General features: G+C 40.7%; 1 protein-coding gene and 1 pseudogene across 1 annotated transcript; both read left to right on the top strand.

The window, feature by feature from the left end:
• The first annotated feature begins 24,018 nt into the window (after window positions 1-24,018).
• On the top strand, window positions 24,019-39,722 carry LOC121995030 (annotated as a pseudogene).
• Window positions 39,723-54,458: 14,736 nt separating this feature from the next.
• LOC121995029 lies at window positions 54,459-55,292 on the top strand. Its single transcript, XM_042548881.1, has 3 exons — window positions 54,459-54,669; window positions 54,772-54,833; window positions 54,963-55,292. The coding sequence occupies exons 1-3, from the start codon at window positions 54,459-54,461 to the stop codon at window positions 55,290-55,292; spliced, it is 603 nt and encodes a 200-aa protein (XP_042404815.1).
• Window positions 55,293-60,719: the final 5,427 nt, after the last annotated feature.

The raw sequence follows: 60,719 nt of genomic DNA, 5'->3' as shown, positions 1-60,719 counted from the left end.
AAGAATTAATTAATGCTTTAAAAAGGTTATTCAAAACATTGTTTTATTTAGAAATTTACTTACTTAAAATTTTTTCATATTGACTAAGTCATTTTTTTACTTAGAAAAAAAAATTTTCTTAATATTCTCAAATGATTAAGTTAGAAAAATTTCTTTCAAAAATAATCTTTACTTAGAAATTTTTTTTTAATGTTTTTCTTAAGTTAAAAGATTTTCTAAAATTAGAAATTTATTACTTAGAAATTTTTTAAAAAATTGCCTAAGTCAAAGTTTTAAAACTTCACTTATATAGAAACTTTACATAGAATTGTTTTTAACTTATAATTTCTTTTAAATATTTTTTAAAATTTACTAAATTTTTAACCCTTGGATTTTTTTTCTTGAACTCCCATTTTTTTGTGATCAAAGAGGGAGAAGGTAAAGTATCAGTCTAGGTGGAGGTAGATAGATTTAATTTTTTCTATCTTTTTGTACTTAAATTGCAAATTAAGTTAATTTACTTAATTTTATTTAATATCTATTTTAACCCTAGCTTAACTTGGGTTGATCACACCAAAAAGGGGGAGATTGTTGGAACCCCAAGGTTATTTTGGTGTGATCAACAATTTAAGTTAGGTCCTGTGTGTTTCTAACCTTGTGTCTAAGTGTGCAGGAGCTTAGGAGTACAGGTAGTCAAGCGGAAGACGCAGCAGGACGACAGTTCGAGGGACAAGGTGCTGCGGAAGAGTACACCGGCGGACGAGAAGGAAACGTGCGGTGGTTCCGAGGGACGAAAGCCGGATCGGAAGATTGCTCGGGGAGCAAGAGAAGCAGCTAGCAAGAAGGACGGCATGCGGTGCGTCCGAGGGACGAAGACTGCGGATGAGTGCGCCGGTAGATGAGAAGGAAACACGTGGCGATTCTGAGGGACAAGAAGCTGGAGGGAAGCCCGCTCGAGAAGACCGGAAGTTGGGTTCGGGTAAGCCCTTTTCCGGATGGCAGAGATCACCCAAGCGAACGGATCCGGAGTAGAAGACCCGGACCGAGCCGAACCAAACCGGAGCAGCGGTCCCGGAAGAAAAAGTCAACCACTGTTGACTTTTGGCTCCGGGGTGCCAGGATCAGTCTTGGGCGCCCGGAGCAACCCGGGGTGCTCAGAACCCTTCTGGGCGCTCGGACTTATTTTTTTCACCAGATCACGTCAAACGTGATCTGAATGTTGGGGATAAAGTTTTATCCCCTAGGGTGCCCGAAACCCCTTCCAGGCACCCCGACCTAGGATATAAATATAGCCTTGGTCCAGAAGCTTTTCATCAGTTCAGAAATTGTTACAACACTTGTGTGCTTCCACTGCTTAGATTAGCTTCTCTCTTTCTTTGCCTACACTACTGTAAACGAGGCTTCTCCGCCTGAAGGAGTTCTTAGTGCGACCATCTTCCTTGGATTAACAACCTCCCGGGTTGTAACCAAGTCAAATCCGGTGCCTCGTCTTTATGCTTTATTTTCTGCTTAATCTATTTTTCAAGTGTTAGCTTAATCGTTCGAGAAAAGGTTGTGTTTTATTCAGGGCTATTCAACCCCCCCTTCTAGCCGACCCAACGGTCCTACAAGTAGTATCAGTGCCGAGACACCTCAGAAGGACTAACTGCCGTCTGAAGCAACAAAGAGATGGTCGGACCAAGCATCCACCCATTGAAATTTGAAGGGGATTTCGCCACTTGGAAAAAGCATATGCAGGTATTCTTTACCATCAATATTGAATTAACTTTAACAATGAAACTTAGCTTTGAGCTCCAGAGAACAAGGAAATATATCAATGGACAAAAAAGGAGCAGGCCGACTTCGTGGTGAATAGTAAGAAAGAATACCATTGGCTAAGCGTTCTTCTACCTCAAGAAGTCAACCGGATCGGGAACTATAACTCCGCAAAGGAACTTTGGGAGAAATTCCTCGAGCTGCACGAAGGAACGTCCAAAGCCAAGCTCGCTAGACGAGATCTGCTTCGTAATCAGCTCACCAGCCTGCGACTTGGGGAAGACGAGACAGACGCACATCTGCACTCCAGAATAAAAGAAATCATCACCGGACTCACGAATCTCGGAGAAAAGGTAAGTAACCGAGATTCGCTCCGGTACGCGTTAAATTCATTTTCGAGAAATTCAAAATGGGCATCACTAGTATATGCTTTTTAGATTTCGAAGGACTTAGAAAAAATTTCATTAGAAGAATTTTTTTCAACATTTGAAGTGCATGAGTCAAGATGTGCAGGAATGAAGGAGCCCAAGAACAATGTCGCCCTCAAAGCTTCGAGAGACGAACCTAAGTCGGAATCTTCTCTTGACGACGAGAAAATGGTAATGATGGTAAGAAGATTCAAGAAACTTTGTAAATCTAGATCTACTAACCATCTACAGGGGAAAAAGAAAAGGACAATCCGTTGCTACTACTGCGACGAAGAAGGGCATGTCAAGGACAACTGCCCCAAGCTGAAGAACAAAGACAAGGAGAAGGGTAAGAAGTCTATCCAAAAATGAAAGGCCCTTAAGGCGACGTGGGACGATATGCCGTCTGAATCGAAAGTTGAAGCATTCTCCAGACTCGCACTGATGGCGAGTCATCAAGACGACGACTGCGATTCAAGCTCTTCCGAAATTAGCATCGAGAGCATCGATGAAGGGGGAGACACGTCGAAACAAAGCAGCAGCTCAAGGGGAGAAACGGACAACGGGATCGACAAGGTAAGTCAGGTACAATCTCTTCCTTCCGATAAAATGTTTAAGTTCGTTAAACTCTTAACAAAAGATTGTTGCAAATTAGAAAGTGAAAATAGAATTTTAAAAGTAATTCTAGCTAAGTCTTGTCCCTTAGAAGAAATAGATAAATTAAAACTAGCAAATGAAAAATTGAAACTTGAAAATGATGATTTGAAAATTCAAGTAGATAACTTGAAAAACTATGAATGTTCATCTAAAACCAATTTTAGAAGATTTAATAATTTAGATTGTTACTTTAAATATCACCCGGGACAAATTAAGAACTTTTCAAGAAAATATGTCCATAAAAATGTTTTGGTTAATCCAGTAGACTGGAACCTATATTGGGTTCCGCAGTCATGCTTAAATTAATTTTAAAATTAAAATTAGAGCTTTAAGTGAGAAAATTAAATAAATAATTTCTTTATGAGGCTTTGTCAAGGAAGTGGTTGTTGCTCCAATAACTAAGAAGGCCTAGTGTCTCGTCACATCCTGGAAGCCAAAATATTGAAATAAATGTTTAATTAACTTACTAATAAAGCATTAATATAAGAATTAATTAATGCTTTAAAAAGGTTATTCAAAACATTTTTTATTTAGAAATTTACTTACTTAAAAAAATTTTAAATTGACTAAGTCATTTTTTTACATTGAAAAAAAAATTTCTTAAAAATTCTCAAATGATTAAGTTAGAAAAATTTCTTTCAAAAATAATCTTTACTTAAAATTTTTTTTTATTGTTTTTCCTAAGTTAAAAGATTTTCTGAAATTAGAAATTTATTGTAAAATACCGAAAATAGGCGATTATGAATAAGGAAATTTTCCGGAATTTTTGGACATTTTTCGGAAATTTTTCGGAGCTCGTATGGACGAGTTAACGGGGACCAGAACGGGGCCCGGAAAAAAAAGCCTGTTTAGGCTACCCTATTTAAGAGAGGAGAAGATTATATTTATAAATCTTTTTCCTTTTTATTTCTTATTCCTTTTTATTTACATTGTCGCCGAAAATCCCTCATTAATCGCCGTTTCTGTTCTTCTCCCTCGCGCACCCGAGCCCACTCCTCGCGCCGAGTTTCCTTTTTGCCCTAACCGCCGGCACCGGCGGTTTCCCCCTCTCCTCTGCCGACGCCGTCCACAGAAGCCACCGCCGCCGAGTCTGTCTCGCCTACATCGAAGCCCTAGCCTCTGCCCGATTTTCTTCTTCTTCCTCTGCGCCTGCATCGCCACCGGTGAGCAGGGAGTAACGCAAGGATTCCTCTGCCCTAGTCGAGCAACACTGCCACCGATCGAAGCCTCTTTTCATCTTCCTCCTCATCCTTAGCGACGGCCTTCTCTACGCAGTGCCCTGGGATCTCCACAGCCGAACGATTCCTTTGTTCCTCCTTCCCGAGCAGTTCACAGAGCCATAAGTGGCTTCGATTGAGGGGGGTTGGGGATCTTTTGAGGTGAGTGATGATCTATGTGAATAGAGGTTTCTGGTGGAATGTTTGGTTGAAATCGTGACTTCTTGATCTCTCTTTTTGATCCGGACAGTGAATTGAAATCCAGTTGGTGGTTGTTTAGTGAATCCTCTTGATTCCAGCAGTGTTTCTATTTCTGGCAGCATCAACTGCTTGCACACTTGTTCTGCCGGATTCAACCAGACAGCAGTGAGGTGAGCAGTATCTCCTGATCAATTTGATTTGCTGCTATCTTTCGTTGTGTGAGATTTAATTTAGGAAGTGTGCATTTTCTGTAGAGGTCAGTAGAGATTATGCATGGTTTGATTTGTGATCATCTTGTCGGATCTCATCTTGTTCTGTTTGTGAAGAATTCCAGCCAAGAAAGGCTGTGCTGTGGACTTTGTGTTACGACATTTAAATTCATTCAGCAGCAACAGTGCTAGGAATCAAGGTAAGGTATTTGGTTTTTGGTCTTAGTTGTAGATCATAGTGTAATTCGATTATTTTAGCTAGATGATCATGTGTAGATGAATTTGTGTGAGAAGAATGAGGGTAATGTGATTAGGGTTTGCCCTAAGTTAGGATTTGAGATTTTATTTAGCTATTTGGAAGAGTTGTAGCTAAATAAAATCATATTTCTATTTGTGATACAGGAGTTTGATACGAGACGAGTATCTCGGAGTCCGGATTTGGACCATTTTATCGGAGGCGGGTACTTTGACTTGTGTCTTTTGATATGCATGATAATATGTTTAACATATAACAGTAATTGTGTTACTTGTTTATTTCGGTTGGTCACTACATGATTAGTACATGTTGTTTGTTTATTTATTCTGCGTTGCATATTGTCTACCTGATCACATATGCCTTAGGTAGTGACCTAACCACATGCTCTGTTATATTCTGGATCTAGGGTTTATTTGATACCCTCTTCGATTTGTGTACCTTCTATTTGATACGTCTTCTTGTGGTACACACTTTGTATCTATTTATATGGATCATGCCATGTTATTCATGAGATTGCCATGTTCAGTATCATGCATCATGATTGCATGCTGTGCGATTGTCGGCTCTACTTTGGTTGAGCTCATCGCCAGTTACATGTACTGCACACATCACCCATGGATTTGTATATCAGGCTGGTGTGTGGCGGTTCTGTTGTTTGGCTCCGTTGGTCTAGCCGGCAGTCAGTTCCGCTCTGTTTGGCTCCGTTGGCATTTAGGGTAGCAGCGTGGTAGCCGGCAGATGGTGGACTTTGTTTGGCTCCGTTGGTCGGAGACTCGCGTGGTAGCCGGCAGAGATATCCTCCCCGTCATCGTGTAGATGAGAGCATTGAGCTCCCCATTTATGATTTGGGGTCACAGGACAGGAGTACTCCGACAACATCCCGTTTACTCTGTCATTGCACAGGAGCATTGATTTCAGAGTATGGGGTTGACATATGCATTTATTGCATTTTTATTCGCTTGTGATTGCTGCACTTATATGCTGCATTTGTTTGGATGCATTGATTGACATGCATACAGGATTATGACTCACTCGGTCTGACGACCTGTTACCTTTATACTTTGATCCGGTCAGTACAGTTATCTTCTGATTTCATTTCAGTTGCATTTATCCTCCTCATATTCAGGAGACTGTACGCATGATTAATGTTGTCTGTTATTTGTTTTATTATGCATATCAGTTGTACCTGCTGAGTGTTGGACTCACCCCGCCTCCATTGTTGATATATTTTCAGGTTGAGGCTGTCCGGAGCAGTTCCAGTCGCTGGCCCCCCATCTGCACGTAGAGCTAGCTCTCTACTAGGTTGTTATTTGCTTTATTTTGGTTTTTCTTCCATCAGACTATGTTTTAGTTTTGTTTTGGATTTTATTTATGGATATTGTACGGATTGTTACCGTTTGATGGTCTTTTGGATGGTTTGGTTTTTATTCTACTATATGCCTGCCTAGACGGCAGAAGAGGTGAGTTCGTTGGATTTGAGCTTTACGAATGTAGTGGAGTAGGGTGGATTTCGAGTCAGAGTCCTATTGTTATTGATTATCTTTATTAACTGCGTGGTTGTGACAGCCAGAGGCTGAATATCTCTATACACTGCGTGGTGTTTGTTTTTATTTTTGTTATCATTCCAGCCGCTTGTGGCTGAAGTATATGTGATATGTAGAAAGTTTCATATTGTCCGCCGTACAGGGGAGATGCTGCCGAAATTTCTTCGGACAGAGACTCCTCTGGGGTGTGACATTTATTACTTAGAAATTTTTTAAAAAATTGCCTAAGTCAGAGTTTTAAAACTTCACTTAGAAACTTCACTTAGAATTGTTTTTAACTTAGAATTTCTTTTAAATATTTTTTAAAATTTACTAAATTTTTAACCCTTAGATTGTTTTTCTTGAAACCCCATTTTTTTGTGATCGAAGGGGGAAAAGCTAAAGTATAAGTCTATGGGGAGATAGATAGATTTAATTTTTTTCTATCTTTTTATACTTAAATTACAAATTAAGTTAATTTACTTAATTTTATTTAATATCTATTTTAACCCTAGCTTAACTTGGGTTGATCACACCAAAAAGGGGGAGATTATTGGAATCCCAAGGTTGTTTTGGTGTGATCAACAAGTTAAGTTAGGTCCTGTGTATTTCTAATCTTGTGTCTAAATGTGTAGGAGCTTAGGAGGACAGGTAGTCAAGCGGAAGACGCAGCTAGCGAGAAGGACGGCAGTCCGAGGGACGAGGTGATGCGGAAGAGTACGCCGGTGGACGAGAAGGAAGCGTGCGGTGGTTCCGAGGGACGAAAGCCGGAGCGGAAGATTGATCGGGGAGCAAGAGAAACAGCTAGCGAGAAGGACGGCATGCGGTGCGTACGAGGGATGAAGACTGCAGATGAGTACGCCGGCAGACGAGAAGGAAACACGCGGCGATTCCGAGGGACGAGAAGTCGGAGGGAAGCCCGCTTGAGAAGATCGGAAGTTGGGTTCGGGTGAGCCTTTTTCCGGATGACAGAGATCACCCAAGCGAATGGATCCGGAGTAGAAGACTTGAACCGAGCCGAACCAAACCGGAGCAGAGGTCCCGGATGAAAAAGTCAACTACTATTGACTTTTGGCTCTGGGGCGCCCGGAGCAGCCCGGGGCGACCGGAACCCTTCCGGGCGCCCGGACCTGTCTTGTTGACTAGATCACGTTAAACACGATCTGAACATTAGGGATAAAGTTTTATCCCCCCAGGGCACCCGTAACCCCTTCCAGGCGCCCCAACCAAGGCTATAAATATAGCCTTGGTCCAGAAGCTTTTCATTAGTTCAGAAATTGTTACAACACTTGTGTGCTTCCACTGCTTAGATTAGCTTCTCTTTTTCTGTGCCTACACTACTGTAAACGAGGATTCTCCGCCTGATGGAGTTCTTAGTGCGACCATCTTCCTTGGATTAACAACCTCCCCGGTTGTAACCAAGTCAAATCCGGTGCCTCATCTTTATGCTTTATTTTCTGCTTAATCTATTTTTTAAGTGTTAGCTTAATCGTTCGAGAAAGGGTTGTATTTTATTTAGGGCTATTCAACCCCCCCTTATAGCCAGCCCAACGGTCCTACATTATCTACCAGCACTTAGTCTGTAGATACGGGAGCCACTGATCATGTCTGCAACTCTTTGTAGGGGTTCCAGGAAACCCGATGACCATTTGAAGGAGAGATAATTGTCTACATGGGCAATGATACTAAGGTGGCGGTTATTGCAGTGGGAGACGTCTACTTATCTTTTGATAGGAATAGAAGTTTGGTTTTAAGAAATTGTCTTTATGTACCTAGTTCTAGAAAGAATTTAATTTCAGTTTCTAAACTGTATTTGGATGGATATTCTGTTTCTTTTAATGACAATGTGGTTATAAAGAGAAATAGGGTTATTATCTGTTCTGGTGCATTGGTTGACAATTTATATACTTTAAATCCAATTTCTTCCACAAAGCAATAAATGAAAATTAATAACACATCTTCTAATTCCAATAAGAGAAAGGAACCTTCGGAGATGAACCAAACATATCTTTGGCATCTAAGGCTTGGTCATATTAACTTATGTAGGATTCAAATGCTTATAGCCGATGGACTCTTGGATTCATTAGAGTTGAAAAATTTTCCAACCTGTGAATTTTGCTTGGAAGGTAAGATTACCAAGAGACCTTTAAAGCCAAGGGGTATAGAGCTAAAGATGTGTTAGAACTGGTTCATTCTGATTTATGTGGTTCTATGTCTATCCAGGCAAGAGGTGATTTCGAATACTTTATCTCTTTTATAGACGATTATTCGAGATACGGATACATTTACTTAATGTGCCGCAAGTCTGAGTGCTTTGATAAGTTCAAAGAGTACAAGGCTGATGTGGAGAAATGTCTTGGTAAAAGTATCAAAATACTACGGTCTGATCGTGGTGGTGAATACCTCTTAGGAGAGTTTAGGAATTACTTATCAGATGTTGGGATTCAATCTCAGTTGTCCACACCTGATACACCCCAACAGAATGGTGTGGCAGAACGAAGGAATAAGACTCTTATGGAGATGGTTAGATAGATGATGAGTTATTCAGAATTACCAAATTCATTTTGGAGATACGCTCTGGAAACAACAACGCACATTCTGAACTTAGTACCTTCTAAATCAATACCCTCTACTCCCACAGAATTGTGGAATGGACGAAAGCCCAGTCTAAGACATATTTAGATTTGGGGTAGTCCAGCACATGTGCTGAAAGCAGATGCTGATAAGTTAGAATCTCGTATAGAAGTTCGCGTGTTTGTGGGTTATCCTAGAGGAACGAAAGGTGGTTTATTTTATAGTCCTAAAGACCAGAAGGTCATTGTTAGCACCAATGTCCAGTTTTTAGAAGAAGACTATATAATGGACAACAAGCCCAAAAGTAAAATTGTTCTAAAAGAAATAAGAGAGGGCACGTCTAATTCAGTACCAACAATACAAGATGAAGTACCACAAGAGACTGCAACACGTGTCACACATGATACACAACCGTAGACAGTGTCTCGTCGTAGTGGGAGGGTTGTGAGGCAACCTGAGAGATTCATGTTTTTGGGAGAGTCTTCGGACTTGATTCCGGGTAAACAAGAACCTGATCCCCGGACATATGACGAAGCACTCCAAGATATAGATGCAGTATCTTGGCAAAAGGCAATGAATTCTAAAATAGAGTCTATGTATTCTAATAAGGTCTGGGAACTTGTAGAACCACCAAATAGTGTAAAAGTCGTTGGATGCAAGTGGATCTACAAAAGGAAAAGAGGGACAGACGGGAAGGTAGAAACCTTCAAAGCAAGGCTTGTTGCGAAAGGGTATACTCAGAAAGAGGGAATCGATTATGAGGAGACCTTTTCACTGGTAGCTATGCTTAAGTCTATCCGCATACTCTTATCCACTGTCGCTCATATGGATTATAAGATTTGGCAAATGGATGTCAAGACAGCTTTCCTTAATAGAAGTCTTGAAGAAAACATTCATATGAAGCAACCAGAGGGATTCATTGAAAAAGACAAAGAGCATCTAGTGTGCAAGCTGAATCGGTCCATTTATGGACTGAAGCAAGCTTTAAGATCTTGGAACATCTAGTTTAACGAAGTAATTCTGTCATATGGATTTATTCAGTGTCCGGATGAGTCTTGTATATACAAGAAGTGTAACAGAAACGTGGTAGTATTTCTTGTACTATACGTAGATGATATTTTGTTAATTGGCAACAATGTCAAAGTGTTATCGGACGTAAGTGTATGGTTATCCAAACAATTTGATATGAAGGACTTAGGAGAATGTGCGCACATTCTTGGGATCAAAGTCACATGGGATCGCAAGAAAAAGGATGTTGTGCCTATCTCAAGCTTCATATATAGATACAATCCTTGCTCGTTTCAGCATGCAAAACTCTAAGAAAGGTTTCTTACCTTTCAGATATGGAGTATCTTTATCTAAAGAGATGTCTCTGAAGACATCAAAGGAGATAGAGGACATGAAGGCAGTTCCTTATGCTTCGGCTGTGGGAAGCTTAATGTATGCAATGCTGTGTACGAGACCGGATATCTATTTTACCGTGGGCATGGTTAGTAAATATCAGAGTAACCCTGGACAAGGACATTGGACTGCTGTAAAGCATATATTAAAGTACCTGAGAAGGACTAGAGATTATATGCTACTTTACCAAGCAGACGATTTGCTCCCTGTGGGTTACACGGATTCAAATTTCCAATCAGATAGGGACAATAGTAAGTCTACATCAGGCTATGTGTTTACTTTAGGAGGTGGAGTCATTGCATGGAGGAGTGCAGTCAAGCAGAAATGCGTTTCAGACTCAACCATTGAAGCTGAGTATGTGGCAGCCTCTGAGGCAACCAAAGAAGTTGTATGGCTCAGGAACTTCCTAATGGACTTAGATGTGATTCCTGGTTTGTCCAAAATCATCACAATTTATCGTGATAATAGCGGTGCTGTTGCAAACTCAAAGGAACCACGAGCCCATAAGGTGAGTAAACATATAGAGCGCAAATACCACCTGATACAAGACATCGTCAAGCGAGGAGAAGTTGTCGTCGCCAAGATTGCATCAGCAGATAACCTGGCAGATCCTCTCACTAAGGCCCTTCCTACGAAAGCTTTTGATCGGCATGTGGAGGAGATGGGAATCAGATGTATGGCAGCAGATATGGCAGCTTAGTCTTTTAGTATAAGTGGGAGATTGTTAGAGTGTATACTAAAAGCCTAGCTTTTGTAAATATTTATTTTTAAAATAAAAGATCAAATTGGTTAAATGTCTACATTTATTTGTTAAGTGTAGTTGTTCAATTAATTTATATTATAGATAACATGGTGTGTGGTGTCATACACAGAAGATTATGTTATCAGTTCTTTATAAATTATAAACAGTTATTCACGACTAAGATGGAAAGGAACAAACCATTGGAATAGTCGTCGTGTAATTAGGTATTAGTTTATCTTGACTAATTAATTGCACTAGTATACTCTGAGTGTATTGAGTAGGATCATTTTAGGTAAGTTCTTTTTATACTGACTTAATAAAAGAACTAGACCTTAGTTATTATGGAAGTGTGTGCTCTTAATCCTAATATAATAATAAGCACATATATTCAATATTTATTTCTTTAACTTATCAAAGGGTGAGATTTAGCTCGATAAATCAAAAGGCCCGATAAGTTGGGAAATGATATTACTTATAGTGTGTGTTGTTTATTATAGAAGAAAATTGTGTCCTAGTTATCTAGGTTGAGAATGTCCCCAAGAGAAGCTCATAAGGATTATCATGTTAAACCCTGTAGGTGGACTTAGTCCGACATGACGATAAGGTTGAGTGGTACTACTCTTGGACTAAGACATTAATTAAAGTGAGTTTTCAGTAACTCAATTAAATTAATGAACATTTGATATCTTAAACACAGGGATACTAACACACTCATGATAAGAAGGAGCTCATAATGTAATTTGAGATTGGTGCAGTAGTGCAATAATAACTCTCTAGTGGAATGAGTTATTATTGATGAACTTGAGTTGTGTGTTCGGGGCGAACACGGGATACTCAAGCTCGTCGGAAGGCCAAAACCAATTTCTCTTCTAGGTCCCTATCGTAGCCTCAATGAAGTCTTAAATCCACTCATGAAAATTCCATCTTGGTGTTTAAGAGGGGGTCGGCCCATGGCTTGGTGACCAAGCCATAGGGGTCGGCCACTTACTTCTCAAAGGGGGCGGCCCTTTGCTTGGTGCCCAAGCAAGAAGGGGTCGGCCAATAAAATTCAAACTAGAAGGGGTGTTTTGAATTTTTTAAAATCTTCTCTTTGTAGATATCTAAAAGTTTTAAAAGAGAGATTTTAAAATATAAAACTTTCCTTATTTGAATTAGGCCACATGGTTTAAAAGAATGTTTAAAAGTTTTAAAACTTTCCTTTTTTAACCATCTTCATGGGTTTTAGAAAAAAGCAAGAGAAGTTTTAAATTTGAAACTTTCTATTTTTGTAACCATGTTAAAAAAGGAAATTTTAGAAGAGAAATTTTAAATTTTAAAACTTGATTTTAATTTTTAAAACTTTCCTTTTTTAACATCCACTTTAGGGAATTAAAAGAGAGGTTGTAAAATTTTATAAGAGATTTTCTTTATTGCTTATAAATTTTTTACAAGAATTATTTTCTTCCTTTTAAGGAGCCGACCCCCTTGCTTGGTGCCTAAGCAAGGGGCAGACCAATCAATGATTGAATCAATCTAGAGGAAGGAAAATGAAAAATAAAAGGGAAAAAGGAAAAACAAGAGGAAGATTTTAATTTTTGTAAAAATCTTTTCCTTATTTGCCTTAGGCAAGTAATATAAAAGAAGGGGAGGGCAGGCCTCATGAGAAATCAATTCTTATTCTCTTGCTGGAGCTCTCTCTTGTGGCTGACCCTCTCTCCCTCTCCTTTCCCCTTGCTCTCTTTTGCTCCGTAGTGGTGGTGGTGGCCGAATACTAGAGAAGGAGGAAGAAGCCTTTTCGGTGGTGTTCATCTTGGAGGATCGTCGCCCACACGACGTCCAAGAGGAGGCGAAAAAAATGGCAGAAGATCTCGAGGTTATTAGCATACAAAGAAGAGGTATAACTAGTATTTAATTTCCGCATCATGCTAGTTCTTCTTTGTATGAAATCCAAACACAAGAGGCATATGATTCTAAAGTTTCAGATTTGTTTTGAAGTTGTGTTTTTTGTTTGTTTTTCGAATTTGTGATTCGATTGTTCCTTTTGGTTAAACCTAATGTTATTTTAGGAAATTAAATATTTAATTTCGTTAAGAGGTTTTGTCGAGGTAGTGGTGGATGCTCCCATACCCAAGAAGGCCATGTGTCTCGCCATGTTTGTCCTGGGAACCGATTTTTGAAATTGATATTTAATTGAATTTGTAACATAGGTTGATTTGGATCAATAGTGTTAAGTTCTGCTTGCAATCCAAATCTAAACCATTAAGAACAGATAAGTTAAATTTGGAGTCAACAATGTTAAGTTCCGTTTACGATTCCTAATTTAATTTGTAAAGAACACAATAGGTTGTTTATGAAAGGTTCGACACTTGTATAAAATTTTTGTACAGTGGAACCGGTACGATCTTCTTAGGACCGACCAACAATAGTCTCATAAGATTTATGCAAAGAGTATCATACCTAAACAATTTTATTTTATTGTATTGCAGGTCTGGATGTGTGAACATGTCAGAATAATGGATCCTTACAGACAGCATGCCCTTCCAAGAATATGTAGATGGAAGTGGTCAGGCTCCCGGGTGGAGATAATAAAGTCTATGATCGCAAAAATACCGCCTGCCAATATAATTGTTGATTTAAGTCCATTGGACCTAGAGACACACCTGCTCTCAAATGATTCCATAGAAGATCTTGTAGAGTATATTGATCAACAATTGCCGAGGGTTTTTTACAATTAGATGGTGAGGGGAATTCTGAACCACTTCCTGAGCAATTTCCTGAAGAGGCAGCCTATGCTCAGGAAATTCCCTATCCAGTTCCTGCACATGCAGCAGAAGCTCTGGATAAGCCTGATCAAGTTACTGAGCAAATAACTCCGGAAGATATTCAGGAGGAAGAGGCTTGCAATAATTGTCAAGCAAAGGACGCCGACATTTCTTGATTGGAGTCTGTGGTTGAGGGCAAGGACCAGATCATTGCCCAGATGGAGGCCACAATTAGTGAGTTAACTGAGGAGAATAAAAAAGGTGCCAAGGATGCAAAAAGTTTAATAGTTTCCAAGGAGAAAATAATTGATGAGAAGGACAGAATTATACAAGTAAAAGAGCAAATTATAGTAGAGCAAGAGAGGAAAATTAAAGATCTTCAAAGTCAGTTAATTGGCAAAGATATAGTGGCATTACCTGCTAAACGGCCAATAACAAGGGGGAAAAGGAGTACTAGAAAGATAATCACACCCCTAACTACAGTAGAGCTTAAGTTAGTGCCCTTGGCCAAAGAATTAAAAAAGTCACTTTCCGAGATGAACATGAGCTAGAGGTTGCTAAGGGCAGCAGAGAGGAAAATGTTGGGCTTCCTGGGAATATTCAAGAGGGTTGTGACTCATCTACTTATGTAGCAGCCACAACATCATCATCTAAACGCTTGCCTGCGCTTGTCAAACACAAATATAAAATCATAAAGGTTTGATTTTGGTTGGTTTAATCTTTTGTCTTTTACTCCTATATCACATATAATTAGTCTCTTGCTGAAATATGTTCTCCATGTATTTGTTCAGCAAGCGAAGACATATTTAAAAAAAAAAAAAGATGTTGTGGAGGAAGATGCATTGTTGAAACTGAGTCAGCTCAAGTGAGTTGAAAGTTTGTTGAGTTACACATTGATGGATTATGTGTATACTTATATTGGTAAAACGAGGATAAATTACTTTGGAAGTGTATTGTAATTTAAATGTAAAACAAATATTTGATTTTGATGAATAAAATCAACCATGGTAGATATATAAGTTGGTATGACACATATAAATTGTGTAACTACTCCAATTGTAGTAGCAATAGACACTCTTGTTGTACAACATAATTTATGGACATGTTTTATTTTTTTATGTAAGGCAACGACAAAGGCAATATGGTCCAACGGAACGATTTCATTGGATATGTCATCTTTCCTATGTGTTTTTGATTGGACTATAGGCACAGATGGCGATTGCATCAGCATATATTTTGCAATCATTGCAGAGGAAGCCAAAACATGTGGCATACCATATTGGCCATCTATATTTTGTGCTGTTGGATTTGTTGTTAGTATAATGCCAACTCCTCCTATCCCTTTTTTTATTCTCCATATATTCCTTTAACAATTCTTGTTTGTTGGCACAGGAAATGTTTAAAATGTTGTCTTATGAGGCATTTGGGTTATCAGCAAGCACTGACACTGACAAGTCACTCAGGTATATATTTTGTCCATTAAATAATGCAAATGAGCACTAGCACCTAGTTATAATAGACCTCCAAGAAGCTAAATACATGCACTATAACTCCCTTGGATTCTCAGAACTATACACCTCAATGTTTAAAAAATCCGTGAGTACCCGCCATGTTGAGTAACTCATAATCTACTGGATGAATATTTGTATTGGTTAACAACTTCATACTCTTGCAGGTTGATTTTTTTAAAAAATATGGACCCAACCTACTATGAAATGTGGTATCCAGGGATACCTTCCCTAATGTCAAGGGACTTTGAGGTATATACGATCCCGGGTCCAACATAAGTAAAATCGTAAGTACATATGTTTAATCATAATATTTATACATCTTTATACTTCCACTAGCAAATATAATATGAACAGTGTGAAATCAACTGTATCGTTCAGGTTAGATTGTGCATTTTTTGTGATGTGATACGCTGAAAGTTTAATGTTCCGGCGGCCAACAGATTTTGGACAAGCTGGAATGAGAGAATTTAGGTTTCTTGTTGGTCATAAAATTTTTAATAGCAAACACTAGATTAATGACAAGGTGGGGGTGTAAACGTGTTGATACACAGATTGTAATGACTTTATGATTCCCAAAAAATAAGCCTAGGATGTGTACATGTTTTGTAATATACTGTTGTCTCGTGACCCTTGCGAAGCTAATACAGGGTATATAAGGTAACTATTATGTATATGCTGGCAGATTGTGGCAGGCTATTAGGCAGTAACTGCTAGAACGTGTTGCAGTCCATCAGCAGTAGCTACTATAAGGGACAAATAAAAGCTAGATTATTGTAATATAAATCACCGGTAAATGTACTGTGAACTGTGAAGCAGGCTAGTCCACCTTGTAGTAGCTAAAATGAGTTGCCGCTTGGTAAGTCCTATTTATACCAAGGGTGCAGCAGTTAGTATATGTATTGTGAAGTTGTCGAGTCCACCTTGTACCAGTACATATAGAGCTGGTAAAAATAATAAAAATAATATTGTTATGTATATTAACTTGATAATAAAAAATGTTAAATTATTTTAATCATCAGTAGCTACTACATCGTTGTAGCAGGTATTCCAATAGTTGTTGCACGTTGCAGAAGCTACATCAAAAAATATAACGCTAGACTAAATGCTACACGTTGTAGCAGCTAATCCTAAGTAGCTGCTACACATTGTAGCAGCTTATCGTCAGGAACTACTACACGTTGTAGCAGCTAGTCTTATGTTGCTTCTATCTGTCCTTGCAGCATCTAGTGCTTTACGTTGGCGCTGCTAGTCAGTTGGTACGGAATATAGTTTTTATAAAATTTTTGATTAACCCATTTTAAGCTGCGACATGTTGTAGCAGCCTTTGAACTGAATTATTAAATGAACGTTATAATTTAATACCCGACGGTTAGTTATTCCTTGTCTTTACTATCTGTCGTATGATCTTTATCTTTTCCCAGTACGTAAGAGCACCTGCAATGCAGGTGTTACTGGGGTGTTATAACACCTCTTTGTTATTCAAAGCATTGCAAAGGGGTGTTATAACACCCCTTTGCTTGAATGCATTCAAGACTTTGAACGCGTTCAAGCAAAGGTGGGGTGGGCCAGCACTGGCCCACCCCATATTTATTTGTTTTAATTTTATTTATTAAAAATTTATAAATTTTAAAATTTAAAATTGAGATAGGTAAAATATAAAATTTATAATTTAAATTTAAAAAATACTAAAATTATTTTTTTAAGTAAGATTAATAATAATAATAATAATAAAAATTTAAATTTTTAAACATATTATTTATTATGATATATTTTAAGATGATTGAGTGGGATGTGGGAACCATAAAAAATGAGTGTTAATGTTAAAAGGAATGTGGGTGAAAAAGATATGTTGTTATAACGGTGATGTGGCAGTGGACCCCATACTTTTTGATGAGGTGGTGGGTGTTATAACGATGAAGCATTGTGGATGCTCTAATGGGTTGTAGTCAGTGTTTCGATGACCCATTTACTCAAAAAGACGCGTCCGTTTGACTTCTCTTTATCAAGCGGTAGGGTTTACAAGCGCCTCTCTTCATATAATTAGGTGATTAACATAACTGACTCTTCCATTCCACATTGCCTTGCCCTTAGTCCACATTATAGCTCTTTCATGATCATGTCTATCTTTAGCAGGAAGACGAAACCCACTATGGGTGGGGTTAAATCATCTGCATCAGTAGACTTGTCGGATTCCCGGTTTGTATTATTCAATTTTATTGTATGTTATATATATCTTTGTTTCCTTGGAATCACAAATTTTTTACAATATTCGAAATAGGTATCTCAGTTTAGCCATGGAACATCATGTAGTTTGTGGATATATTAAGATTCTCACATAACAACGGAACCAGGCAAGGAAAGAGTTAGAAGCTGCCCTTTTTCGAGAGAAAATGAACCAAACTGAACTTGTGAAGCTACGACAACGACTGTTCCAAGTCAATGGGGTATTAGACGAGGGTACAAATCAAAAGAATGAGTGAAATATCGCTTTTCGTGCAACTTAGCCTCATATCTCCATAGTGATGCTGCCTTTATATGAGAGAAAATGAATAAAACTGTATTTGTCCAAGTGCGATGATAACTATGTCTATATAATGTATCACTAGTGAAACTATAAAGTAAATGATTTATGGAGTAGTGTTTGTATTAACTTTTTTAGCTTAAGATAATGTTTGTCTTATGTTATTATTATACCCAACTATAGTCGGCAAGACTTCTTCGTTTACGCTGAACAAGAGTTGTAGTCCCTCAATCTCAATTTTGCATTTAGATCACATAGATGAGCTTTACGTTTTATCTATTTGCTTATAATTATGAACAAACTGCTTCATGTGGTAGCAGCTACAGCAACACATTGTTGCATTAGAATCTAGGTGATCGAAGATGGTACCAAGTGTAGAAACTAATAAACAGTAACTGCTACATTATATAGGAGTTAATATGGATTAGCCGCTACTCATTTGTGGGCAAACTCACGACACTTAGAACCCACATCGTGTAGCAGTTATAGCAGATTAGTTTCTACAACTTGTAGCACATTGTAGCATTGGCATCTAGTTGTCGGACGATGCTACCACGTGGAGTAGCTTCTAAAGAGTAGGTCATACACTGTGTAGCATTTACTACGGCACAGCTACCACATCGTGTAGCAGTTACTGTGGATTAATTGCTTGATCGTGAAGGAGCTACTCCAGATTTGTGAGCTCCCATAACATGTAGCAGTTATTGGTCCAATTGCAACTAAGAAGCCCCCCTGTCAATTAAAGATTATACGGTCAATAATAAATTGTAATAAAATAGATTCATGCTGACTTATCGATTATTTATATATAACCAACGACATATGTTCCATAGAACGGTTACATCCATAGAATGACCACTCATATTTGTCATTTATGAGAGGTGTGACAAGTCATACTTGTCATAAACCCTGCCATTTTCGAGAGAAATCAATAACCTGCTTTTTCAGACGACCAGCTGTGGATGCGTGAGTATAGCTACTCCAACAGGGGCCATTCAGCGCCGTTGTTTTCCTATATAACAAAGGTAGCCAGGCTCATTGCTTGACATCCACAGATAAAATGAGTAGCTTATAAATGAGAATGGCGCCATTTTCCTCAAACCACCTTCACCATTTATTTCATGGCATCTAGTCAACATCTTCAAGTGAGTATTTCTCTTGATGCGGGATTGAGAAAGTGCCCAAGTTGCCTTCCACGATCTAGTGTAAGCTCCCATAATCCTAAGGGAATTCCGTTAATGCGAACACCATTCTATGGCCTGGATCAATATACGTGCCTGGGTTTAGTCTGCTCAGGGAGTGGTCTAAATGTTGTACACTTTTCCATGTGTGTAAAGCTCGGTCATTCGCTGAGGAATCGTCATGGAGTAACAAATAGACTCTGGGCTCGACGATCTTCTCCCCACCCCGAGCAAGTGACGTGAGGGACATTTAATCTTTCCTTCAGCCGACGACCTCAATCGCCGGTGCCCTAGCCTCTGCCCTGACGCCAGCGACGCCGGCCTTCTCCACACCGACGCCTCCGCCAGCCACCGAGAGTCCTCCGACCCTCGCCGACTCTTGACCCGAGCACCACCGCAGGCTTTGTCTTCTTTTCTCGGAGTCGCCCTCTGCACGGAAGAGGCAAGCGCTAGTTGAGCCTTTGCCGATCTCCTCTATGTCGGCCTCCTCCACTGTGCTGTGCCCTAGATCGCTGGAATTCAGAGGTTTGAGTAGGTTTTCAGTTGGGAGCAGCAACCCTAGCCTTGGTGTGTTCGTCCGTGCCCTAATTCCACTGTTGTGTCTTCCTTAAGCCACCTCCTACAGTGAAGTCTCGGCAGAGGAGGCAACAGGCAGTCACCTTCTAGTGGCGGACAGCCCAATTCGGCCACAAGTCTTGATCCAGCAGCAACAAGGTAAGGATTTGGTGATTCTAGGTAGCTGTCAGTGGAAGTTTTTATAAGGTTGTAAGCTTTGCGTAACAATTGTGAGGTTTGCTTGTTTTTGTTTACAGCAGCAAAACAACCATTCTCCGGTAGGAACTATCTGGTTGTGAGTTTGAGGTAAGATTTAGGGTTTTGGACTTTGTTGTAGATGTTTGCTAGTTGTGTTGGCATTATATGTTAATTTGGAATCGTGTGTAGGTTTCAATTGAAACCGAATAGTAGAATGGTTAAGGTTAAGGAAATTAACTCTAGTTAACTTGAGTTATATTTGATTAGGGTTTTACTCTAATTTTAGGATTAGAGATTGTATTTAGCTATTTATGAGAAGTGTAGTTAAATAAAAAGATTTATTGTTTGACACAGGACTGTGACGCGAGACGAGTATCTCGGAGTCGGACTGGACCTTTCTATTTTATCGGAGGCGGGTACTTTTGACTTATTGTCTTTGATATGCTTAGTAATGGAATTAACATGTTTCATTAATTATGTTTCTTATCTATTCCGGTTAATCACTACCCAAATCTTGGTACATGGTTGATTGATTTATTTGTTTTGCATCCCATGTATACTTTACCTGTCTATACATGCATATAGGGGTAGTGATATGCCATGCTTGACCATGTTCAGGACCTAGGTTTTATACCTTCTGTATACCTTTGGATTGTTTTGGATTCGTTGACCTATGATGCATTTTTATATATATGTGGATTAGGTCAGGATATTCTTGTGGTTAGTGCCATGCACCATTTGCATGATTGCATGCTGTGCGATAGTTCGCTCCATTATTGTTGAGCACATCGCCAGTTACATGTATCTGCACACACCACCACTCATGGGTTAGTGGTTGATTCAGGCTGAGTGTGTTGCAGTAGGGACTCTGTTAGGCACCGTTGGTCCGCTCATGGGTAGTGTGACACAACGTGTTATCCGGCAGGGATTCCTCCCCATCTTTGAGTACCGGGAGATGAGAGCATTGCGCTCCCCCATTTATGATTTGGGGTAGGAGGATAGGTGTACTCCGACAGCATCCCGTCCACTCGGTCACTCATCAGGAGTAGTGACGACAGAGTGCACGGTTGTCACAGCCCTACCCACTCGGCCTCACTTTTGTATGAGATGATCGACTGGCATCAGGGGTGACCAGGACGCATCATTGGCATCATATGCATGATGCATTTATTGCTTGTGTTTGTGCTTGCTGCATTTATATGCTGCATATTGTTTGGATACCTATGTTTGACATGCATACAGGATTCCTATACCACTCGGACTGTTTGTCCTTATACTCAGGTCCTGGTTAGTACAGTTTCTCTCCTGTTTACTTCAGATGCATATTTTTATCTTTCTTTTATCAGGAGACTCTACGTGATTAGTGCTAGGTGTTATTTCTTTACTTTTCATATCAATTGTACCTGCTGAGTGTTGGACTCACCCCGCCTCCATTGTTGATATTTTCAGGTTGATGCTGTCAGGAGAGAGTTCCAGTTGCTGGTCCCTGCAGACCTCGAGGATGTGATTGGTTTTCGTTTGGTTCCCTTTTCTGTTCTAGACTGTTTGAACTTGTTATGTTCTGGATTTATTTACTTATGGACATGGTATAGATTTTATTATATCAATGGATTTGGATTTGGTTTTTATTCTACTACATGCCTGCCTGGACGGCAGAAGAGGTGAGTTCGTCGGTTTTGAGCTTTACGAGTGTAGTTGAGTAGGGTGGTTTTTGAATCAGAGTATTACTACTTTGTTTGATCATATATAACTGCGTGGTGATGTTTTATTTTGTTGTTATTATTCCAGCCGCCTGTGGCTGAGGTATTCGTGAGATGTAGAAAAGTTTCAGATTGTCCACCGTACAGGGGAGATGCTGCCGAAATTTTCTCGGATAGGGACTCCTCTGGGGCGTGACAATTTAGTGGTATCAGAGCACAGTTTTACGATATTTTGTTTTCGCATTCTGGATGTTTGGGATAACCTGATACCAATTTATTTACTTGGTATCAGAGCGCCAAGTTTGGCATTACTTGTTGGATTTTTGTATTTTTAGATTTTCTTGATTTATCTGATACCAATTTATTTGGTATCAGAGCGGGTTATGATACCTGCTTTTGGTGTTCTGGAGATTTATCGGATACCGGTAGTTGGTATTCTGGATATTTGGGTTAGCCGGGTTTGCGAGTCAAACTAGGCATTTTCAGATTTTCGATATGGTTATGTTTCGGAATTTCCGTTTCGGATTTATTTGGATTTCCGGCGATATTCTCGTTCGGAATTTTGAGGTCAAATTGGGGACTCAGCAAATAGGTATGTTTTTATTTTATGATTTTTATACTTGTAGTAATATCTGTAATTTAATTTAACAGATATGAGACGATCTACACGTATTGCTGCGAGACGTGGTGCGGACGACCACGTGGGAGGACCACGGGATCTCTGGATATACCAGAGATGCCCACTGTTGATGAGCCTGTCAGTCAGGGACAGACTCAGGATGCGGCGGGAGCGTTGGGCTCTCAAATCCCGATAGCTCCTATAGAGATACCTATTTTGGCCACACCGACGGTATCCACGCCTACCCTGTTTACCGTACCATCAGGGGTACCATTGGTGTACCCGACATCTGCTCCAGCGCAGCCTACAGCGTATTCAGTACCACCTCCACATGGACCTACAGTGTACCCGACACCAGTGACACCTGTACCCCCAGTGCCTACAGTAGCAGCAGCTGCTCCACATCCAGTATCTTTTCCTACCATACCTCCAGCTGCCACCACTTTTGTTCCCCAGGCAGTACCACCGACGACTTATGCTCCTATTTATACAGTAGCACCGGGAGTTCCTCCTCCGGTTTATTCCGCGGTACCACCTGTAGTATCAGCTCCAGTGTTTCCGCCAGCTCCTGTAGCCGTCCCGACACAGCTCACTGATATTGTCGCTGCACGAGCTAGGATTCCAGCATTGGCTGAGTCGATGAAGACTCATTTCACTCTTTTCCGCGGAGATCTCGATCCGAGTATGGCTCTGTCATGGATAGAGACTATGGAGCAGACTTTCTTCTATATGGCTTGCTCCGAGTGGGGGGAAGCAGAGCTGGCTGCCTATCATTTACGGGATGAAGCTAATGCCTGGTGGATTACTCAGCGTTCTATTATTGGTGAGCGCAATGTCACGTGGGCTAGGTTCAGAGAGGCCTTTGAGAGTCGCTTCTTTCCATTGTCTTATCAGATGGCTCGCCGACAGGATTTTATGAGTCTGAGGCAGAATAATCGCTCAGTGACCGAGTATAATACTGAATTCCTCCGGTTGGCTCAGTTTTGTCCAGAGTTAGTTGCGGAGGACAGAACTCGCATGATGCAGTTTATACAGGGATTGGATGGTTATCTGCATGTACAGCTTGCCGGATTAGGGATTACATCTTACTCTGATGCATTGAATCGAGCTTTGATGATAGAGTTAGCTCGGCAGACCGCATATCCGGACAGGAAAAGAAAGCATACGGGTCAGACATCAGGGCAGGTCCAGCAGACACAGGCGACAGGACAGCCTCAGAGTAGTCGCAGACGGTCAGGTCAGGGTACTTCTGGGGCGTCTCGTAGGCTTCAGAAATCAGGGCGGTCTTCTACAGGACGTTCCCGGTTTTCTCAGCAGAACCGGCAACCACCTTCTAGTGATACACATTGTTTCAGATGTGGATCCAGAGATCACCTCGCCTCAGCTTGCACTCTAGGACAGTCAGTTTGCTATTATTGTAAACTGCCTGGACACCAGAGCCGAGAGTGTCAGCTGAAGGCTCAGCACACAGTTGCAGGAGGGTCAGGTCAGAGGGGACAGTCTAGTCAGTCAGGGGCATATCGAGGGCAGAAAGCTCAGTCTTCACAGCGTCAGCAGGGAACAGCTCCCTCAGCAGCAACATTTGGCATGCTTGGACAGGAGTACTCCAGTGCTTCGGTAGCACCCCAGAGTTTTGTTCCAGGACCTTATTATCCGACTCAGGGGCAGTACCAGACTCAGTCCCAGCCAGCTGCACAGTATCAGTCACCATCCTCTCAGTCTTATCTGGCACATAGTCCAGCAGCGCCTCAGTGGCAGGCTTCTGCCCAGCCGCAGCAGCCGCTGGCAGTGGCGTGTTCATGCGATTACCAGGGAGGATGCGCAGCGAGCCGACGGATCCGTTTTTCGCGGTATGATTTCCATTTATTCATTTTCCGCTGATATATTGATTGATACTGGTAGCTCACACTCTTTTATATCTCGTACATTTATGCGAGAGATTGGTAGATTACCCACTTGCAGACCCCAGCGATTGACTGTCTCTCTACCGTCAGGTGATACTTTAGATGTCACCCAGGAGATCAGAGGTTGCCCATTAGACTTTGGCAACATGATACTTACGGTAGATCTTCTAGTATTGGAGATGGTCGAGTTTGATGTCATACTTGGCATGGATTGGCTGTCAGTATATCATGCTACCGTTGATTGCCAGACGAGGGTGGTCACCTTCCGGCCTCCGAACCAACCCTCGTGAAGTTTCACTGGCATCAGAGATGACGGCATCTCGATTATTTCGGCGATTCAGGCGCAGAAGCTGCTGTCTCACGGCTGTCATGGTTTTCTGTTATCGTTGATCAGTACTGAGGACAGGAGAAGTTCGCAACTCTCCGATGTTCCTGTAGTCCGGGAGTACCCAGATGTATTTCCAGAGGAGCTGCCAGGTTTGCCTCCCAGAAGGCAAGTGGAGTTCGCTATTGAGCTGATTCCGGGAACCTCACCGACATCGAAAGCTCCGTATCGTATGGCACCAAAAGAGTTGAACGAGCTGAAGGTTCAACTCCAGGAGCTTTTAGACAGGGGATTTATTCGCCCTAGTGTTTCACCATGGGGTTCTCCAGTTCTGTTTGTCAAGAAAAAGGATGGTACTATGAGGTTGTGTATTGACTACAGGCAACTGAATACAGTGACCATCAGAAATAAATATCCATTACCACGGATCGAGGATTTGTTTGATCAACTCAGAGGTACATCAGTGTATTCTAAGATTGATCTGCGATCCGGATATCATCAACTGAGAGTCAGAGACTCAGATATTCAGAAGACAGCTTTCCGTACCAGATACGGTCATTATGAGTTTTTGGTAATGCCATTTGGGCTTACCAATGCTCCAGCGGTGTTTATGGATTTGATGAACCGCATCTTTCTAGAGTATCTGGATCAGTTTGTTATCGTTTTTATTGATGACATATTGGTCTACTCTCGTTCCGAGGAGGAGCATGCACAGCATCTTCACACAGTCTTGGAGATTCTTCGACGACATCAGCTGTACGCGAAGTTCAGCAAGTGTGCATTCTGGCTATCCTCAGTTGGTTTTCTGGGACACGTGGTTTCTAGCAGAGGTATTTCAGTTGATCCTCAGAAGATCGAGGCTGTCACCGGTTGGGAGCAGCTGAAGTCAGTTCAGGAGATCCGCAGTTTTCTAGGATTGGCCGGATATTACCGACATTTTGTCGAGGGATTCTCGCGTATTGCTATGCCGTTGACACGTCTTACCAGGAAAGGCGTGAAGTTTACATGGTCCGAGGATTGCGAGACCAGCTTTCAGGAGCTGAAGCGGAGATTAGTGTCAGCTCCAGTTTTGATTTTACCTTCTGGAGAGGACGGATTTGTACTTTACACCGATGCATCTCTTCAGGGTTTGGGCGCTGTTCTGATGCAGCACGGCAGAGTAGTCTCTTATGCTTCTCGTTAGCTGAAAGAGCATGAGAAGAACTACCCAGTTCATGACCTGGAGTTAGCTGCCATCATCTTTGCTTTGAAGCTATGGCGACATCATTTATACGGTATCACATTTGAGATTCTCACTGATCATAAGAGTCTCAAATACATTTTCACTCAGAAGGAGCTTAATCTCCGACAGAGGAGATGGATGGAGTTCCTGAAGGACTACGATTGTACCATTAGCTACCACCCGGGAAAAGCTAATGTGGTTGCCGATGCGCTCAGCAGGAAGTCCAGAGGGACTTTAGCTTGCCACCGGATTTCGGTTACGGATTTGATTCAGAGTTTTTCTGAGTTAGACCTGGAGGAGCAGGGACCGACAGAGCAGGGTATTCTGGTTACCATGGTTGCTCAGTCGTCGATCAGGACTAGGATCCGAGAGGCCCAGGCTGGTGATCAGCATTTGCAGTTCATTAGCAGTCAGATAGCTTCCGGGCAGCAGACCGAGTTCACACGAGACGAGGAGGGTGTTATATACTTCCGAGGCAGATTATGCGTACCTCAGTCTCATCCGGTCTTACAGGAGCTACTTCAGGAGGCACACCGTTCTCAATTTGCGATCCATCCAGGCGGGACCCGTATGTATTGAGACTTGAGGCGTTCCTACTGGTGGAACGACATGAAGAAAGACATCGCAGATTTCGTAGCTAGATGTCTTGTCTGTCAGCAGGTGAAGGCTGAACACCAGAGACCTGCAGGATTACTTCAGCGGATTCCTATTCCTGAGTGGAAGTGGGATCACATTACCATGGACTTTATGGTAGGATTGCCGAGGACACGATGAGGCCATGACGTGATTTGGGTAATCGTTGATCGATTAACCAAATCCGCGCACTTTTTAGCGATTCGGAGGACTGATTCCCTGGATCGATTGGCAGATCTATATTGCCGGGAGATCATCAGGCTACATGGTGTTCCGTTGAGTATTATTTCGGATAGAGATCCACGGTTTACGTCTCGGTTCTGGCAGAGTCTGCAGCAGGCCTTGGGCACACAGCTCCGTTTCAGTACAGCCTTCCATCCACAGACAGATGGACAGTCAGAGCGGACCATTCAGACGTTAGAGGACCTGCTGAGGTCATGTGTTATGGATTTTGGAGGCAGTTGGGAGGACCATCTGCCGTTGGTAGAGTTTGCCTACAACAACAGCTTTCATTCGACTATCCAGATGGCACCGTTTGAGGCGTTGTATGGTAGACCTTGTCGGACACCTGTCCTATGGGATGAGGTTGGAGAGGTTCAGTTGTTGGGACCTCATAGAGTTCAGCAGGATGCAGAGTTGGTCCGTACTATCAGACGGAGGATGTCAGAGGCGCAGAACCGCTAGAAGAGTTATGCTGATCGGAGACGCAGACCACTAGAGTTCTCTGTTGGCGACCATGTATTTCTGCGAGTTTCACCCACGAAAGGGGTGAAGAGATTTGGCCTCAGAGGTAAGCTAGCTCCGCGGTACATTGGTCCTTTCGAGATCTTGGAGAGGATCGGAGCTGTAGCTTACCGATTGGCACTACCACCGTCCCTGTCAGGCGTTCACGATGTATTTCACGTATCGATGCTGAGGAGATACGTGGCCGATCCGACGCATGTGCTGGCAGATATTTCAGTTCCAGTTCAGCCTGACATTACATATGAGGAGGTTCCGGTACGGATTCTCGACCGGAAAGAGCGTCAGTTGCGGAACAAGACTATCCGGCTGGTTAAAGTCGGATGGCAGCATCACTCGGACGAGGAGGCTACTTGGGAGCTCGAGGACACTATCCGAGCTCGATATCCCCATCTTTTCACTAGAGGTATGTGATTTATTTACCGTTAAGCATTTATACTCTATAGCTGTTGTTAGTACTTGCTGATGGTAGATAATGAAATTTGGGGACCAAATTTTTATTATTGGGGGAGAATGTAAAATACCGAAAATAGGCGAATATTAATAAGGGAATTTTCTGGAATTTTTGGAAATTTTTCGGGAATTTTTCAGAGCTCATATGGACGAGTTAACGGGGACAAGAACGGGGTCCGGAAAAGCCTATTTAGGCTACCCGATTTAAGCGAGGAAAAGATTATATTTATATATCCTTTTTCCTTTTTATTTCTTTATTTCTTTTCCTTTGCTTTTGTCGCCGAACCCGAGCCGTCCCCCGCACCCCTTCCTTCTTCTCCCCGACGCCGCCGCGCGCCTTCTCCTTCGGTGCCCTAACCGCCGGCCACGGCGGTTCCTCCCTTTATCTTCTCCTCTTCTCGGTGAAAGCCGAGCCTTTCCTTCAGCCGACGACCTCAATCACCGGTGCCCTAGTCTCTGCCCCGACGCCAGCGACGCCGGCCTTCTCCACACCGACGCCTCCGCCAGCCACCGAGAGTCCTCCGACCCTCGCCGACTCTTGACCCGAGCACCACCGCAGGCTTTGTCTTCTTTTCTCGGAGTCGCCCTCTGCACGGAAGAGGCAAGCGCTAGTTGAGCCTTTGCCGATCTCCTCTATGTCGGCCTCCTCCACTGTGCTGTGCCCTAGATCGCTGGAATTCAGAGGTTTGAGTAGGTTGTCAGTTGGGAGCAGCAACCCTAGCCTTGGTGTGTTCGTCCATGCCCTAATTCCACTGTTGTGTCTTCCTTAGGCCACCTCCTACAGTGAAGTCTCGGCAGAGGAGGCAACAGGCAGTCACCTTCTAGTGGCGGACAGCCCAATTCGGCCACAAGTCTTGATCCAGCAGCAACAAGGTAAGGATTTGGTGATTCTAGGTAGCTGTCAGTGGAAGTTTTTATAAGGTTGTAAGCTTTGCGTAACAATTGTGAGGTTTGCTTGTTTTTGTTTACAGCAGCAAAACAACCATTCTCCGGTTGTGAGTTTGAGGTAAGATTTAGGGTTTTGGACTTTGTTGTAGATGTTTGCTAGTTGTGTTGGCATTATATGTTAATTTGGAATCGTGTGTAGGTTTCAATTGAAACCGAATAGTAGAATGGTTAAGGTTAAGGAAATTAACTCTAGTTAACTTGAGTTATATTTGATTAGGGTTTTACTCTAATTTTAGGATTAGAGATTGTATTTAGCTATTTATGAGAAGTGTAGCTAAATAAAAAGATTTATTGTTTGACACAGGACTGTGACGCGAGACGAGTATCTCGGAGTCGGACTGGACCTTTCTATTTTATCGGAGGCGGGTACTTTTGACTTATTGTCTTTGATATGCTTAGTAATGGAATTAACATGTTTCATTAATTATGTTTCTTATCTATTCCGGTTAATCACTACCCAAATCTTGGTACATGGTTGATTGATTTATTTGTTTTGCATCCCATGTATACTTTACCTGTCTATACATGCATATAGGGGTAGTGATATGCCATGCTTGACCATGTTCAGGACCTAGGTTTTATACCTTCTGTATACCTTTGGATTGTTTTGGATTCGTTGACCTATGATGCATTTTTATATATATGTGGATTAGGTCAGGATATTCTTGTGGTTAGTGTCATGCACCATTTGCATGATTGCACGCTGTGCGATAGTCCGCTCCATTATTGTTGAGCACATCGCCAGTTAGATGTATCTGCACACACCACCACTCATGGGTTAGTTGTCGATTCAGGCTGAGTGTGTTGCAGCAGGGACTCTGTTAGGCACCGTTGGTCCGCTCATGGGTAGTGTGACACAACGTGTTATCCGGCAGGGATTCCTCCCCGTCTTTGAGTACCGGGAGATGAGAGCATTGCGCTCCCCCATTTATGATTTGGGGTAGGAGGATAGGTGTACTTCGACAGCATCCCGTCCACTCGGTCACTCATCAGGAGTAGTGACGACAGAGTGCACGGTTGTCACAGCCCTACCCACTCGGCCTCACTTTTGTATGAGATGATCGACTGGCGTCAGGGGTGACCAGGACGCATCATTGGCATCATATGCATGATGCATTTATTGCTTGTGTTTGTGCTTGCTGCATTTATATGCTGCATATTGTTTGGATACCTATGTTTGACATGCATACAGGATTCCTATACCACTCGGACTGTTTGTCCTTATACTCAGGTCCTGGTTAGTACAGTTTCTCTCCTGTTTACTTCAGATGCATATTTTTATCTTTCTTTTATCAGGAGACTGTACGCATGATTAGTGCTAGGTGTTATTTCTTTACTTTGCATATCAATTGTACCTGCTGAGTGTTGGACTCACCCCGCCTCCATTGTTGATATTTTCAGGTTGATGCTGTCAGGAGAGAGTTCCAGTTGCTGGTCCCTGCAGACCTCGAGGATGTGATTGGTTTTCGTTTGGTTCCCTTTTCTGTTCTAGACTGTTTGAACTTGTTATGTTCTGGATTTATTTACTTATGGACATGGTATAGATTTTATTATATCGATGGATTTGGATTTGGTTTTTATTCTACTACATGCCTGCCTGGACGGCAGAAGAGGTGAGTTCGTCGGTTTTGAGCTTTACGAGTGTAGTTGAGTAGGGTGGTTTTCGAATCAGAGTATTACTACTTTGTTTGATCATATATAACTGCGTGGTGATGTTTTATTTTGTTGTTATTATTCCAGCCGCCTGTGGCTGAGGTATTCGTGAGATGTAGAAAAGTTTCAAATTGTCCACCGTACAGGGGAGATGCTGCCGAAATTTTCTCGGACAGGGACTCCTCTGGGGCGTGACACGTTCACTATGTAATATCTGTCAAACTGACAATAAATCTATTAATCCAATTGTAATTTTTAGCTATGTTGTGATATGTTTATGCAAAAATAAAATCGGATTCATTAATCAATATCATACTCACGATGGCACCACTTAATCAATATCATACTCACGAACAAGGATCAAGTGACATTTGGTCCTAAATTTTAACAGCTACAACATTATAGCTGCTACACCAATGTAGCAACGGTTGGGGACGGAGAATTGTAATTGTAATTAAAATATTTAATGGTGTAGCAGTTATGGGTCAACATCAACACATGATGTCATGTTGTATCATGTCATTTATCTATAACTGTTACAACACAGCTTGCGGCATTAATCAAGACATCTCAGATATTTAATAGGTTAATAGCGTATAATCCGTATAAATCGGATGTGATGCAAGACATCTCTTAGAAGAATATACTACAATGTGTAGCAGCTAATATGAAGTTATTGCTACACGATGTGGCAACTCTCGAATCTGTGGTTTTTTAGAAAACTTGTTGCAGCTAATCAGTAGTAACTGCTACACTGTTTCTACTCTTGATAAACTGCTACATAGACGCACCGCTAGTGCGCCCTAATGTGATTGATGAAGATCCGGGTTAAGTTGATGGTGTAGCAGTTATTTATCCGTAGCTACCACAACACAGGCGAAACGCATTATGCAAGACATCGTCGATCATTAATATAATAATTTTTTTTAACAGTGTAGCAGCTTCTCAATAGTAGAAAATGCACATACCATGTTTTTATCCGTAAACAAAGAAAGCCTTGGAGATTATAGTTGGGGTTGATGTAATCAAATTAATTAGATTATTATTTATTAATTTGATAAATAAAGATAATAACTAAACACAAACAAGATTTTATTATTTCGTAAAGGTAATTTAAACTTTCAGGATTTGGCCTGTTAATACAAGGGAGGTAACAGCTGGGTGTTGATCATTGAATGCTTCAAAATGTCTTATTACATCAAGTCTCCTTACAGAGGTTTAACGTACAGCGCCAACTACACCAATTAACATTTGTTTTTCCATATATTAAACAAAGAAATCATTTATATTCAAGACCTGAAATAATATAGTAGGATAAGATAGGAAATAAAACTAATATTGGAATGACTTACCAAATAACTGCTCTACGTTGTAGCAGTTTACTAGTCAATTAGCTACTACACGTTGTAGCAGCATAATTTCCACATATCTGTTCCACTTTGTAGCAGGTTAGGGTCCTAATAGCTTTAATAGCATCTCGTGTTTAGGCTGTGTACATTGTAGCATAAATACAGATATAGTGTCCCTAGAATGACCATTCATAGCAGGCATCACCCTTAGAATGGCCACTCAGATCAGTCATCACCCATATGACTACACATAGATGTCATAAATCATCACCCGTGACTAGTTGTCTTATATATTGCTTTGTCAGAATGATATGTGTGGGCTCGTGACTACACCTGATTTCCCTATATAATAGAGGGTCGCCACGTTATTTCACAAAGGACAACTAGTAGCAGATTCATCGATTGCCCACATTTTCTCGCTACCACCTTCGTCATTCCTTTCATGTCATCCTCTATAAATCTTGAAGTTTATCAAGCTCCTAAATCAGGAAAGCCATAGCGGTCAAGTAGCATTTGACAATCTAAAGTTCGGTTCCATACTCGTAAACGTATTTCCCTAATGCGAACACCATTGTCCAGTTCCCATCTACATACGAGATGATGGTCGGCTGCTCATGCAAAGGTCTCACTTCTACCTTAAATCATGTGTCCGTGACAAAGTGCTTCTTCATCGCCCTGAGGATTCCTCTTGGGGTACCCATAGGATTCTCTCCTCGTCGAACTTGGACCATCCTCCACCAAGTGACATGAGAGACATGGAAAATAACAACATGGTGTATTATGTTCAGAATACTGAGTAAGTTTATCAAGGTTGATCGTTCATGGATATTACTGTGGATGCAACTCGACCAATACATGTAGTGACATAATGGTGAAAAAAATATGAGTGGTCCTAGGCCTTCTAACCACTGTGTTCATATTAAACTTATGATGTAATCGATGTGTCATTTTATTCACAACATTGCCAATAAAGGTAAAAATCAGACAAAATTATAGCTGCTACACTGTGTTGTCTTACAAATAAGTAGTTGCTACATTATCTAAGAACTACTGCCAACTAGCTGTTGTGATTATTCAGTTTTAGGAATCATGTTCTCGAAGCTCACAACTGTGGAGTAGCTGCTATAATGGAAATAAGTTAATTCGCACTAACTGCTACACGTTGTCTTAGCACACATATCGAGATCAACTGCTACAATGTGTAGCAGGTGATCCGCATTATCGGCTACACGATATGCCAGCTCACGTGTCTGTGTGGTTTCTTCGCAAATGTGTAGCAGCTAATTTGTAGTAATTGCTACACATTGTAGCATCTACTATTGAGAAGCTGAATAGCTGATATACATTGTATCTGCATCTGACAACTACCTAGTACCTACTGTAAGGTGTTGCATTAACTGCTACAACATGTTGCAGCTTGCAGATTATACGTTATCTCATAACACATATATAAGCTTAGTGTAGATGATCTAAATAAAAAACTGAGATAAACAGACTGTCTAACATCTGATTGCGCATAAGTGAAGACAGACTTGGAGACTATAGTTGGATTTGATATACATGAATAGAATTGTATTTTATTATAATTTACAATACAACGTACACGACCACGAAATTCCATGATTTCCAACAAATGGATGGTCGCTTTAATTGTTGTTCTGGTGCCTCGAGGATGGACCTGATTGTTCCTCCCACCCCAAGTAGGGCCATGTGGCTGAATAACACGCTGGACAAAGATGAGACTCATGCTCCATCAGACTACGTTTATTAGACTTACCTTCACAGGTCTGTGAAAGAGAGCCTATCTCCGACTTAGCTCGGTTTAATTCAGATTGCAAGGACTTAATTTGACCTGATTGCTGCTCCAATTCTTGTTGTTGTTGCGATATTAGTCGATCATCTGCTTGGATCTTCTTTGTGAGGATGGTGATCGCTGAAGTATGCTTCAATCCTAGATCATTCAGTTCAGCGGTCCTTTGCCCTAAGTCAAAATAGGCTTTTTCCCTTAAGGTGACCTCGACCCGAATCTGGGAATGAGCAGCAGAGAGACGCGACTCAAGGTCACCCTAATGTGAGCGATGAAGCTCCAGAGCTTGCATCGCGTTTGCTAGGGTTCTCTCTTTCCTGGATAATAGTTGAGGGCAAGCTTGTTGAAAATCTGAATTCATACCTCTTGACTATAAGGTGCAGGATAAGATGGAGACAGAGAAGGTGCAGGAGAAGATGGACAAAGAAATTGTGTAGTGATACCGATCAAATGTAGCACACTACAAGTTATAGCAGCTACCTACACATTTAATCACTACACGCTGTAGCAGATAACTGTCCATATAGCTGCTACAATGTGTAGCAGCTACAAGGTGTAGCAGCTACATGATAAGTGATCATACTAGTAGCGTCATTTTGCTATAAAATATTGCCCCTAAACTTTTTGTGTGCGCCTGTACAAAAATTGGGTAACAATTGATTTTTAAATTTATTTTTCCTACTGTCTTACACCAAGTGTGCTTTGCTGCTACACGTGCTAGTGGCTACTGCGACAAATAACTGCCACAAGCTGTAGCAACTAAATGTCGATGTTGCTGCTTTGGGAAGTAGCATACAGGGAATGTTAGCTGCTCCAACGATGTAGCAGTCATTGCTTAGACATTTACCTTATTACTATATGCTGTAGAAGTTAGGTAGCAATTGCTGTTAGACCTTCCCTCTTTTTTTTTGTTGGTCACCTCGCAATTAGAGCGGTATAGTCTTAGACTATTTACCCCATTGACAAAGCTTGCGTGGAAATATGACATCTACTAACATGTACTAAGTTCGGGAGTAGGGACCATTGCTTCGCCTCGGAACCTCACTGCGACGTCTGGTTTTCATCTTTGAATCTTCGTCTGGTGTAAGTTAATTTGACTCTTCACTTTGTAATTAGGGTTTGAACGGTTAGTGTTCAGATGATTTTGAGTCTCCTTATAGATTATCCAACTTAACTCTATGAGCAGATAAATATTTCCTCTATCTCATATTTTATCCTAATTAGTCGTCATCATTGATTGAAATTGATACCTTTAATTAGAGCTAAATATGTCATTCTCTAGCAATGGGGGACACCTATGATGCTAAGCAGCTATACACTCCCCAAGTTGTCGAAGATCGAACACCCCGGATTGGTATGGAATTTCCCTCATTGGAGGAGGCCTTTTCGTTCTATAATCAATATGCACGTGAAGCTGGATTTAGTGCAAGATTAGGCAACAACAAGAAAAATAAGAGGACAAATGAAATTGGATGGAAATAATTTGTATGCTTTAAAGAAGGACATATTGATGATAAATGGAAAAAAGAAGCACAAGTTGATAATGTAAAAGAAAGGGCACATGGGGAAGTAAGGACTGGATGTAGGGCAAAACTTTCACTTGTTAAAGAACAGACCGACCCAAATTGGGTTGTCACAAAATTCATGGAAAGTCATAATCATCCACTCTCAACTCCTTCGGAGGTGCATTCGCTTCGCTCACATCGCCATTTATCTGAAGCTAAGAAAGTATTAACGCAGCAGTTTTCAGAGGCTAATGTGCCAACTTGTCAACAAGTCTGATTGTTGGAGATAGAATCCGGAGGCCCTGAGCATATCGGTTGCACACAACGGAATATTAGACACTTTGAGAGGGGGCTAAGGGATGAATTAAAGGGAATTGACGCTGAAACACTCATTGAGTTTTTTGCAACGGAGAAAGAGAAGAATTTCGCCTTTTTCTATAATTATGAGACTGATTCAATAGAAAGATTCATTAGGTGTTTTTGGACGGATCATGTATCGAGGAGGGCATACAACGTCTTTGGTGATGCAGTTATTTTTGATACCACATATAACACCAACAAATATGGGTTGATTTTTGCACCCTTTGTAGGAGTTAATCATCATCATCAGAGCATTGTATTTGCCTGTTGTCACACCCCAGGGGAGTCACTGTCCGAAGAAATTTCGACAGCATCTCCCCTGTACGGCGGACAATCTGAAACTTTCTACATCACCATATACCTCAGCCACATGCGGCTGGAATAATAACAATAATAAACAAACAATAACACAGACATCCACACAGTTTATATCAATTTCAGCCTCTGCTGACACAACCACGCAGTTAATAATTTAACAAACTGTAATAGTGATAATATGCCTCAAAAACAACCTTACACAACTACACCCATAAAGCTCAAAACATATTCCTACTCCACTACACTCATAAAGCTCAAATCCGACGATAAGATCAACTTACCTCTTCTACCGTCCAGGCAGGCATGTAGTAAAACAAATCCGAATAAAAAATTATCCACAAGTAAAACAATCCATACAAGATCCAAAGTATCCAAAATAGAACAAGTCTAAACATAATCTAACAAAGAAGAATCCAAAGACCAACAAGCGTCATGGTGGACTACAGGGGACTAGCGACTGGAACTCTCTCCGGACAGCATCATCCTGAAAATAATAACGGAGGAGGGTGTGAGTCCAACACTCAGCGGGTATCAACTGATATGCATAATAAAGAAAATAACAGGCAGCACTAATCATGCGTACAGTCTCATGATACAAGAAGGATAAATGTAACTGAAACAAAACAGGAGAAAACTGTACTAACCAGGACCAAGGTATAAGTACAACAGGTTGTCAGACCGAGAGTGTCATAAATCCTGTATGCATGTCAATCATATGCATCCATATAAATGCAGCAAGTAAATGCAGCAAACACAAGCAATAAATGCATCATGCATATGATGCAAATGTCATGGTCACCCCTGACGCCAGTCAGCCATCTCACACACAATGGAGAGTCCGAGTGGGTAGGGCTGTGACAACCGTGCACTCTGACATCACTACCCCTGATGAGTGACCGAGTGGACGGGATGCTGTCGGAGTACGCCTATCCTCCTACCCCAAATCATAAGTGGGGGAGCGCAATGCTCTCATCTCCCAGTACACGATGACGGGGAGGTATCTCTATCGGTTACCACGCTGCGTCACACTACCCATGAGCGGACCAACGAAGCCAAATAGAGTCCAACCGCCTGCCGGCTACCATGCTACTACACTAAACCAGCGGAGCCAAACAGAGCAGAACTGTCTGCCGGCTACCACGCTGAGTTACCAGACCAACGGAGCTAAATAGCAGAACTGTCACACACCTGTCTGATCTACCACTAACCCATAAGTGGTGGTGTGTACGGATACATGTAACTGGCGATGTACTCGACAATAATGGAGCAGACTATCGCACAGCATGAAATCATGCGAATGGTGCATGATACTAAGCATGGCAAAATACTGAGCAGCATAGCAATAATCCATATACATATAAAATGTGTACCATCGGGAAGTGAATCAAATCAAAGTATATAGATCAGATAAGGTATCAAAAACCCTAGGTCCTGAACATGATAAATAACATGGTTGTGTCACTACCTCTATAAATAGGCATAATCAGATATATACTAACATGATGTGCATAAAAACAAACAAACAAGCATGCAATAGATCGGATAGTGATCAACCGAAGCAAATGAAAAATATAATCATTGCTATATGTTAAAAACATTATTATGCATATCAAAAGACATAAGTCAAAGTACCCGCCTCCAATAAGAAAGGTCCAATACAGTCCAATCTGACGTCAAGATACTCGTCTCGCGTCAAAGTCCTGTGATATCAAATATACGTTTTTATTTAGCTACAATTCTAATAAATAGCTAAATAAAAATCTCTAACCCTGAATTAGGGCAAAACTCTAATTAACACATGAACATAAACCTAATTCACACTTAGTCAATTTGTATCCCTTCTACACTGGCATGCTACAATTATCCAACCTACATGAATCAGCAAAAATCACAAATCCATATTTAAAATTTACTACTTAACGATCAATGCACCCATATACATAAACACAACTCCAATCCCTACCAAATCTGATATCAACCACGTCTTACCTAAATCGGTGTCAATCGCTTCCTCTTTGGCGATTCTTGTATCTGACCAGTAGCACTCTACTGTTGCACGCGATCCGGGAAACCCACTGCCGAAGTTGTGCAGTAAGAAACAATTGACCTCCAAGCCATATACTCAAATTAACTCTTATATAGATCAATCTTACCCAAAGCTGAAATGGTTGCTGCGATGGATGAAGAAAGAACTCGGCAGTGGAAATCTAGGGCTCGGCAGAACCTGATGGCCGGCGTAAGTCGGAGGCGCACTGTGGGTTGCAGCGAGAAGGAATCTAGGGCACAGTGGCCGGCTGCCGACGCTAGGAAATAACAAGGACAGCAACCAAAAATGGTCGCCGGAGAGATCAAACCGTAGCCGTCGGCTTTAAGCTAGGGCACAGTGTCGACTTGGCAATTTCACCGTGAGAGCTCGGGTGGCGTCGTCGGGCAGAGACGGGAAGGAAGGAGGACGGCGCTAAAGCAAAGAGTAGGGCCCTGCTCGGCTGTGCTCGCGCGTCGCCGGTGCTTGAGACAGGGAGGAAGAAGGGAGGCAGCGTCGCCACACAAGAGGAGAATCGGCTCGTGGCTCGCTAGGGCACAAGGAAGGTCGCTCGGCCACGGAGAGGGAGAAAAGAAATGCCGACTTCTCTTGGTCTCGGGCTTATGCACGAATGGGAGAGGAGGAACCGCCATGGGCGGTTAGGGCAACCGTCGGGCGCCGGTTAGGAGGAGGAGACAACATCGAAGGGTTTAGGGCACGGTACGGGCTCACGGGAGGGAAAAAGAAAAGGAATAAAGAAAAGAAGAAAAAGAAATAAAAAGGAAAAGAAAACTTTTCCTCGTTAAAATGGGGTAGTCTAAACAGGCTCTCCCGGGCCCCGTTTTTATCCCCGTTAACTCGTCCATACGACCTCCGAAAAATTCTCGAAAAATTTCCAAAAATTTCGGAAAATTCCCTTATTATTATCCATCATTTTTTAGTATTTTACACCTATGCCTTTCTAAGTGATGAGAAAACTGAGTCGTTTGTTTGGTTGTTTATGAAGTTCATAGAAGTCATGCCTAAAGGTCCACCAACTGTGATCATTACCGATCAGGATCCAGCTTTGACGAAGGTAATTGCCCAAGTTTTACCACGCACAATGCATCGATATTGTTTGTGGCACATTCTCATTAAATTTCTAGATAAATTACCCCCTTTGACCTTTCGTAACTACTATCAAACCATAAAGGATGTAATTGTTAACTCCTCAACCCCTGACGAATTTGATAGGTCATGGGAAGAAGTTATCAGGTCTTCTTCCTTGGAGAAAAATGAATGGTTAACATTGATGTATGAGTTACGACAAAGGTGGGTCCCATTATTCTTTCGCCATGTTTTTTCCGCTGGAATGTCAAGTAGTCAGCGATCTGAAAGCTGACATTCATTTTTCAAGAAGTATGTATCACATAAGAACTCATTGATGGATTTTATCATGTGGTTTAATAGAGCATTGCGACACGAAAGACACAATGAGTTAGTTACTGACCATATTGATATGGTCGAGCAGCTAAAGGTTAAAACAAACTGGCTTATGGAATCTCAAATGGTACACTAAAAAGAAATGGTTGGATTTTCAAAGTGAAATGAGTGTAAGTCAAGGTTATATTGTGCAACAAGCATCTATAGTTCGTGATATAATGGGTTACAATGTCATGAATTTTCAGAGTGGTTCATCTGCAAAACCAAGGGTCCTCACGCATGAAAAATATGCAGACTACATCTCATGTAGTTGTAGTAAATTTGACTTCGAGAGCATTCCATGTAGGCATATGCTAGCTTTTTGCTGTATTGACCAAGTGTTTCTACTGCCTGATAAGTACATACTCAACAGGTGGACAAGAAATGCCAAGGCTGGGGCAATCTATGATTTTGGGGAGCAAATTTCCATCGGCAGCCCAGATGCTAAATTGATGGCAAGACACTCGAGGTTGTCCTATAAAGCTTCAGTAGTCATCGATATTGCATCTTTGACTGTTGAAGTGACCAACTTATTGGATGACCAATTAGATTGTATATACAGTAAAATTCAAGAGCTGAACATCAGCAGAAAAATGGACAACCTAAGTGAAAGGAGGAAAGGCATTGATGGGGGTCCCTCTATTGTTGATCCTTCGTTAGTAAGGGCAAAGGGTTGTGGAAAACGATTGAAATCTTCAAAAAAAACGTCAACCTTAAAATCTAGGCTATGTCGTAGATGCGGTCACCGAGGTGTCTCACACGACAAGCGCAACTGTCCAGTATTGTAGCAGGGGTATGCCTCCATTAATTATCTCCTTAGAGCATAAGTTAATAGCTAAGCATATCAATGATTATCATCCCTTAGCAATATCGTTAATGACTAAACGATTGCCAGATCAACTGCTACGGAGAAGGATAATACCAACGATGACGAATCCTATGAAGAAGAATTGGCATCTATAGCTGGTACGTTCATGTGTTTTAGGCCCTATATAACTAAATCTGGACAAAGGGTTGCTTATAATTATTCCACTATGTTTGTAGGTTCTAACACCTTGCCCTTTGCGGTATGAGGATTGGTTTGCCAAACTAGCGGTGAGCGGTTATGAATTATATTACATCTGTTTCCATCTGTTATGAACCATGACGCTATTATTCCAATAAGAATATGAGATGTATCACATTTAACTAAATTTGATTATTATAAAATCATTTCTCCATAAAACTACCTTTCATCACCATCCCTCTTTATTTGATAACTCAAATAATGATTTGTTAACTTCCAAAATAAAGTAATTTCAAATAATATAATTGAGCATGGATTTATATATAGAGATAAAGGTTTGTTTGCTGATTCAGAAGTAGATGGAACACTTTGTAGCCTATCACGTCCCCGAAGTTGCTACTTCAATGTGTAGCAGCTATTCCGCACTAACTGATACATCATCTAGCCGCCCATAATCAGTTGCACATGGTACTCAGATTACCACGCTATTAAATTTATATACCTAAATATTGATTAATTAATAAACAATGTAGCAGCTAATAAGAAGTAACTGCTACACGGTGTAGCAGCTACTCTTAGGAAGCTGCTACATCATTAGGCAACTCTATATACACTAATGTAGCGTTTGCTTGTGACATTGGATTACTTAGGGATTAGTTGTATTCGCGAATCCATTGGTGGCGTTTTGCCACAATAGGGGAGGAGGTTGATGTTGTAGCAGTTCGGGGCCAGAAACTTCTACAACATAATACTACATGTTGTAGCAGCTATCGATCCAAAGCTGCTACAAAATAGAGAGAGGCATTCGGCTCCACATCTCAGTTAATTGATAGAACAATATTGTCGATTTATGGTACATTAATCTCTCAATGGCCAATAAAATGACCACTCATAGCACTAGCAGCAATAACCCATACGACATGTCATAACTGTCATAAATCATAACCCGTGATTGAAACTATAAAGCTGCTTGGTTAGAGGGGCAACTATGGGCTCGTGACTACAACCATTCTCATATTTAATAATATTGTGACATTGATCTCCTATATAATGGAGGGTGACACTGTTCCTGATAGTCAACAAGGAAAATGCGTAGCCTAATCCTTGAAGGCACACATTTTACCACCACCACCTTCGTCATTTCTTTCATGTCATCCTCTCTATATTATGAAGTGTGAAGCCCCTCTTCTGTGTTGGCCCTGGGACGGGTTGCCGGGTCTGGTGGCGGTGAACGTAAGCACCTTTTGCCACCATGAAGACATGAAGTATATCAAGCTCCCAAATTTTGAAAGGTAAAGCGGTCATGTTGCTTTCCACGGTCTAGATTATGCTTCCATACTACCCCATCGTCTCGCACTGATGCGTGTATATTGATAAGGTTTTGGCCACTGGAGTGCATTAGGGAGAGGATGATGACCTTGAAGTACTTTTCCCAGCCACTACCAAAGGATGCGAGGCACGTGGAAAATAGTTTAATCTGTTGGGTGTTCACAACACGCTATACGTTGATGTAGGGGTCTCCCGAATGGAGAATAATGTGGATGAAACTTGGCCTATATGAAAATGACGTTGTCTGTGTGAGATCAATGTAAGCGATAATGGGAGTTTTGAACATTGTTCAATATATAACTAATGATGCAATCGAAATGTAAATGTATTACATTACTTTCTCTGGTAAATGTATTAATTTAATGTATGGGTGCAATGCCTTGTTGAAATAGAAATAAGTAGCTACTACATTATGTAACAGCTACTGCCAGATAATTTTAAACACCAAATTAATGATTTTTTGCATATATTATTGCCATTTAATTTCGTAAGTACATCGTCATATCATGAGGTGGTAAATTCAAGTGGACTAGTGAATACTTGAACAATCAGGTGACCACAGAAACTGAGGTCCATGCCAGAGCAGCTACTTTGTGGCAGACATAAATACCAACGTAGGAACTGAATTATTTTTCCCAAATAATACATTCAAATCAACGAGAAGATGAGTCAGTGAAAAATAATTTTGTTTCAAGTAGAAGGTGTAGCAGTTACAAATCAGTAACTACAACTGTAACGCCCAAAAATTCTCAAAATAATTATTAGAAATATCCTAGTATTTTTCTAGAATTTTAGGATATTTTTATGGAATTTTTAGAGTAGCGGAAGTAGCAAAAATAAATGGAGTCGTAAAATAGTCTACGCGGGAATTGAACCCGAGACCTATTGAGTCCTACGACTTATAGCTGACTCTAGTAACCAAGTGAACCCAGCAGGGCCATGCTGAAAGAAAAGGGAGGCAATTAAATTTATATTAGAGTTGAGCGAAATTACCCACTTAATATAAATAGGGAATTAATAAGTGAAGAGTTATTTTTAACGTAACTTTTCCTCACCCTCACCCTAGCCACGCCGCCCCCTTCTCCTCTTCTTCTCTCGGCGCCAACCACAAGCACACCTAGGGATTCCGTCCCTAGGGCCATAGGAGGAATTTCCAGCGACGTCTTGGATACGAGGACGCTCCCCTCCGCGAGAGGAATGCATAGACGCGAGAACATCGTCGAAAGGATCGTCTTCTCCGGAAATCTAGCGATTAGAATCATAAGAAACTTCGAACAGGAGGTAAGAAACCCCTCACCTGCAGTATAAGTAGCTTCCGTATGAATTTTATGCTTCATTTTAGCAGTATGTAGATTTTCGGCACAAAGGATGCTAACTAGCGTATGCCAAGTGTTCGATTAAATTAATAGCACAATTAAAATGCAACCTAGGCATTTTATTAGCTTGGATAAATGCAATAGAAGCATTTTCACAGCTTATTTAGTCTTGCTACAGCTATCATGGGACTAGATGTCCAATGGGTGGGCTCCCATAGTCGCCTCTAGGTTTAGACAACCTAGCTCTAGGTTCAGATAACCTAGAAAGAGCAAGACAAGCAATAATTAGCTATATTCAGTATTTTACTTTTAGCAATGACACTGTACCGGATTAGATATCCATTGGGTTGGGCTCCCATAGTCATCCCTAGGTTTAGATAACCTAGTAACCCTACTGAATTCGGGACTTGTAAACCCGGGTTTAGTTAGGGATGCGCGCATAGCAAGTACAGTTGCCGGGCCCAAACAGCAGCATGATTATGTATTTTCATTTATCTATGGTTAAATAGTTTTCAAAACTCACAAACCAGTTGTGTATACAGTTTAAACTCAGTTCTAGCTTAGTTTTAGTTTTAGCTCAGTTCATGCTTCAGCTTAGTTTTCATTATTGATACATGTGATAGTTCTAAGATCAGTTTTGCTTTCTATGTGTTGTATGTCATGTCATGCTTAGCATATTCAGAATGTGTTTCAAATAGCATGTTTTAAAAACATAATTTGCATCGTATGCATGTTTTAGTGAGGTAGATGGTTTCTTACTAAGCTCTTAAGCTTACAGATACTATTTTCCTTATACTACAGATAAAGGTAAAGGAAAGATGGACTAGCGGAGGCTGGAGGTCAATGCAAGGAAGATATGTGTTGGTGGAACGTGGAATAAAGATCTTAGGGATCTAGCCAGTTTTGTTTTAAGCATTAGAACTCTGTAGTTTTTATTCATTCCGCACTTTAGTTTGTTTAAATGCCATGAACTAGTAAATTATGCACTCTACCATGCTTAGAACATGGGTTATGTGATGTTAGAATGTTTCCCAGTCATTTTAGAACTTGTATGTGTGATTGAGGCACGAAATAGTGTTGAAATCAGACTTCTGGTACGAAATCAGAAACCCCAATCGATCGGCCGATCGATTGGAGGCTTCTCAATCGATCAGCCAATCGATTGAGAAGTTCGTACCGTGAATAGTAAGCTCCTGGATAGATCAGCCGATCGATCCGGATGCCTTCTGTCGCGAACAGAAAGCCCTGGGATCGATCACTGGATCGATTGGCCAGTCTGGATCGATCAGCCGAGCACAGTAGCGTGCTGAATCGATCACTGGATCGATCCAACCTAAGCTCCGCATACAGTAGCATGCTGAGTCGATCACTGGATCGATTAGACCATTCCAATCGATCCGTGGATCGATTGGGAGGCCTGGTAACAGACGGGAGACTCTTATTCCAGTTCCTTGACCATGGGGAATGTAATATATGACAGGAATAGTTTGATTACACCCCTTAGCACATATAGAATAAAGAAATGATAATAGTTTAGCCAAGTTTTAATTAGTACAGCTTCCGCACCTAGACTTGAGATGGTCATGGTGTAGTTTAGCACAACATAATGTGACGGTCCGGCCTTACAGCCTAGCCAGTAGACGGCGGGTCGTTACAGAGTGGTATCAGAGCGAGGTTCCATACTTCCTACACACACATCAGCATTGAACCTACAGCTTCCAAGTAAGAATACCTCTCACTTCATTATGTTTATTGCTTTCATGTTGTAGATAACTAAAGTATGCTTATCTGTGATAGTAACTAACATGATAATATTAGCTATGTAAACGTGATAATTTAGTTATGTATGTCCTTTGTTCCTTTAGAAATGGCACGAGGACGCCCAGCTAGAAGGGCACCAGCTACTGAGCCCTAGCACGAGGTAGGCAGTTCAGTGCCTCCTCCAGACCTTACAGCATTAGTGGGTCAGTTACAGCAGCAGCTAACTGAACAGCAACAGGAGATAGCCACCTTAAAGGCTAATCAGCAGAATACTCCCACAGTCACCCCGAAACCAAACTTAGCAACGCGAGTAGTCTTAGAGGTTCCACCAGTCCAGCCTGCAGCACCAGTAGCCCCAGCAACAGAGGCAAGGAGAGAAGCCTACCTGATCCAGTGGCAGAGAGTCAAGCCCGAGAACTTCTCAGGCACCAGTGAACCATGGGATGCTCAAGCCTGGTTCAAAACACTGGAAAGTACGATGGAGCTTCTGGACTGGCCAGAACATGAGAAGGTGAAGTGCGCCTCCTTCTGTCTGACAGGAGATGCACGCATGTGGTGGGAGAGAATTAGAGCGAAGCGCTCAGTAAGTCAGATGACATGGGCTGACTTCGAGGAAGAGTTCTTCGAGGAGTTCTTTCACATGCGGGTCACGAACCGTCACTATGACGAGTTCACTGAATTTCACCAGGGCAACCTTTCAGTGGAGGAAGCCGTGAAGAAATTCAACAGATTGGCTCGCCTATGCCCTGAACTAGTCAGTACAGAAAAAGAACGAGTTCGGTTGATGGTTAAGATGCTGAGGTCGGAAATAGCGATGAACGTGGCTGGCGGCATTCATAGGTCGCAAACCACCGAAGAACTAGTCAGCAGTGCTCTGACCACCGAGCACTACCAGCATAATATCAAGCAACAGAAGCAAGTCCTCTCAGAGTCCAAAGGACAAGGAGGCTCAGGTACTCAGAAACACCAGGGCCACAGCTCCCACGGCTCTAACTGGAAAGGGAACTCCAGCAACAAGCGCAAACCAGGGAGTTACCCGAAAGGAGGACCAGCTAGCAAACAGCCCAGTTATCCAAAGTGTGCTACTTATGGGAAATTCCGCCCTGCAGTTTGTCGTAAGGGCACACGAGGATGCTTTGAGTGTGGACAAGAATGACACATGGCCAAGCAGTGTCCAAACAAGGCCAGCTTTCCTCCACCACAGCCGATCCAGTACGAAGCCAAGCCAGCACAGTTGCATCAGATGCAGGCCACTTTAGATGGTCCCCACATCAGCCAAGGCAGACTAGAAGCCCCCTCAACTACGACCAATGTGAGGATCTACTCACTCATCAGAGAGGACGTAGCGAATGCCTCGACAGTTGTTACAGGTCAGATTGGTATTTTACCGCAAAATACAACTGTCTTATTCAATACTGGGGCAACCCATTCTTATATATCCAGGGCATTTGCAAAGAAATTAGCGATACCCCCAGAGGTACTCAGTAGTCAGTTTCTGACGACATTACCTTCGGGAGAAATTATGGCATCCACGCACTGGCTCAGAGCAGTGCCAGTCATGATAACAGACAGAGAACTCTTTTGTGATCTGATAGTGCTAGATATAACTGACTATGATGTCATCTTTGGAATGGACTTCCTAATCAGATACGGTGCTTCTATAGAGTGTCGTAAACAAAAATTCATGTTCCAACCTGAAGCAGAAGCACAGTTCGAGTTCATCGGAGAACCCAAGAGAAAAGCCAAGAAATTTCTCTCAGCTATGAAAGCACAGAGATTAATGGATTTAGGATGTACGGGATTTTTAACACATGTAGTCAATACCAGTCAGGACAAGGACCAATAGCTAGCAGAGGTCCGAGTCATATGTGACTACCCAGCAGTCTTCCCTGAAGAGTTACCAGGCTTAGCACCAGACAGGGAGATTGAATTTGAGATAGAGCTCATTCCCGGTACGAATCCTATCTCCAAAGCGCCATACCGCATGGCTCCAGCAGAACTGAAGGAACTTCATGAGTAACTACAGGAGCTGCTTGACAAAGGCTTCATACGCCCTAGTCACTCACCATGGGGAGCGCCTGTATTGTTCATGAAGAAGAAGGACGGGAGCATGCGCCTGTGTATAGATTACCGGGCACTGAACTAAGTCACGATCAAGAACCGATATCCTCTTCCCAGAATAGATGACCTGTTCGATCAGCTAAAGGGAGCAGTAGTGTTCTCTAAGATAGACCTCAGATCAGGTTATCATCAGGTGAAAGTTAAAGAAGGGGATATACCCAAGACAGCATTCAGGACTAGATACGGACATTATGAGTTCGTGGTCATGCCCTTCGGCGTGACAAATGCTCTAGCTACTTTCATGGACCTCATGAACAGGGTATTCAGAGAATACTTAGATAAGTTCGTTATCGTATTCATCGATGACATTCTTATCTATTCAGGAACTCAGGAAGAACACGCAGAGCACCTGAAAATAGTACTACAGACCCTTCAGCAGAACCAGTTGTACGCCAAGTTCACAAAATGTGAATTTTGGTTAGATCAGGTGTCCTTCCTGGGTCACATCATCTCAAAGGATGGTATTATGGTAGACCCCAGTAAGATAGAAGCTGTGAGTAACTGGAAAAGACCCAAGAACGCTAGTGAGATCAGAAGCTTTCTGGGATTAGCAGGTTATTACAGAAAATTCGTAGAGGACTTCTCCAGGATAGTCTCCCCACTGACAGCTCTTACCAGGAAGAACAGGAAATATCAGTGGACAGAGAACTGCGAGAACAGCTTCAGCGAGCTAAAAAGAAGATTGACCAGTGCACCTATTCTAGCTCTACTCGAGAACACAGACAGCTTTGATATTTATAGTGATGCCTCTAAGTTGGGACTAGGAGCAGTGCTGATGCAAGACGGCAAGGTAATCGCCTACGCCTCCAGACAACTCAAGGATTATGAGAAGAACTATCCTACTCATGACCTTGAGCTTGCAGCAGTGGTGTTCGCTCTCAAAATTTGGAGACATTACTTGTATGGAGCTCAGTGCAGAGTGTATACAGATCATCAGAGTTTGAAGTACTTCTTCACTCAGAAGGATCTGAATATGCGACAGCGCAGATGGCTAGAACTGGTCAAAGACTATGACATAGACATCCTCTACCACCCAGGAAAAGCCAATAAGGTAGCAGATGCACTTAGCAGGAAGTCCAGTGCTACCTTATTATCGCTAGCAGCCATGTCACCGCCCCTACGGAAAGAGATCACAGATTTCGGTCTCGAACTCATAGTTGGACAGCTCTCTACTATGAAATTAGAGTCTACCTTGCTTGGTGACATCCAGACAGCTCAGGAACAGGATCCTGAAATTCAGAAAAATCAAGCAAGGGATAGCAGAATCAGAAAGTGGAGAATTCAGAGTAACAGATAGTGGGGTATTATACTTCGGTGACAGACTCTGTGTTCCAGATCAGGAGGAACTAAAGAGGAAGATTTTAGATGAGGCTCACAAGACTCCTTATGCGATGCATCCAGGTTCCACCAAGATGTACCAAGATCTAAAGAAACGTTTTTGGTGGCCCGGGATGAAAAGAGACATCGCTAGATACGTTAGCACCTGTCTGACTTGCCAGAGAGTCAAGGCAGAAGATCAGAGACCAGGAGGAGTTCTGCAGCCTATCCAGATTCCAGAGTAGAAGTGGGAAGACATTTCTATGGATTTCATAGGGGGATTACCCAGAACCACGAATGGTTTTGATACCATCTGGGTAATAGTCGACAGGTTGACTAAATCATCCCACTTCTTAGCCATCAGGATATCCTACTCCATGGAACAGCTAGCACAGTTGTATCTCAAGGAGATCGTTAGACTACATGGAGTCCCACGAACCATTATATCAGACAAAGACAGCAGATTCACATCACACTTCTGGGAGTGTGTACAGTCAGCATTGGGCACTAAGTTAAAGTTTAGCACAGCCTTCCATCCTCAGACAGATGGTCAAACAGAGCGAGTAAATCAGGTACTCAAAGATATGCTCCGAGCATGTGCCCTAGATTTCAAAGGAAGTTGGTGCAAATATCTGAGCTTAGCAGAATTTGCATACAACAACAGCTATCAGGCCACTATCGGCATGGCACCTTACGAGGCTCTCTACGGGCGGAGGTGTAGATCTCCAATCTGCTGGTATGAGAGTGGTGAACAGAAAGAACTAGAGCTTCAGACAGATCTAGTAGCAGACACCACAGCAGCTATAGAGACAGCTCAGAGCCGCCAGAAAAGCTATGCTGATACACGGCGCAGACCTTTAGAGTTCTCAGTTGGGGATTCAGTGTTCCTCAGAGTAGCTCCTATGAAGGGAGTAATGCGTTTTGGGAAGAAGGGCAAATTAAGTCCCAGATATGTGGGACCATACCTTATCAGCAGAAGAGTTGGCAAGGTAGCATATGAGCTAGAGCTACCCCAGGAGATGTCAGCTATCCACAAAGTATTTCATGTCTCTATGCTGAAAAAGCACATCCCAGATGCCACCCAGGTGATTGAGCCCCAGTCGGTACAAGTCCGTGAACACCTCAGCTATGACAATCGGCCTATTTAGATAATAGACCAAGCAGTTAAGAAATTGCGGAACAAGGAAGTACCATTAGTGAAAGTAATTTGGCAAAGTAACACAGCAGAAGAGGCAACCTGGGAGACAGAAGCCAGTATGAGACAGAAGTACCCAGAGTTATTCTAAGTTCGAGAATGAACTTTTTATAAGATATGGGGATTGTAACACCCGAAAATTCTCAAAATAATTATTAGAAATATCCTAGTATTTTTCTGGAATTTTAGGATATTTTTATGGAATTTTTAGAGTAGCGGAAGTAGCAAAAATAAATGGAGTCGTAAAATAGCCTACGCGGGAATTGAACCCGAGACCTATTGGGTCCTACGACTTATAGCGGACTCTAGTAACCAAGTGAACCCAGCAGGGCCATGCTGAAAGAAAAGGAGGCAATTAAATTTATATTAGAGTTGAGCGAAATTATCCACTTAATATAAATAGGGAATTAATAAGTGAAGAGTTATTTTTAACGTAACTTTTCCTCACCCTCACCCTAGCCACGCCGCCCCCTTCTCCTCTTCTTCTCTCGGCGCCAACCACAAGCACACCTAGGGATTCCATCCCTAGGGCCATAGGAGGAATTTCCAACGGCGTCTTGGATACGAGGACGCTCCCCTCCGCGAGAGGAACGCATAGACGCGAGAAGATCGTCGAAAGGATCGTCTTCTCCGGAAATATAGCGATTAGAATCGTAAGAAACTTCGAGCAGGAGGTAAGAAACCCCTCACCTGTAGTATAAGTAGCTTCCGTATGAATTTTATGCTTCAGTTTAGCAGTATGTAGATTTTCGTCACAAAGGATACGAACTAGCGCATACCAAGTGTTCGATTAAATTAATAGCACAGTTAAAATGCAACCTAGGCATTTTATTAGCTTGGATAAACGTAATAGAAGCATTTTCACAGCTTATTTAGTCTTGCTACAGCTATCATGGGACTAGATGTCCAATGGGTGGGCTCCCATAGTCGCCTCTAGGTTTAGACAACCTAGCTCTAGGTTCAGATAACCTAGAAAGAGCAAGACAAGCAATAATTAGCTATATTCAGTATTTTACTTTTAGCAATGGCACTGTACCGGATTAGATATCCATTGGGTTAGGCTCCCATAGTCGTCCCTAGGTTTAGATAACCTAGTAACCCTACTGAATTCGGGACTTGCAAACCCGGGTTTAGTTAGGGATGCGCGCATAGCAAGTACAATTGTCGGGCCCAAACAGCAGCATGATTATTTTCATCTATCTATGGTTAAATAGTTTTCAAAACTCACAAACCAGTTGTGTATACAGTTTAAACTCAGTTCTAGCTTAGTTTTAGTTTTAGCTCAGTTCATGCTTCAGCTTAGTTTTCATTATTGATACATGTGATAGTTCTATGATTAGTTTTGCTTTCTTTGTGATGTATGTCATGCCATGCTTAGCATATTCAGAATGTGTTTCAAATAGCATGTTTTAAAAACATATTTTACATCGTATGCATGTTTTAGCGAGGTAGATGGTTTCTTACTAAGCTCTCAAGCTTACAGATACTATTTTCCTTATACTGCAGATAAGGGTAAAGGAAAGATGGACTAGCGGAGGCTGGAGGTCAATGCAAGGAAGATGTGTGTGGGTGGAACGTGGAATAAAGATCTTAGGGATCTAGCCAGTTTTGTTTTAAGCATTAGAACTCTGTAGTTTTTATTCATTCCGCACTTTAGTATGTTTAAATGCCATGAACTAATAAATTATGCACTCTACCATGCTTAGAACATGGGTTATGTGATGTTAGAATGTTTCCTAGTCATTTTAGAACTTGTATGTGTGATTGAGGCATGAAACAGTGTTGAAATCAGACTTCTGGTACGAAATCAGAAACCCCAATCGATCGGCCGATCGATTGGAGGCTTCTCAATCGATCAGCCGATCGATTGAGAAGTTCGTACCGCGAACAGTAAGCTCCTGGATCGATCAGCCGATCGATCCGGATGCCTTCTGTCGCGAACAGAAAGCCCTAGGATCGATCACTGGATCGATTGGCCAGTCTGGATCGATCAGCCAATCGATCCAGAATATTGCCCGAGCACAGTAGCGTGCTGAATCGATCACTGGATCGATCCAACCTAAGCTCCGCATACAGTAGCATGCTGAGTCGATCACTGGATCGATTAGACCATTCCAATCGATCCGTGGATCGATTGGGAGGCCTGGTAACAGCCGGGAGACTCTTATTCCAGTTCCTTGACCATGGGGAATGTAATATATGACAGGAATAGTTTGATTACACCCCTTAGCACATATAGAATAAAGAAATGATAATAGTTTAGCCAAGTTTTAATTAGTACAGCTTCCGCACCTAGACTTGAGATGGTCATGGAGTAGTTTAGCACAGCATAATGTGACGGTCCGGCCTTATAGCCTAGCCAGTAGAAGGCGGGTCGTTACAGCAACAACACAGACCAATTTCATGTCTATATTATTTCAAGGGTCAATTATTGTAAAAATGTATATGGAAAAATATTTGCCAATAGTTAAAATTGGTACGAAAAAGTTTTTTCGACCGTTATCTACTTCAACATGTAGCAGCTATTATGGCATAACTGCTACGGAGTGTAGCATCCGCTGTTAACAAGCTACTACAAGGTGTAGGAGTTATTACAGAGTAACTGTCTCGCAAAGTAGCCTACTACTGCAAAGATGTCAGCTGTTACAATGTGTAGCAGTTAAGAGTTGTGGAACTAACCAGCTCAACCCTATATTAATAATTCGGTGGTCAGTTATATAATTTAAACATAATAAATTTATAGATACACACCATTTCATTAATGGTAACCTACCACATCAGGTCCATTCATCCGTGGCGTCCATAGAATGACCACTCATAGCAGTTTTTATGACAGCTTTGACTACTCATAACTATCATAAATCATGACTATTGAAGACTTACAAAACCGACCTTTTCAGAAGCACACTGCCATGGACGCATCAATCCAACTATTCCCATAATGTATAGTAAGCGCCTCTGTATTCCTATATAACAGAGGCATGGAGCCTCATTTTATTACATCTTTTATAAATGAGTAGTTGGATTGACGCCATTTTCACGACACCACCTTCATCTTATATTTTATTTCATCTAGCCTACTTATTCAAGTGTTTCCGTCATGCACTGAGGTCTTTGAAATCCTCATGTACGCTCCATATGATGCTTGTCACGACGAACTTCTCCCAATCTCACTACAAGAAATTTTAGATTTAACCACACCTAATAGACAACAGTTTTTCAAGAAATTGTTGTCTTTTTTTCCATTTAACAACAGTTTTATTAAAAATTGTTGTTGTTCACTCTAATGTTTTTTAAATAACAATAGTTTTTCAAAAAATTGTTGTCTAATGTGTGTCAAAGACAACGGTTTTAAAAAACTATTGTCTTTTAGTGTTGCTTATGTGATAATATACAACAGTTTTATTAAACTATTGTCTGTTGAATGTTGTTCAATCTTAAAAGTGAGAGTTTATTTATTTAATAACCTACCCATATAAATCTAAACAATCTCATGTTTTTTCCCCATTCCTCCTCTTCTCCTGCCGATCTCACCGTCACCGCGATCTCCTCTTCATTGCTGACCTCCGACGCAGCCGCTACTGCCCTCACATTCCCGAAGCCACAGCCATCTCCAGCCGTCGAGGGTGCTGCCGGTTACTCCCAGTCACCGCCACCCTTTCCCCTCTCCCGTGCCCTAGTTTCCTATTGCAGTCGCACCGCCGCCATCGCAGATCACGCTGGCACCACTCGACTACCGCCGCCTCCTCACGCTAGGGCATCGCCATCTATTCACGGTGTCGAGCCCAGCCTGGCAGTGTCACCGCATTCCTCTCCACGCGCTGCTCACCCTGGAAAGACGCCGCTTCGTCTCACCGTCTCCGCCAGCGTGACCAAGCGGCGATCCGCAAGCGCTTGACGCTCCGGCTAGGCAGCGCAAGGTGTAGATCAGTTCCGGCAGAGACATTGAAGGAGAAAAGGCAAGTACATTCTGCTTATATGGGTATGGGATTTGGCTGGACTGGATAGATAATAGGGAAGATTGGTTCTAGGGTTTATTGGTAGGATGTTCGGTTTTATTGAGCTACGATTTGGGATGTTTGAGGTGTTCTTGTTCAATCTGTTGTTCTTGTGCTTTACTTCTTTTCTCTCGGATTTCTGCAGTAGATTTCAAAGTTTACTTTGCAGGAGTGAATGCTCATTGGGGATCTTTGGGTTGTTTTGAATTCTTATAACAGTTATTCAATTTTGTTGTGAAGACTTTGTGTGATTTACCGCAAGGGTTCTTTGTACCTGTGTGTGTTTGTGGATTGCAGAGTTCTGGTATGAAAATCGGTACACCAATGGATTTGGTTTTGGATAACTGAAGGTGGTATGCAAGATAACTCACTATGTTTTAATGGATCGGCTTCCTAATTTTGAGATCTATTTTTCTTTTCCATTTATGGAACTCTTTACTGATCGGATTCTTTGAATGAATTCTGTTAGGTGGCTTACTTGATGCTCCTGCTGTATTGGGCTTCCTTTCTTACCAAAGTATTGGTTCTGCTGGAAGGTTGTTTGGAATTGGTGATGGGGTTGTGGCCGAATTTGGGAAGGGTTGTTGATAATGTTTTGGGCTTTAGTGGTTAACTATGAATGGGTGGTATTGTTTGTTAGCTAGGTGTATTCTGCAACTAGGGATATGGTTAATGGATTAATTCTTTTCTTTATTAATGGAATTGTTTTTTTCTCCGATTTCTAAAGTATTTGGCAAACGGTACCTTTATGAATGAAGTAACAAGTGCAAAGAAAGAGTTGCTTTGATGCTATAACATAATGCTGTCATTGTGTTCTAATTGAATGCTAGGATAGGTTCAGTAAAAGATGTTTTGGTATTTACACCTATAGAAGAGTTTTTACCAACTTCTAATAAGTGAACGTATGCTTTTGGAGGAAGAATGTTTGTTCTTTCTACTATTGAGAGTTAATTGTTAGTTGTTTTACTTATCTTTCCTTTACACTAATTAGAATGTTAGTACTGATAGAATCATCAACCTCACTTTTAGCTCTTTTAGTAGCAGATATAAAGTTATGTGGTTCTTCCTTCTAAAGTTAATTCTGATCCAATAGAAAACTGCCTTTAGTATTTAATGCAACATGCTGGAGATTTAGTTTTTCTATAATTCTTTCTATACCAATTGCCACGTATGCTAGTTTTATTGTTGGAGTTTAGCTCTTTTATAGAAGAAATTCTTTCCGTACCAATTATCATGTTAAGTTAGCTTTATTATTGGGTACCTTCCTTTCATTATAATGATGTCTAAATGATTCTTGCTCTAACTGATGCTTGCAACTTTTCCCAAGTTATCTCTGTTTATTAATATTATGGCCATGTAGAATGTTTTCAGATGAAATCTGCCTCTCCGAGTACATCATGTATTAGAAGCGCCAGATATGAGTTGCAAGCTAAAAGCAGTGAGAAATTTACTGATCTTAATGAGATTTCTGACATGCCCAATGCTCTTGATTCTCTTGCTGAAACTGCACCTAACAGAGAGACAATTTTCATTAACAATGCAACCGCTAAACAATTTCCAGATGACTTCAGTAGCAATTTTGGGCAGGACATAGAAATGTATTATGAGCAGGTTCTCGGGCATCATCTATATTGTGGATCTGGCAACCTTACTGAAATTGATAACTTTTCCAGTCCCTTCAAGTTTTTCTCTACTCCAAATGATTATATTGATGAAATGGTTGGATTCTAGAAAATCATTTTGGAGTGTCTAGTCAGTGCAGAAGTATGTCTAACGGCATCCAAGTTGCTAAACAGATTGAACATTCTCTTGGGAATGGAATGGAAAGGCTTTCTGAAGCACAGAATCGTGATGTTGAGCTTTTGATTTGGGAAAATAAAGAAAATGCTGGTATATCAAACAAGAAATTGCGCAAGACGAGAAGATGTACTGAACAAGCTTCAAACTTTAAATCCAGATGCTACGGAGAAACCAGAGGTAATCTTATTCATGGTATAATGGCTAATTGTTCAATACATAAGAGAAGCCAATCTATACTGAAATTGTTTCTTTTCTTGTTGTTCAACTTGCCTACCACAGGTGCAATTCCAAAGAAACCGAGAAGTCTACGCACTCCTAGAATTCGTCCAAAACTTGATGAGGTAAAACCACTGAGATGTGCAAATTTCTTTGCTTGGTTATTTTATGTTTATTTTTTAGTTGAGTTTAAAGAAGATTTAATTTTATATTTTGGCTGCAATTGAAGTCCTTGAATACAAAGTTCCATTCAGGTAAAAGAGACCATGATAAATGAGGACAAATTCTCAACTTCAGCAGCTGAATCTAAACCCACATTTGAGTCTGAATTGCGAGATGATGCATCAGAAAACTGGAACATGAGAATTAGAAATTTAAAATGTGGATTTAGAAGGAAGAAGCACAATAAGATTTGGACACTCACAGAGGTGATTAAGCTTATTGAGGTGTTTCTCATTGCGGAGTCGGCAGATGGATTGAAATCAAGAAGTATTCATTTCCAGCATTTGCTTTCCGCAATTCTATTGATCTCAAGGTCCTTGATGCTTCTCATCTCAGCATGCTTAGTCAAATTTGATGCCTAAATTTATGTAGAAAATCTCGTGTTATATTATTCTACCTTTGTTTTAATAGTGTTATCATTTTGTTGGTTGCTTATGAAATTTCTTCAGAATGTTATAGATACTATTTTTGAATGTTAGACAATTGTATATTAAATTTTATTTTGAAATTTAGTATTTTGAATGATTTATAATATTGGAAAATTGTGTATTAATTTTTTTTATTTTTTTTCTAAAAAAGACAACGGTTTTTCACCGTTGTCGTAGATAGTTTAAAACTGTTGTTGAAGACCATGTTATTAAAGGTAGACGCTCAAAGACAACGGTAAAAAACTGTTGTCTTTGAAGGAAAAGACAACAGTTTTTCACTGTTGTAAAAATATTGTCTTTGCCTTCAAAGACAACGGTTAAAAACTGTTGTCTTTGGGCAACCCTTTTAACAACACGGCCTTTAATAACAGTTCAAAATGGGCTACGACAACGGTGAAAAACCGTTGTTGTTAGGATTTTTTCTTGTAGTGTCTTGACCAAATGATGTTGGTAAGGTTAGGTGGATTATGTAGTTGTCCATCATCCCCCCAAAATCCTGTGCTCGCAATGAAGACCCTTGGGAGTTCAATGAGGAATCCTAATGGAGTAAGCATAGGATTCATGCCTCCACGAACTTCTCCCACTTCTCCCATCGCCAACGAAATGACGTAAGGCAGGTGAAAAACAATAGAGGATAATGTGAGGGGTCGGGGGGTTCATATTACTGTCTTTCCTGTGTTCAATATTACATTTACGGCCTAATGGACAGACCTATTATTTTGTTGTCTTGATAATATTAGAGTAGACAATGTAATCTTTACAAGATTTACGGTTAATAGATTATTACTTTTTTGTTTCTTAGATTTGTTGGATATCATAATGTGGTAACTTAAAGTCTATTGACACATTGACTCCTGAACTAACGCACGAACAATGAACATGTTGTCCAAGGTTTTACAACTAGAGTGTGTTAATTGCTATATCCATCTACCAACTGAAACATCATTTCCAGATAACTCATTAAATGCAATCAAAATGGACGATCACAAATAATTGTACTATTTTCCAGATTCAGTAATAAAATGATATATTATAAATTGTAGCTACTACACAAGATTAGCTGCGACGGTCTGTAGCAGTTAGTGCGGCTTAGATTGCTACAAATTTTAACATTTTCTAAATATTAGATGCTACACACGGTAGCATTGAGTGTGGTTTAGCTGCTATAAATTGTAGCAGCTTATCAATAATAACTACTACAACGGGTAGCAGCTACTGAATTTTAGCTGCTACACTATATAGCTGGTAGTGAGGATTACGGAAATTGTGGAGCAGCTAATTCGGATACATAATCTGGTAAGGCCAACATGTTTGCACCTGGTAAAAACAAAGCTAATTATTGTACTATATGTTATAACACTACAACAAAAATATTAAAAGACAACGGTTAAAAACCGTTGTCATAGGCCCTTTAAACCCGTTGTAACTGACACTGTTGTTAAATGTGCAGTAAAAGACAACGGTTTGAAACCGTTATCTTTGACCACATTAGACAACAGTCATGCAACGGATTTAAAGTATTGTCTTTTAATACCAAAGACAACAGTTCTGCAACAGTATAAAACCGTTGTAATTGCCAGTTTTGCAAAAATTTGATCGCAGATATGCTTTTGACAACAAATACACTGTTGTCTTTCTTCAAAATTTAGTTTAAAATCATTGTCTTTGAATACTTTTCACAACGGTTAAAAATTCGTTGTCTATGTTGATTAGAAAATGCATCACGAATAGATAAAACATTATAATTCTTTTGCACACAAACTGGTACAACATATATACATTCACAAAAACTGTTTTCAACATATATACATTCAGTTGTCTTTTATACATCTTGTCTCAATCAAAAACTGGTACAACATATATGTACATTCACTTAAATTTATAAACTTCTACAATTACTACAAGCTATCCAAACATGACCATAAGTAGTTTATCAGACCATAACCACAAAAGATAAGACCATAAAATTAAGTTTATCAGACCACAACAATCTTCACGTACTGGTCTGTTTTCTGCATACAGAATTTCATAGACTTAGCTTGCAAACCCAGCTTTCTCCCTTTTCTGAAAATAAAATATAATTAAAGTCATAGAAAAAAGTATAAACATGCATGTATAAACTGATAATCATTGCAAACTGATAATTGAAATGAATAAATCTAATAAACCACTACAAACTAAATTGATAATTAAAACAAACAAGCTCCAAAAGTAGAAAACTTATCAACATGCATAAATAATTATAAACTTCTTGCAGCTTTGCATCTTTTGTACAGTAGAAACCAAATTGTGAAGTACGTACATAAATCTGGACCTTCTGAAATGTTTAAGTAAAAGAATGGCCAAATAAGCACGAGAAACGTTGCCGCTTCACATTTTCATGAGTAGTCAAGCAAGTGAGCATGAAAAAAGTTGATGAATATATAAACTTGACATTATATCTTAAACCATGTATTATGTGAAAGCAGCTAGATCGAATAGCTAACAGCAGCAACAGAAAGAAGGAATCATAGAGGAAGTCATGTACCTTATGTCTCAACATTACAGCAGCAACACTCTAGTAAGATCTCAAAGCTTGAGGATGTGCAGTTTGCATAAAAACCACAAAGCAGTATACTGAGCAACTACCTTTTTCATCAGTATTTAAGTCGCATGCACCCTTTCTGAACATTGCTTTAAGTTTCTGTATGCGTTCAACATTTGAAGAATTTTTTTCAATCAATATATAAGAATTGGCAACCACTGTTATAGCCTTGCATATAGCAAAATGAATAAAGCTCAATGGAGTGAATAGCTTCATGTAGCTGAAACCAAAAAATTGGGACAAGCATAGCTTAATGGAGATGATGTAAGAATTGGCAACAAGTTAATTCCAATAAACTGACCAGTCCTGCCCCAACATGATCACGAATGAAAGTTGCATCGATGTATCGCTCTTCCTCTATAGCTCTCTGTGGCAACAAGAGTGCTTAGAATATAAATTAAATACAATAAGTGTATAAGACAAGTTTCATACATTCATAATAGTCAATGCTGCTCCAACAATATCCTTTTTGTAGCACCAGTTATGGCCAACTTCAGCTTTGCAGCTTCTCCATAATCCTCTCTTAAAATAGCCTCATTCAATTGTGACTGAAATAAGGCCATCACATAGCATGAAACTATCAGCAAAACTAAAGCCACAGTAGTATGAACAAAATTGTACACTAGAACATAATAAACTTGACTCTAACAAGAGGAAATCAAGTTTGGTATATTTAGTTAAGCTTCGACTTCTAATTTAGTGGTGTTGTTTGTGCTACTCTCTTTGGGCATAACAAGCCAGAGTGACCATGGTCCAAAACTTTGAACAAGACTGATTTTACCAGCTAGTTGATGGCCTATACCATGTGAATCATTTTCATATAACCTTTACAAACTTATAATAAGATCTGAACTAACATTGGCATAAACCAAATTGTGCTAACTATACCAATTTTATGGATCAGTATAACTGTTAGAACCAGCTGATATCATTTCAACTCGTCACAAGTGAAAATATTCGTGACCTATACCATATGTTGCTTTCGTTTTTAAAAATCGTTGTTTTAAAAATGCACATGAATACTCATTTTCATTAGATTAGGAGTCTCCAATACGGAATCTGAAAAATGCACATATGAAAATATTCACCCTTGTTTTATCTCGTATAACAAACAGTAGAGTAGTCTTACGAGGACAAAACCGTCTCAGCATCACCTGTCATGAGGTAAACGAAAACAACTAAGCAAAACTCAAATTAAAAGTATATGTAAAAAAGTTATTGTAAGACTCAATTTGTTCAGGGGAATATGGTTTGGTTGAAGCAGCAATTCGCCAGCTCCTACTCTGCAAGCAAGTACGTGCTGAATTCAAGAGTAAAGCCAACAAGTAGGAAATTAATGGATAATTATGAAGAATATTTTACCATTTTTTACTAGCTATTAGCTAGGCCACAATCACTACAGCTGTTCTGGTTATGGAACTTGTTGGCTGATGCCTTCATGTATTCGTCAGTTAAATTTATATTAGAGTTCATAAATTTGAACCATAATGATGAAAAAGATGCACTTAAGGAGGAGACTTAATTTTTTTGAGACTTACTCAAGTGGGATTTGAAAACAAAGAAGCATGCACCAATTGCCAAGTAGCACAGCAAGGGAACAAGCCCCTTTAAGTAATGTGAAGTTCCATCCTGTAAAAGTACCATTAGTTGAGTCTTGCAGGAAGAATTTTGGTTGAATCCTAGCATTTCAAAATAACTGAAAAACAACAACAGAAGTTAGTGTAACTAACAAGCATACCCCAATGAGTTACCTGTAACGTGAATGCTATTACTAGTATTGCCATGATCAATGAGCCAGTTTCTAACAGATTAAGATCAAGATCCATCTTGATTCCCGTTATCCAAGCCACCATAACACATAATGGAACCTTAAAAGGGCAAATTAGTACATTGTAAGCTATTCTTTAACATATACACAACATTTCATTTCAAAGCTACATCAAATTAAATCCTTACAACAAACATGGAGATCTAGGTTGCTGAACAAAGGGAAACACCAAGAGTAATATCCTGTGTGAGTTCAACAAGAAAAAATAATTATCACCATGAGAACAATCGTGTTTGACATTTGTTTTCCTTTATTCTTTGATTTGGGTGGATAAGCTAATTCATACGAGCAATGCAAATGTAAGTAATAGAAATGCATTTAGCAGCATCACAAATATGGAAACAATTTGATATGAAATATTATGTTTTAAGAAATTTATACTGACATATTTGCCTTGTGTTGCTCAACAAGTTATGCACCTTCATGCATCAATATCAGAAACAGTATGATCTCACACATAATGCCCAAATGTTCTTGTGAGTCCAGCTATGTGTATCTATTATGAGAAAATATACAAAGACCAAGTCATTTAAAGTTTAGTGTTCCAAAAGAAATAAACACGTCGAGTTAGTATAATTTAACCGTTAGCAAGCTCATGATAACATGCACATCAACAACAAAAGAGTCATGAATTAGAATTGCGTACAGATTACTAAAACAATTTTATAAGATAAATTGGCTACATATTGTGATTGCTAACATAAAATGCAGATCATTTGTCTGTAAGTGTTGAAGTACCAATCACAACGCAAGCAGCAGGCAATAAGATCCATCGAACCACCAAACACAAGACGGTTAAGTGGACCAAACACAAGACGGTTAAGTGGTTACCCATAAATTGGTTTGATACTCCATGGAGAATGAGCAACAGAAACTAGAAACTGTGATGAAGACGGCGATAACTTCAGTATGTCTTTCATCTGGTAAGAAATTGCAGTCCACACAAAGG

This window comes from Zingiber officinale, chromosome 6A (assembly GCF_018446385.1).
Source record: "Zingiber officinale cultivar Zhangliang chromosome 6A, Zo_v1.1, whole genome shotgun sequence".
Lineage (NCBI taxonomy): Eukaryota > Viridiplantae > Streptophyta > Magnoliopsida > Zingiberales > Zingiberaceae > Zingiber > Zingiber officinale.
This window is presented reverse-complemented; position numbering and strand designations above follow the sequence as displayed.

What these genes read in the sequence shown, in the direction of transcription:
- LOC121995029 (XM_042548881.1), top strand. Translation starts at nt 54,459, where the DNA reads ATGTCTAACGGCATCCAAGTTGCTAAACAGATTGAACATTCTCTTGGG. An exon ending in ATGCTACGGAGAAACCAGAG is followed by an intron (nt 54,670 to 54,771) that starts GTAATCTTATTC and finishes TGCCTACCACAG; the next exon opens with GTGCAATTCCAAAGAAACCG. An exon ending in TTCGTCCAAAACTTGATGAG is followed by an intron (nt 54,834 to 54,962) that starts GTAAAACCACTG and finishes AGTTCCATTCAG; the next exon opens with GTAAAAGAGACCATGATAAA.